The sequence below is a fragment of the Aplidium turbinatum genome, chromosome 14, assembly GCF_918807975.1.
Source record: "Aplidium turbinatum chromosome 14, kaAplTurb1.1, whole genome shotgun sequence".
NCBI classification, from domain to species: Eukaryota; Metazoa; Chordata; class Ascidiacea; order Aplousobranchia; family Polyclinidae; genus Aplidium; species Aplidium turbinatum.
Genome location: NC_137485.1, coordinates 4,364,870 through 4,436,958, shown reverse-complemented (window position 1 = coordinate 4,436,958; position 72,089 = coordinate 4,364,870). Strand labels below are relative to the sequence as shown.

At 37.0% G+C, this 72,089-nt stretch overlaps 4 protein-coding genes across 5 annotated transcripts; 3 read left to right on the top strand and 1 right to left on the bottom strand.

Moving 5' to 3' along the window:
* Nucleotides 1-6,122: 6,122 nt before the first annotated feature.
* LOC145783262 (heme-binding protein 2-like) lies at nucleotides 6,123-8,113 on the top strand. The gene is made up of 4 exons (XM_082595082.1): nucleotides 6,123-6,451; nucleotides 6,662-6,791; nucleotides 7,105-7,285; nucleotides 7,474-8,113. The coding sequence occupies exons 1-4, from the start codon at nucleotides 6,209-6,211 to the stop codon at nucleotides 7,661-7,663; spliced, it is 744 nt and encodes a 247-aa protein (XP_082451208.1). The 5' UTR covers nucleotides 6,123-6,208; the 3' UTR covers nucleotides 7,664-8,113.
* Nucleotides 8,114-10,478: 2,365 nt separating this feature from the next.
* On the bottom strand, nucleotides 10,479-15,348 carry LOC145782819 (uncharacterized). Its single transcript, XM_082594586.1, has 4 exons — nucleotides 15,129-15,348; nucleotides 13,410-13,664; nucleotides 11,682-11,814; nucleotides 10,479-10,800 (listed from the first exon to the last, which is right to left on the bottom strand). Exons 1-4 carry the CDS (start codon nucleotides 15,346-15,348, stop codon nucleotides 10,575-10,577), a joined length of 834 nt encoding a protein of 277 aa, XP_082450712.1. The 3' UTR covers nucleotides 10,479-10,574.
* A 33,445-nt stretch (nucleotides 15,349-48,793) lies between these two features.
* On the top strand, nucleotides 48,794-52,521 carry LOC145782818 (uncharacterized). The gene is made up of 4 exons (XM_082594585.1): nucleotides 48,794-48,891; nucleotides 50,297-50,413; nucleotides 51,233-51,353; nucleotides 52,396-52,521. Exons 1-4 carry the CDS (start codon nucleotides 48,794-48,796, stop codon nucleotides 52,519-52,521), a joined length of 462 nt encoding a protein of 153 aa, XP_082450711.1.
* Nucleotides 52,522-56,567: 4,046 nt separating this feature from the next.
* On the top strand, nucleotides 56,568-65,735 carry LOC145783535 (uncharacterized). Of its 2 annotated transcripts, XM_082595432.1 has the most exons (6): nucleotides 56,568-56,679; nucleotides 56,842-56,912; nucleotides 59,863-59,984; nucleotides 62,604-62,720; nucleotides 63,961-64,081; nucleotides 65,069-65,735. In XM_082595432.1, exons 3-6 carry the CDS (start codon nucleotides 59,887-59,889, stop codon nucleotides 65,192-65,194), a joined length of 462 nt encoding a protein of 153 aa, XP_082451558.1. In that variant the 5' UTR covers nucleotides 56,568-56,679; nucleotides 56,842-56,912; nucleotides 59,863-59,886; the 3' UTR covers nucleotides 65,195-65,735. The 2 variants fall into 2 exon arrangements, with proteins under 2 accessions (XP_082451558.1, XP_082451559.1); XM_082595433.1 differs by lacking the exon at nucleotides 62,604-62,720 and having other exon boundaries at nucleotides 56,573-56,912.
* Nucleotides 65,736-72,089: the final 6,354 nt, after the last annotated feature.

Sequence of the window (72,089 nt, the reverse complement as noted above, 5' to 3'; positions counted from 1 at the left end):
CTGATGTAATAGAATATCCAGAGTAGGCTAAGCATAGCCTCCAAGCCCTACATTGGTTTGGTTTAGATTTTGAATCTTTATCCTCGGACAGACAAAGCCTTGATTGGTTATTCCTGGTAGTTTTGCATACTTGTAGAGGCTCTTGACGCAGGGCCGGTTACCGAGATTGTCAGAGTGAAGTTTCCGATTGTTGAAGTGTTGTTGCCTGGGAATTGTTCCATTCACTAGGTGTCGCTGAATGGAGAGCAGTCCTGAAATGTGTCGCTCAAGCGCACAGCCCAAAAGTCGAACCAGCGCTGCGTGATCTTGAGCCGGGCGCGTAATCACTGTGCAAACGGGGCGGAAGTGACAACGCTTTATGAAGGTAGGTTTGTCACAAGCTTCAAGAAGATATACAGTAAATGGACCCATTCAGCATGTAACTCCGTCACAAAAGAATGTGACAATCAAATTTAGAAGACTCCATAGCAGAAGATGCAGATAAGACAGTATAGCAAAACTGAGTTATTAGAATCGGTTTGAAAAGGCATGATTATCATTTATCTGCGCTTCGATTGGCAAAGTTTAATGAATTTGTAAAGTATCGGTAACTAACAAGCAAGCAATATGAAGATGAGGCGGTGATAAAACTAAAATATTTTGTAAGTTACTTTGCATTGCATATGGAAGTTTTATATGAAAAAAATCAATAATTTCAACCATTTGACTGCCAACACTCATGTACGAATGAAAGTTTGAAAATGCATTCTCTTGCAAATTGTCGCTCCGCTTATGCTTATTGCCTATTGGCTATTTGAATGAAAAGACATAAAAATATAATACAAGTTAAAACTACACCAAAACCATTTCTTATATCAGCCTTGTTATTCAATGCAACAAACAGTTTACCAGCCTCATTTTTTAATTATAAATTAATTTATCTACCACAGTATCCTCAGGATTATCATGTTAAGAGCCTCAAGGAACTTTATGTCAAAGCTTTTGACATGATCATACTGAGAATGCTGCATACTGAGCATACTGAGACATTCAAATGCTTCAAGTGGACAGTATGCTGGGTTGTTTCACAAAAACAGAAAAGTTTTATTAGTCAAAAGCATTTCTTATTTGATGTCGTTATTATTCTATCACAAACATGTATAACATTGATATTGGTTGACTATGTTTTATTGATAAATAATTTAAGTCTAAGCCTTGTTAGAAACATGTAATAAATCACAAAATTCAAAAAAGCATGATGACATTAAAATGATAGTTTAACATTTAATTGTGAGTCACATAGTCACATATTTGTCATGCTTCATAAATGCCATGAATTTAAACTGCTACATGTGTCAAGTATGCAGCTCAGAAGCTTCAATTTGTCAATTTTAGTAAACTCATTTTGCTGGTGATTTTCAGAGCTGCATCGGAGCAACATCCTGTTTTTTTCATGTCCATAGTGGAATCTTATGTGATCGCGCTGCTTATCAAGCATCAAAGTTGTTTTATTTCTTCATAAATCCCGAGAGAATGCTAGAAAGGAAACGCCCAGTGTCCTTTCGATGCTAGTAATCACTAACGAAGAAGTGTGGAAATGCTCTGGGTGCACCCCTGGCGTCCTCATCACAACTATCAAAAAAAGGCGAATGACATTGATCGGGCATGTCTACCGCAAACGCGGAATTGAACACTCGGCAATGATGGGGCGATATCCCGGTCAGAGGCACCCGGGCGCCCACGTTTGGAAATCTTCAAAAATCTTTCAACATGGACAAAACAAAATTTTAAAACCCTAATAAGAACTATGGACAATCGATCGTTGTGAAGACTCACGTTAGCCGACGTCTTATTAACACTTTGCTCCTCAAAGGGAGGCCGGATTTGGCCCCCCCCTCATATTTCCTTTAATTATTTGAAGCACAGTAACGCCATGCACTTGGTTTTTCTTGACTTTTCCTAAAATTGCCAGGCGGATCTGATGATATTAAATTTGATGCTAAAAGTTGTGTAGTTTTCTTGTAAATTCAAGATTTTGGTGAATTTTTGCTATTTCTAGCTAACTTCCAGCAAAGCGTGAAATGGATTACATTGCGATGACAAGCCATAAGCTCATAATTGCTTCGTGCATCGATATGCGCGAGCAGAGAGAAGCATTCTCTTGCTTTCTTTTGTTTGGTTTGACCTCAATAATACAAAGCGCGTTATTTCTTATGCTACAAAGAAAAGCCAGTGATCGCAAAGCTGTTAATTAGAAACAATAATAGCAAACGTTTTTTGCGTTATCAGCTCTACAAAGAAGAATAGCAATCCACGATCAAAATAGTAGACTATGGAGGCCACAAACTATTCAAAACAGTTGTTTCAAGCAGATAATATTCATTGACGAATAAAAAACGTTACAATAAGAAATCTTCTCTTGGATAAAGACACGAAAACTTGGTTTCGAAATAAACGTTCTATGGAAATGCTCTCATTGACAAAACTTGCAATTGAGGAAATGTATCACTGCAAATGCTTTTGGGAGAAGCCGGAGAAATAGCGTTTTTGCAAACAGTAATTGTGAGATACTCAAAATTATGAGATAGGCTTCATTTACACGTAGCAGCTAACTCGATGGCGTCCCTTCACTGATTTATGTCGCCTACTTGTTGTTATGTCCTGTATTTTTGTTTCACAGTGCACTGTGTTTTGTTCCAAAGAGCGCAAAATAAAGATGATAATGCTTCATCTACATTACAAAATATTTTGTAATGTAGGCCTACAAACAAAATGTACAATGTACACAATGTACATTACAAAATATTTTGTACTGTAGACGAGGCATAAAGTTAGGCGTCACATAAGACAAACAACAAATCAGCTTTCTTCATCATTGATTCAACATCTGAATACGTTGCGCCAATGTATAAGAGGCCGGCTATTGTGAAGACCCGCCATTTAGGCTATAAACGATCCGATTATACCAAAAGTGGGACAAACTAGTGGATCAAAGAATGAATAAACAATGCTGAGAAAACTAAATCTAAGTGACGAACAATACCGATGTCTTCATTTATCTTGGAAAAATGCTGCCCAAACTTATCAACAAAAAATACCGTAAATAACGGCAAGGATCCCGAAAGCAGAATTTGCTCAACTTTGGCATGAATTTAGTCAGACATCTACAGTAATAATTCCACACATACAATAACGGGCTCTCAACTGCTGTAAGATAACACGATGGTTCTGGTTCTGGGCGATTTGTGTAACAGTTTAGGGGAAGACACTACTTGAAATGATGCACCACACAAAAGATTTTCAATGAAGACTGAGTCTAAAAACCGATGTGGATTGTGCTGCACAATGACTTCAAGTTCAGGACAGACAAGGCACAAAAATATCACGATAAAAATAAAGACCTTGTGGGAGATTTTCGAGAATCATAACACGATGCAAATACCAAAAACGCATGGTTTGCATGCTGCTCTAAGCTGGCCGGCAACCACAAAGGTAGACAATACAGGCAGTTTATAATTCGATAACAGCGCAATAAACATTATAAATACGTAAACCGACAATTTTCTTTTACAAACGTTTTACGTCTAATAGTAAATTTTCCCTCAACAATTTTTTGTGAAGCACTTGCAAACCACGGTTTTATAAAATAATTCATCATTATTATTTTTTACTTCTCGGATATTGTAAAACGTCATCAGCAAAATCACAAAAAAAATTTCATTACTTCAATGTAGTAGGCCTAAGAATTTCTTATAGAATTGTAGCCACGTTGTTTCAACAAAGAAGCCATTTTTTAGCAATATAGAGTTATAGAAAATAATTTGCAATCATGCAAATGGTTGGAAAGAATCTAGGAAGTCTTCTCACAATCTGGCACAAAATGATTATGTTTATTGTATCTCTGTAAAATGTTTTACGACAAACTTTGAAGCTTCGTTATAATCATTTTTATCTTTGAAGTCAAAAGTTATTTTTTTTTTTTTGGCCAGAAACATAATCACTGCCTTGCTGATGTTGTCGATATTACGCGTATTTTTAGTGCTTCAAACAATAAGGACCCAGTCAGCAATCCAGTCCTTTTACATTGATTCAACATTTGTAAACGTTAAATTTATGTAGATTTGCTGACTGTGGGTTATTTCACATTTCCTTTGTTTACGCACGTTCCTCAATTCGCTGTTGCATTATTTCGACGCTGGCGGCAATTCGCTGTTGCATTATTTCGAATTGATTGACACAATCTTCAATAAAAAGTGAGCTTCGAACTTAGCTTTGTTGATATAAATGCTGTATTTTTTGTGGATGTAATTTATGAGTCATGTTTATAAACACCCGTAAGCGAAATGACTTATGATGTGGCCTGCATGATATTTGTGATGCGACTTGACACAAATCCACAATTTCAAAAGCACCTAATTTGAACTTAGAAATTTCAGATAATTTCAACAACTTGTTCAACTGTCTTCTCTCTACTAAAAATATTCATACTACAAACTCAATTGTAGACCTAAATACACAAACGAAGATGTAAACAGCTATTCAAGCAGGCTAAGGTGTTACTTATGAGAAATTTGGTTCCATAAAACTAGAAGCTAGCCATGAGTTTGGGAATGCATTAGTTTAGGATAAAAATGTAAGACAACAAACGCAGTTTTGTTTTTTTTTCAAATTCGTGTAACAATGTTACTTTGATTGTAACTATTTTAGAATCAGTGAGTAGCTTACAATAAGATTTGCTCGCAAGTCGTAAATTCTAATCAATGCAATGATTCGGCACACCGCACACACACTTCGTGCGTTCGATCGAGCTCTTTGTTATTCAGAAGTTTGCATGAAATCGGATTAGCACGGTAATTAAATAGCGGCAAGTTAAATCAAAATTGTCGTTTTTGGGTACCTTTGCAAAAATTGAAATATCAAGTTTAACATATAAAATTTTAAAATAATGACTTTTCAAACTTATATACAAATGATTTGCTTTCACACCAGTGCAACTTCTGTTCAAATAGCATCAGCGGATAACACGTAACAGCTGATTGAATTTGATCCAAAAACGGCCCCCCCTTGAGCAGTTAACTTCCAAAAAAACGTTGAAAAGCAAAGGGTTAAGGCATGGTCGATGATGATGAGAAATTGTTTTCAGAAGATTGCTGCAGAATTCTTGCATAATCAGCGTAACCTTTTTGGTTGTATCAGTAGATAATCTTTATTTGTGAACTGTTGCTGTGATATTGTTTGCAAGAAAACATACCATGATCCTGTTGTACCTGTCGCGTGTTTGAGATAAATTGCTGAGATACCGTGATGCAAAGAGCTGTTATGTAATGTCTGCTGTAACCTTTGTTACATAACGTGCATTGCAAGAAACGATAAACTCGCATTGTTTGCAGACCATGTTGAAGTAAAGTGACTCTTTCAAAACACATCAATATCGATAAAGATATTTCAATAAAAAACATCACTCTTCATTAATCATTGCAAGTTTAAGGAATGCTTCACATTTGTATTAATCGCTGCAACAACCGATAACCATTTTCTGTCCATTTTTGGAACTATTGTATATAATTGACCAGAAAGTATAATTCGTCATTTTTACATTGATTTAACGTCAGCAGATGTTAAACCTATGTGTAAAAATGACGGATTTTTCTGTCTGGGTAAGGGCTTCATCACCATCAATCTTCTTTAATTATACTCCCCATAAGTTCAAGTAACCCACTACGGTAGATAGAGGCTAATAAGTTTATGGTTAATAAAGGAGAACAGACACATTGCTTTGAAAAGACTCAACTCATTGTATTTATTCATTCAACTTAATAAATTTCACAAATGGGCACAAAAGATAAAGCAACAACACGTTTGATAAAAATAACTTCCCAACTGCATGTGAATAAATGTTATCTGAATGTTAAGGTGTTATATAACACATTGGAGTGTTACATAATCATAATGCAAGTTATCAGATCACCAATCTTACATGGCTTCAGGGCCCAGACAACGTGCACTTTGTTTTGCAAACTTGTTCAGTTTAAAATAAATGGTCTGCATAGCCTGCGGAAAGGTTAGTTATGTAACAATGCAGCAGAAATTTCCTATAAAAGATCGATACATGAATTGAAATCATTCAGACTTGTTACAAGCTCCAGATTGCATTGTTCGAAACAATTGAATCGCTTTGTAATCTATTGTCTTCGTTTCTCTGACAGTCTTATCCAAAATCATCAACAACATGAAGTTATTGTCGTGCCTCGTTGTCATAGTGATGAGCGTATCCATGGGGATGGTTCAAGCAGGACCATTTTTCTGGCTGAACAACAATCGGAGAACATCTGGTTCCTCTGGTGGTTATCAAGGAGGATATCCTTGGCAGAACAATGGAGGCGGAAGAAATCCTTTCTTTGGTGGAAACCAAGGCAGTTACAACACTCCAAGTGAAAAACCAGCATACACTTTGTACGGAGAACAACCACAGGTGGGAAATCTGCATTGAAATTTGGTTTGTTTAAACCGAACTAAACTTTAGCAACGAAATGAAGCCTAACTTTTTAAACCTATGATTGCAAATTACAAACTAATGCTCAATGCATTAATCTCGATACACAGTATTCATAAAGTAGCATCATCCGTTGTTTTTCAAAGTAGTTTGATTTGAACATCTTGACAAATTTGTGGTCTTTTTCAGGATGGTTCTTATGAAGTCAGGCAATACTCTGGTGCGTATTGGACCAGTACAAATATGGATGGTCCTACAATGGATATGGTGAACCCGTTTGGGGTGCTGTTCCAGTACATATCTGGAAATAATATGCAAAGTAAGTTCAAGTTAACTCCAGATGTTATCACATTTTTAACCTAGTAAATATGTGCACACTTAATCTGACATAAACTAAGTATGAAGCATTATAACAATGTCATGTGTACAAATGTACATGGGTTGCACATGTTTTCATGTTGACATTAAAAATACTTTTTGCTTCAAACCAAACCAAACTAAAGACAAGCCATTTTATTCTCATGAAAGAAGACTAGTAAAGAGACTCATTTTTTTAAAAAGTTTAATGTGTTTGTTTTCGTGATTTGAAAAACGTGTTTCCAACATCAAATTTAAACTCGATTTTGTTCCAGATGCTTCAATCGCAATGACCGTTCCAGTAACGACTACTTTCCGTCACCGTCCTTGTTTGTTATGTGACAGAACTTATACTATGTCGTTTTATCTTCCAAGTGCATTCCAAGAATCTCCTCCTATTCCACGTGATTCACGCGTTTACACTGATTACAGGGAGCCTCTAATTGCTTATGTCAGGTAAGCACAGAAGAATTATTGCTTTATGATACAAAACAAGTAATTTAAATTATTTAGGCTTTTCTATTGCTCGTTTTTTATAAATTAGAAAAATAATTGTTTAAAAGCAAAAATGGTTTAGTGTGTTATTTAGGTAAACTATTCCATTTACGATTTTTCGAAATTCTATAACAATTAAATCATTTCAGGAGATTTTCTGGATGGGCAAAAGAATTGGATTACCAGGTTAACGCCCAACAATTGCTGAGGAGTCTCGAAGACAATGGCATCGACTCATCGACGCTGGAAACCGATGTATTTTATGGAGCGTCTTACGACAGTCCCATGAAATGGCACAATCGACGCAATGAAGTCTGGCTTGTTCGAAGAAGATCATAAATCCATTTTCGTAGCTTTGTTATCGAATTTCTAATTTGTATAACTCTTTTATATTTTTGATTTGAATAGAAACGACCCATTGAATAACAAACATTCAATATCTTCCTTGGGTTATTGCATTTTCTATTAAATAGTCTTGTGTTTAAGTTTTGATTATTATTTTTTTTTCAATTTTGTGTAACCTACTTTATTTTGTGTTGTTAGCAGTGGCTACAGTTTTCTTCCAATAATTTATAAAGCAAATTAAAATTTTTGTAAGTTTCAATATTTTGCGTTTTCCTTCTCATTTATTCGACGGAGCACTGCAAGTATCGCAAATTATTTTTTTCTTGTTAGAGCCCTAAATACTTTTCAGTCTTCTGCTCAATTGTAGATTTTGTGCTTTGCAGTTTTTTGCTATTGTTATTATTGTTGTTGAATCATATTGAATAAAACTTTTGGTACATGTGACACGTTAGCGCTTTTGCCACGAAATAAAAAAAGTAAAAGTTTCGAAATGATTTGATATGATCACGTGACTGGAAAGTTTTCTATCAGCTGTTCGCATTTCCAGTGGGTTGAAAATGCTGGAAACGAATTTAATTCAAATAATTTCAGCACTTTAAATAAAATATAGAACTACTAAGAGAAAGTGAAAGAAAGAGGAAGTGATTGATATCAATTCGCAAATAAAGCATTTTATTGACTGAATTATCTCAAATCGCGGAGGAGGTGTTCTACAGTGAGTACTCAGCCTTATGCTGATACCAAGTAAATGATCTACAGAGGATTGTAAGTTGAGACTTGTTCCATTAAAACTATTCTTTGTTCGTTACCTTAGTGGTTAAGATCAAGCGGCACTGGTTCGGCTCTCAGAGTGTGCGCTTGTGCAACGCATTTCTAAGGACTGATCTCCATTCAGTGGCACCTAATGGATGGAATAACTCCCTGATAACATTTCAACAATAGGAAAATTCACTTTGCTAGTCTGGGTAACTGGTCTTGCGTTAAAAGCCTCTACACGTATGCGAAACTACAAAGAATAACTTATCAAAGGCTTTGTCAGTCCGAGGAAAAAGATTCGAACCAAACAAACGATTCTCGCTTTACCACTTGACTTCTAACGCTAGCTCTTTTGGTGCACCGTCAGTTAGTCAGTTGTTTGATATTTGCATAAATGTTTAAACTTTTTAGATAATTTAATTAATCATTATTATCTTTTCCATCTATTTGATATCGCATCGTTTTATTTCGAAGCCCTTCTCAGTTGGATGGCAAGGATAAGCAGTAACGGAACTACAAAAACTACTTCCAGAAGGACATTATGCTTTCATCACAATACGATTATTTCTCTAAAAAGGCTTAAAGTACTGTATGTAAAAAAATTGCCCCGGAAAGGCAAACATTAAGTAAGCTTTCTATGTGAATCTGGTGAACTTGATCCACAAAAGTCAACAGTTCATTTTTTATTTGTGATCATCATCATCAGAAGCGTAGTGTCCAACCGGGACTGGAGAAGAGGAGTGAAGACTTTACTAAGTTAGTTTTAAGATAACGGATTTTTTTGAGTTTCTGCATTAGGCTTCTGAAATCTTTATCCTCTTTGGTTTGTGTGTCATCCGCACCCAAATCGAGCGTGAGGTAACCGTTTTTATAATTTATTGTCGTAACGTCTTTCTTGCACGAGATAGTGTCTAATTGTTGTAGTTGTACACCAGTCGGTAAAGAAATGTGTAGCTGGTGTCAAATTTTTCAAAGTTAACTTAGTGGTTACTGGTTAAGCGCCTGACTCAAGATCAAGTGGCGTTGGTTCGGCTCCCAGAGTCTGCCTTTAAGTAATGCATTTCAGCACAGGTCATCCATTCAGCGGCACCTAATGGATGGAATAACTCCCACGCAACAATACTTCAACAACAATCGTAAATTTCGCTTTGCCAATCTCGGAAACCGCCCAGCGTCAAAAGCCTCTTTACGTATGCAAAACTATCAGGAATAACCTATCAAAAGCTTTGTCAGTCCTAGGATAAATATTCAAAACCAACCATAAACATATTGTAATAAAACTTCTGTTTGTTATCAATACCTCAATCGTTTTCTGCATTCATTTATTTTCTTCATGCTTTTTGGGAGTGATATATTTTATACAAAACGCAAAAATATTATCAAACTGCCTACAACAATATACGTAAACTAAATTTTAGGATTAAGCAAAGTACTCATTTGATTTAGTCAACAGTTCCGATGTAAAAATAGTAGCCTATTCCTTGAATCTCAAATCGTTGTCAAGCTTGTAGTTTAATTAAAAACAAAACGAAAAAACAAAGAGTATCTCTATTACAAGTGTTGCCAGGTGTTCTTTGGATTTTCAACACAAGTGCCAAATCCTACTTCCATATTCACATGGTCAGAGAGCACAAAATTTACCCAAAATTACACGGAATATACACAAAGACGAAATTTATCACCTATTTTGCTCACACCAGCACTCCAGACTAGCGATTCTGACTGCTATCAAACGTAGCAGGTGTTCTTTCGGTCAAACTGGAGCTTGCACGGCAATTTGGTTTCCACGTAAAGAACTTAATTTACACAAAAAGAGGAAATAGAAGGCAAATAGTAGAATGATCAAAACTATTAAAACACTGGACACAAACTTCTCTGAATGAGCGTCATGAGATTGAACATACTTGTGTGAAAAAGTTGCCATTCTTATTCATTGTAGCTAAATACTTGCGTTATTACAACTTAAAAATGGCAGCATTTGTTAGCTTGGAATGTTGCAAACTATAGCTGCCAAACTTGAAGTAGATCGCTTGTGGGAAGTTTAAACTTTTTGGGTTTGCCTAAAAGTTAAAGCATTACAAAAAAAAACATATACTTTGTCCAGAGTAATAAAAAACATAAAAAAATAAAATAAAAGAATTCACGAAGTTCATCGAGAATGATACAAAACGTTTGGAATGTCTTGTCTTGGAGAGATTGAGCTGTAGACATTGGAGCTTTCATATTGATTGGTTCTAGCAGTGGAAGGTTGGTCAACGTACACGTAAGTATTAAGATTACTTCCGCTAGATGACGGTGCAGGGTCATCTGGCAGGCTCGGAGCTGACACAAGTTCATGATGTTTGTTGTCAACATGACGAGTCTTCATCTTCGGCCTGAAAATAAATTTCGTGAATTACAATTAAAATTACAAAAACTTCTTAACGAGCTCTGGCTCGACACATGCAGTATTTTTCCCAATCTCGTTCCAATCCCCCTGGTCCAGAGTTTAGATTAATATAACCAATTTAGACGGTTGCATCTACTACAAAAATTAACCCTTTCTGAGAGGCTTACCTTTGGTATATATAAATCTGTAGTGGATGCAATCATAAAAAGTAAAAATTGAAAGAACTAATAACAACAGTAATGATTTGTAAGAGCCTACAGTATAATTTTTAATTGAAAATAAATGATTTTTACCCAAGTTTTTCTGATGTCAAACCACGTAAACTAAGAAAATTTAAATGCCCTGAGCAATCTTCACATAAGAAATTTTCTAACAGGTTACCAAACTGGAATCTTACAAAACGTTTGACCGTCAAGATCCAAGATGTTCAAAATACATCAAAATTATTGGACAATGCATTGAAACATAAATTTACTTTCTCATTTACTCCTAATACAAAAATCTGCAACTGAAGGTTTCAGTTTAAAATTCACAATACAAAAAAAGATTTTCAGATAAAGAAGGATGCAGTTTTGCAAAACAGTAGAAAACCAAATTCTAAATAACGATAAACAATGGTTTACAATTAAACACTTGTTAAACAACAATGGCAAACAATGGTTAAACAATAGGGTAATGTGCCGTTTACAAAACAAACGCTCACACAGAAATTCGCTTCCACTGTTCATTAAACTGAAAATTTAAGGTTAATTTAAATTTTTTATATTGTAACTTGAATAATTTTAAAGTTAAGTCTTTGAATGAAAACTATAAAATGTTTTCAGGAACTCACTAAAGGCTTCGATAAAAATATTGCAAGTTTTTTACCTTTTGGCAATTAAACACACAATGGTGGATATTGCAATTAGAAGCAGGAAGCCAAGGACAGAAGCAACAATAATCAATATCAGATTATCAATAATCCAGTCTTCTTCATCCATGTTGTTGTTCTTGCTGTCCCCTTTATAATAAAATAAAAGTTAGCAATAAATAATTATCTTTTTTATCGATATCCTTCCGAGTTTGTCTTAATTCCTTCCCGATACCTTGACAATGTACAATGTAGGGGAAGGTCGGGACCTGCGAGCCACTTTTTATTTTAGATGCATATCTTCTACGTTTCTCAATATTTTTCTCTAAAAATTGGTTTTGCAATGCCTTGTAGTGCTACCTACTCTACAGCAAAAGCACAAGTCATTATTTCAGCAAATGTTTTATTTACGCTCAAAAACATAAACACGCGCCAAGCGGCTTATCGCACCCCACTTGTGGGGAGCGATAAGCCACAATTGCAATAAGCCAAAAAATGTAGTATTTTAGCAAATAAATCACTTCGCCATATCAAAAATACAATTTTAAAACATAGTTGTATTATTTATGTGTGAAATCAATCTTCAAGCCAGCTTCCAAGCTTTAAATTTTGAAATAAGCGATGGAGAGTTTTCAAATGATTCCTTGCGATGAGTTGTCAGAATTTTCATGTGAAATAGCATAATTAATAGTTGCAAACGAAACAAAAGTCAGAATTGTGATATATCCTAATGGAAAGGTGTGAAAACAAAAAAATGATGTCATATGACACTTTAACATCTACCATCACAGGCACTTGTCATGGCTTGTAGGTCCCAACACAAGGTGACTCAAGGCTCCCTACCTGATCGTTCAGAAATGAAACAACAGCTGAAAAAAAACTAACATTGCTATCTAAAAAACTTTCAGCTTAGTCTCATCATAAATACATCACCTACCACTACAAAAAAGTTTATGAACATTTCTTGCATAACAAATGAGTTATTTTAAAACACATTCAGCCAAAAAAATTTACTTTTTTAACCCAAAACCTATAAATCCTTATTGCACCTTCATTTTTAGTACAATTTTGACCAAAGGATTGTGGGAAAGTTATCCAAGCATAAAACATATAATGACATCAAAAAATGCAAAAAGAGTACTTTATATTAAAAAAAACGGGGATGGATTATGGCTCCCACCATGATCATGGGTCCCGACCTTCCCCTACATACAGCAGCAACGAACAGTACTGCTTGAATGTTACGTCACGAAAAGAGTTCTATAGACAGTATATAGCGTTTATAATTACAGAGGTCTTGGAACTAATTTTGGACCTTGATTTATTGTTACGTCATATAACTCAAACCCAGTTGCTGCTGGTTGAAGGTTTTTAATTAACACTGTAATGCTCAGGTAGTTACATATTTGACAATATGGATAATTAATGTTCTTGTACGTTATGGGTTATTTTTGTTATTTGATGGTGTCCTATTGCTAATTTAATCAACTTGTAAAGTTATTGAATTTTCCTTTAAAATTTATTTTTATTCCGGTAGGCTACTAAAATAAAGCCAACTTTGTCTGGGGCACGTTTTTTTTATCACTTAATGTATTACAGCGTGAAGAAGGATGAGTGACATTAATACCTATAGTAAGGTATCGATCTAGGATCGCATATTTTCTGCCAAGCATATACAGTAATTAACTGTTTGATTTTGAAAGGAACATGATGAGAGGTCTAAGAATAACTTAATTTTTACAAACCTGAATCTTGTACTGTTTCTTCTGGACACTCAAAGAAAACATATGACAATTTGAACTGAAACACTTTCATTGGATCAAGGCTGTCCAACTGTTTGTCAGAACTGGCAGATAAAACCGGAGGCCAGTGTTGGTCTGACAACAAGTTTTTCTCCGAGCATCCGGACACATTATGGCTCTTCAAGCAAGCCTGGACACCATCAGGTGAGATGTAAGACAGGCAGGTTTGGTCAGTAACAAGGTCTTTGAGAGACGTTCCTGCATAGAATCAATAATTATAGGACTCAGGAGAATAAGAGCATGCATGTTCTTGTATGTGGTTTATCACTGACACCTTATTTAATCCTGCGACAATTCAGCATGCAGTGTTGTAGAGATCTCTTCTCTTAAAAATACTACAGTTTTGTGGCATGATGACAGGCAGCATAGAGACAAGAACACTGCAAGGTTATTGGGTTCTTTCAATCCTTTCTGCACTATGTGTTTTTTGTATTTTATACTTGTTTTATATATATTTTTTTGTTTGAAAGGCAAATAAAACATCTCTTGCTTTCTTCCGTTTTACTAAGCGACTCATAAACCTTCTATTCTGTCGTTATTGAACGCATGAGAATGAAAGACTTTCCAGAGATATTGTGTAATTGACTTTATTAAATATTTAAATCACTTACTGTGATGATTAAAAAAACAATAACAAATAAATGCTGCAATTAAACGATGAGTATAAGCTGTATCAAACAAATGTAGGCTATTGCCTAGTTAACTTTAAAGATGTAAATCCCTAGTCATGTGCAATGTCAAATTGTGTTGGAATCAATGAGTCGTTGTTTTGTAAGGTTATATTCTTCGACTTGAAACGAACCATCGACTCCATCACCAATCATCATAGCACTTGCCTGAGAATCTGTGTTCCGAAAGCTGGTGCAAACCGCTACTACCACAACGACCTCGCAGCAATCAGGCTAAAACTGGTGGTTTGTATCTACATTTGTAAAGTTAGTATCAATCATTCTGCTAAAAGCGAAACGCAATTGATTACTACTTAGTTGTCTGCAAGCTTGTTCTTTTTTCAGTTGAAGTCTTGAAGCAATCAACAGCAGGGCTTCTCAATTTTTTTTATTGAAAGCAAATTTTGCATTACTTATAAGACTCCTCGGTGGACAGTTTTCAATGTACACTACCCAATGCAGGTCCATTTGTAATTTGTTTAGCGACGTTATATAGCTACGAAAGCTTGAGTTGTCAGTTACACGTTATTTTAGTTTGTTTGAAGTTAAATTCAACTGTTTGTAATTGATGGACTTTCAACTCATGGTAACGTTTAACGACTTGTAACTGTTGGCAGTAAAACTTGCTTGTTTTGACACTTTCATGTCAATGAACAATATGACCAGCTCAGTGGCTGAATGGTTGTCACCTTAGTTTTCAGTGCTGACAGATCTGAGATCGATTTCCAGTCGCTTTATACCAAAGACTTGAGAAACGGTACCGATTGTGTTCTTTGCTGCATAACGCAGTTAGGATGTCAGGTAATAATGTGGTGACATCTTAAATCTGATACAAAATCACGCATGGGCCCTGTCGCTAAAAGACCTCAGCAGTTATAGAGCGACGATAAATAAATCATAACTTTGTTATTATGTCAATGGAATAATTTTAAGAAACGGTCCATGAAGTTGGTCAACAACTTTTGATAGAATAAGTTGTTAGCAGATCACTCACCGTCTGGCAAAAACACAAGAACATCGTTTGTGAAGTGCTTGATCTCGGCTAATTTGATGATAAGGACATAGTTTTTTTCTGGATTGCGAGGAACAAACGTCCAGTGACAGTTTTCTCCATTTTCAGCTGAATTATGCACAAAAAGCCCAAACTGCTGTGTCAGTCTACGATTTGTGCAATCTGCTTTGGCGAAGTTCCAAATCCAGCAGGCTGTAATCATTAATCATTAATCATAAATTGGTTTTCCAACAGCTTAAAAGGTAACATCGCTGCTTCATTTTACGAAACAATGTTTACTGTTGCTTTGTTAAGCTAACGTTATTTTCGTTGACGTTTTTAAAGGTTATTTGAAATTTTTGTTAAAGGAATAAAACGTTAAAAACGTTGTCAGATAAATGTATTTTTACCGTCACCTTCTACCAATGAAACCTGACACGAAATGTTATAACGACATTCTAGCCAATAAAAATTCTCACTCAAGTGAAAAACTATAACCTTATATAGAATTTTTTCTGGTCTCTATTTCATCCAATGTAGTACTTTTGTTAGGACAATTAAAAAATCACTCGATTTCCGTTGCAGCTGTGACGTTTCTCCGCGTGTCTACAAGCGATTAACAATCAAGTCAACGTTTCCTTTTGGTCAAAGTTTTTTTTTGTCATACTCAACGCAGGCCGTTGATGAAGTTGAAGATTTAGATTAAGTGAACGGGAAGGCAAGGAAAGCAATCTTCATGTCCACCTTTAAGCATTAGACAAAGCTACATGCTTTTGAGCGGTGCCGAACCAGCGCTTGTTCGAACGTTGAATCAGGCTCTCATCACTCAATTATGCTGCCGATCACAGATGATAATCTCTTATTGTTTTTATGGCTATGACATTAAGGGAAACCACCCTTCACTTCTTGAGCGAGTGAACAAGGAACTTGAAGACGACTGTCTTGCCTGTGTCGTTGCACCTTCTCGTGCGAGCGTCGTGAAAAAATTTTAAGATCATGGTGTTGAAATGGAAATGATAATTCAATCTAAACAATCCGCATCGCCAGAATTGGAGAGCTTTGATTATCTTAAAAATTCACATTTTTTGCAGTATATGACATGGATTTTACATCAAAAGCCATGCGTAACTTTCTTCTCAGCTTAATGATGAGTCTGCTTTATATTTTCTTGCCCTGCACGTTCCTTTACCGTGTTCGAAAACTGAGTCTGATGCTGCGTGCTTTAGTTTTCACTTACACACTGATTCATGCTTTGTTTTAATATGTTGGATCTAGAATTTGTAACTACGCATTTGTGTACAGTATACTCAAAACGCATATTTTCTTAAATTTTCCTTATAAGAATTTTCAGGAACACAGTAAATATATATAGTATATCTTATCTGAATACTCACTGAATGCAAGCAATATCTGTATCTCCATCTTTCTTGTCTTGTTATTCTCAAGAAAACTAATCAAGAATTGCACCAGCTATCGACTTCCTGTGACTGGCTAAATACCAACTTCAAACGTGCAAGCGATTTCTTTGTAGAACTGTCTCAACCAATCACGAGACTATCCTGTCTGTTGTCACTTTCCACTGGTGCAAACTGCACGTTTTTGTGTAAGATCACCAAATACGTAACTTGGCATGCCTTGGGAAAAACCTATTAAAGCTTTTGATCTTCATTAATCTTAGCATAGGCCAATACTGCGCCAAGTTTTCGGAAGGTGAAACTTTTTTTGTTGTTGCAATAAGCCCGAGAATTTCCGGTTCCAAAATAGTAGCCTAGTGTATAGGCTATACGTAGGCTATACAGTATACCCTCTATATAGCCTCTATATTGTCTATATAAGCCGTATATTCAATAGCAGAAATATTTTTCTCCTTGCTCGAGAGGTAGCAGCTAATGCAAAAGTGACACCTTCCAAATATAGTTACCGATGTGTTGTCTCAGTTTTAGGGCTATCAGGTTCACATTTCCTGCAGGTTCAAATGATAATTGCAACACAAGTTGATACTATCTCAAACCTCAGTCACAATCATGATGGTGTCACACAGACCCAAGAAAAACATGTTGTTTTTCAAACAATCAACACTGGTTGTTATTTATTAATTTTAACGTTCAACATTGCATGTTACTTTGAGCATTATACTGTCCAATGCATTGATAAACAAATCAATTTTTTATCACGATTTTTCTTCAAGAGTGTGCGATTGAATAGCGCAATTCAAGGAACACTTGCCTAGTGGTTAGAATAACTTACCTACAACATTACAACAACATTCCAAGACGAAACACCACCTGTCAACCTCATTGATAATGCACGCGTAAAAAGTGTGCGGAATTTATACCTGGTTTAAACTTTCAAAGTTTTTAACTGTAGATAAACAGATAAACTTGGTTTCAATCAGTTAATTAGAATTATGTAAGCGCTTATTTTGTTTGGGGCAGGACTTTAAACAAGGCTTAATGTTACAATGAAAAGTGGATACAGATTCGCCTTCCTGTCCTGTGAGAAAGGTAAGAAATCTGACAAATGATATGTCATAATGATGAATAAATGATAAGTCATAATGATGGCAATACTATTAAAATAGATTAGCCCGGAAGTCACATTTCAACTAGGAGCAGATATCTCCACCGGTAAACTGCTCTGGATGGTTTACTTTGTAATTAACAGCAATTAAAAAGCAAAGTTACACAAGAGACTTTCTAAGAAAAAAGCTGAAAAAATAACTCCTAAGTTTTTGTGGACTATTCTGATTGTGTTATGATTTAATCCATGATTACGTAACATGTAGTTGCGGATTTTATTTGTTCCGTCCTATAGCGCTATCGAAACCGCTTATTTAAAATTTACTTGTCTTGGCGTACGCCCGGTTGTTGTCCAATGAAAAGACAATGAGACCTGTCTTTTGGTCTACAATAAGGAATTTCCAAACACGCAGCCGCCTACTTTCAAACAGATAACTTGACAAAGTTCTCATCACCTGGTCAGACCAGACGTTTCACTTTACGTTGTGACAACAATAGTTGACCAAACTATAATGCTTGTAGGCCTATGGAATGTAAAACATAGCTATCAAGTTATCATCAACAACTTTTTGACAAATTTAAGTTTTTTTCACTACACTGTACTCATGTTCGTCGTCAAAAACCACAGGTGGAAGTGGCGGGGAAGTGTTTGGTTTTCTTGATTTTGGCACTCCGTTAGACGACGCTACAGAGTGTGGCTTAAAGGTAGTAGCTGTTGGCGCTGGAGTATTGGAGTGGGCGTTTTCAAGCGTCACAAATTGAGACGCATTCGCGGTGATCTTCTCTCGGTCACTAGTATCGATTTCTGGGCGTTCCATTTGATCATAGAGACTGACGTTTTCTGCCGGATTGTCATAGACGTTACTGCTAGCAAGCTGGAGACTTATATTTGCTCCCAAATAATTTGTGGTCACTGCTTTTGTCTTTTTCTTCACTATCCCATTAGTTTCGTCCGTTAATCTTCTTCTTCGTTTTTGTCTATAAAATGCATAAGAAAAAATATGTTAAGCTAAGTAACAGCGTTGGACTTATGAATCACTTCTTTACGCAATAAATATTTAATAGATTGGTTGGTTGGTTTGAATCTTTATCAAGGGCTTGACGAAGCCTTTGATTGGTTATTCCTGGTGGTTTCGCATACTTGTAAATGCTTTGAATCACTGACGCGGGCTCGGTTACTCAGATTGACAGAGTGAAGTTTGCGATTGTTGAAGCGTTGTTGTTTGTGAAATACTGAATGTTGTTCTGCTTAGAAAAAGCTTCTGTTCTTGTGACGTCAAACCAAACGTATGTGAGAATTGCAGACCAACCATCTCAGCCATTGAAATCACGACGTTTGAAATTTATTCAAAATAAACTTTACACCTAAGTTTTATCAAAGGTTTTGGTGTTCACAATTCAATTGTTGTTTTTTCAACATGGCGAATGGCCCATCGTTTGTTCTTCATTTACATTTTCTATTTACATTATATAAAAAAAATGCTCAAAGTTTTTTTCGCTCAGTTAGCTTTCAATTCTTAAAGTTATCGTCAGTAAAGTTTATTCAAATAGATTCTGTTTAGCTGACCAATAAAATCATTGCTAGTCAATGACTGCTGAGCGTCCAACTTGGTACATTTTACACTGATTCAAGGGATAGAAAGTGAAAGCGTTGTACTGTTATTTCGAACAAACAAAATACTCAAGATCAGCCTCAACATGTGCAATGCATTATGGGTATTAATATGAACATGGTTGAACTGACGTAGTGAAGCACTTAACTTGTCAATTTGCTTAAAGTTTGAAAAGCAACCCCTTGAAGTCGGCTACGTCACATGTAAAATTGGAGCAGATGACGCAATAAAAAATGCTTTGATACAAATTTAACTTTGGCTATTGCCTTGAGCTCCGGCGTATTTTTACACACTTTTACATCTAATTCTGACAGCTTCATGTTGTTTCTGAATACAAAGTTAAAACGGAAAGAAACCAATTAGCCTAACCAGAAACTGAATCTGGTAGCCTGCACATAAACATTGTTAAACAAGAACGTGAACATATGCTACAGCTAGGTTCAACTAAATCGTCTCCAGTAAACAAAAGTTCTTGTTTTATACATTTTTCAAAGCTTGACGACATCGAAACAAAGTAAAAAAGTTAACTTTTTCTCTGAGAGTTGTTTCAACAAACGGCAGTTTCTACTAGCTCATAGATAGGCTACCCACAAGAAAAGTGCTGCTTCAAATGCATGCACAGAAACACAAACTATTCAAATGAATAAATCCACACCTGAAATTGATGATAAACCATATCACAATTACAAGAACAAGGATGGCGGCCAGTACAGCAGCTGATATGATACTTGCTAGGAACTGTTGATAGAAGTTTTCTGAACTCTTATGAGCTTCTGTAAAATAAATTTGTTTGTAGAATAACAGTTGAGGAGATGAAAAGGAGCTGAAACATGGAACGTTTTGTTCATTTTCTTGACAATATAGTTTCGGGAGAGAGTTTTTTTGTACTACAGACAGGCAAGGTACAATATTTATATTTCACTTTGCAGCATTTTAAAATCATTTTGCTAAGATTTTTTATAATTTTACAAAAGTGTTAATTATATTCAAATTCATATCTGTACTCAATAAGTTGGATTGCATCATAATACTGTACCTGGTAGTGTCGGTACTCTTGCATTGTCGTCTGTAACAGTCGTCAAGATATTTTGAAGAAATCCTGAAAATACATATTGAAGGTGTTATTGTGCTAATGCTGAAGGATTGGTTTTCTGTAAGAGATATCAGAGCTGTTAAGAGTCGCAGCAACTTTACTAGCAGCTAGAATAAACATGGGGAAACTATGGCCTGCGAGCAAGGTCTGGCTTAACTTTGTGATTTATCTGGCCTGTCAAATAATTCTAGTTATACTGTTTGCAGGTCAGCAGGAACTTTTCTATTCTAAACATGTGCCAGGCCTTTTTGTGACATTTTGAAATATTTTGGTTGGGTACCTGAAAAGTTCATACCTAGTAACCATGACCTACTCTCCAGTTTTACTAACAAATGTTTGAAATGTCATAGCTCCCATGTTCCCAAGTAGGATAGTGAGGGGCAAGACTAGTCACATTTTGGTATTATTGTGTATATCTTCACATAAAGTTAAAAATGTCTCAATTTTTAGTGTTAAACAGTTGTACTAAGGCTTCCTTAAACAAGATAGCAAAAAAAAAGTGAGATTTATTTTTAAGTTATGTTAATACAACATCATTTTTACGACAGAGTTAAATGACTGGTTTTGCCCCTAAGTAAGGGTAAAACAGGTCAGTGTTTTTTTTTGATGAAGGAAAGAGTATATTTACAAATAAAAAGTGCAGTTACACATACAAAGTGCACTACTGCAGCACATTTGTTCAGAACAGACATCAGCAAACATGCTGGATTCTATTTTATGACATTATTTGTTCAATTGCTGTGCCGAGTAACCATGGTTCTTCTTGACGACAAAACAAACTGAGCAAGGAAGATTATGACAAAATTTGCCATTTTGTTCACTGACAATGAGGTCCACATGGTACATTACAGTTGTCAAATGTTAGAACAATTGCTTTGTGAACAATTGATAGAAACACAATCAAAAATACACTTCAAATGTTTTCTAGTATAGCCTATAGTTCAATATTGTTACATTTATTTTAAGTCTTTCATTTGGGATTTTTTGCGTTTTTGTCCAAACTTTGACGCACACTTTCTATAAAAAAACATTGAAAACCATTGATAACTTTTGCACGGTAGACTTACCACATCTTAGTGAATAAGTGGACAAAATTAATTTCAGTGCAAATTTTCACTGGGGTCATGGGCAACCAAGATATTAAAAGGACCCCACTTTTTTATTTTTTTTCATTTCGACCCACGTTTCACATTAAATAAACTCCCAAACCCTTTAATATTTTGTACTGATATTTTCTCAGTTCATCGAGAATCTTATAAACAACATTTCTACCAAATTTCAGCCAAAACCAATAAAAAATGAGGTCTTGGCAAGGTTTTAACTTTTGGAAAATCTTAGCCGAGAGCTGGAAAAGGCCAACTTTGGATGTCTATGACCTTTGACCTTTTAGAGTGATAATGTAAACGATGTTGTTTTTTCAATAAGCCACCTGTAAAAAATTTGGATTGTTACCTAATTTGGTTTAGCAGTGATTGGGCCTCAAACATGGCCAAAGATCAAAAAAATCGTGCCCCCTTGGCATACCCCCCCAAAAACTAAATGCTTCGCTCACACTAGGATAAGCTGATTTTTGCTTTAATAGGCAAATAATACCCTATGAACCAAATGCTAAATTCTTTGGTTAAAGAATTTAGCATTTTCACCAATTGAAGCAAAAATTTGGCACAGCACTTCGTGACTGACTTGTGTTGCCCCAACCAAAATAGCCATGATTGAACAAAAATAATTACCCAATAAAACTAATTTCCAAGGAAGAACTACAAAAGGAGTAGTTTTGAGACAAAGTACAATAATTGTAATTTTGTTTAAAGTAGAAAGTCTTGGTTTAATTAACAATTTTCATAGTGTAATGCTCTGTTTAGACGAAACCACAAAAAAAAGTTAGTCCAAAATATGAAGGTAAAATTTTTCACCAACTTACGTTTCATAATACAATTTTGGTAAAGAGGTTACTTTCTTCAGCCACAGACATATACAACCAAGCAACCACACGGCATTTAACATAATGGATTAAAATTGAACATAAACTATAAGCTACAAACGTTTTCGGCCATACACACGTTAGCCCTTATCAAGTAACAAAAAATAACTGTTTATCATATCTACAATGAAAATGAATAACTGATCTAAACACTGAATTGAAAAACGAAATGCAAAATGAAACGGCAGAACACAGAAGAAGGCACATCACGTGGCGTTTAAATTACACCAGGCAAAGACGCAACATATGACGTATCAAGAAAAGACGTTGAGTAGACAAGAAGCACCTGAGGCAAACAACTGTGTATTGAGGCGAGGATTGTATGATTTTATTAGCTAATAAAATCATACAATCCTTGCTAATAAAATCATACAATCCTCGCCTCAATACACAGTTGTTTGCCTCAGGTGCTTCTTATCTACTCAACGTCTTTTCTTGATACGTCATATGTTGCGTCTTTGCCTGGTGTAATTTAAACGCCACGTGATGTGCCTTCTTCTGTGTTCTGCCGTTTCATTTTGCATTTCGTTTTTCAATTCAGTGTTTAGATCAGTTATTCATTTTCATTGTAGATATGATAAGCAGTTATTTTTTGTTACTTGATAAGGGCTAACGTGTGTATGGCCGAAAACGTTTGTAGCTTATAGTTTATGTTCAATTTTAATCCATTATGTTAAATGCCGTGTGGTTGCTTGGTTGTATATGTCTGTAACTTACGTTTCGCAGCCTAAACCGAGACAGCAAGCAAAAACTGCACAGCAGTTGCTGTTGTTGCATCACAGAAGAACCACTAAGTGAGCTAAAGCATTTTTTGAGTGTATTATTTCCAAAAAAAAGTTATGTTTGATTAAAATCAAACTGACCGGTTTTACCTGACGACTTGTTTTGCCCCGAACTACCCCTACATCAACAAGACCGTTTGATTTAACACAAGTAACTCTTCGAAAAAAGTCAAGCACATTTATAACGCCATCAATATTGAATGTTTTACACGTACAAAGCAGATGGAAATACATGTTCAAGTCAAAAGTACTGAGTGAAAACTAGAGTTAAACCACAAATATCTTTCTCCTTTTTAGATCAGAGTTGATCTTTGAAGCAATATAGACAATCGATTCATACAAATTTAGTCTACTCTTATTGTGAAGGACTATCTTTAGAAGCTAAGATACGTATCAATACCTGTTGAACTTGAAGTATTCTCGGCAGTCATAGAAATGACGGCATCTTTAAAAATAAAAGAATAGGTCAAAACAAGTAGTAAAATATTTGTTTTCAGGCCATACTTCATTTACATTGAAAGATGTTACATAAAACGAGTAGGTTAAACTATTGATCCATTGATTAATTCTTAACTCGGACTGATTAAAGCTTCAAATAAAATAAAGGGGTGTACCAACAAACATCTGTAGGATTAGCCCATGATACAAGAGAAGGATCCACAGAGGATCCATACTGAATAATGTCTTTGTAGACATTATTTTTAAACAAATAAAAAAAAGAGTCAAAAATGATGTAAATTTCACTTTGTGTGTAGCTACATGTACTAGAGAGGTTACTGTTATTTTTTGTTTCACTTGTAAGTATGCGAAACTGCCAGGATAAAGCTTCTTTGAGAGTCTAATCCTGGCAGTTTCGCATACCTGTAGAGGCTTTGAACCACTGACGCAGGACCAGTAACAGAGTTTGACAAAGTGAAGTTTCCCGTTGTTGCCAAGTTGTCTGTGAATTATTCCATAAATGGAGAGGAGTCAATTAAATACGTTGCACAAGCGCTCACCCCGAAAGTCGAACCAGCGTCTCTTGATCTTAAAATTTCTTACTGTTTATCTTGCTGAAAATTTCCCACTGTTTATCTTTATCATTTCACATATCTAACCGTCACTAAATTTACACTGACACCATGCTGTCCTACACAATGTGATCTGATGTCTGCGTTTTACACCAGTGGACAATCAGCTGATTCTTGCAAGCATTCAATCCGCTGAACTTTGCTAACAGTGTATATCCTTCAGACAATGGACATTAGAGCCAAACCAAGCTTTTCACCGCAAAATGTACAGTATACTCCTTGAAACAAACATTCCCGTCGATTGAAATCAAGACACCTCATTTGTGCAAAGCCGCTATACTTCTCGGGAGGAAAGCTGCTAAACACAACCTCTCAGCCCAAACACAACACAAGCTCTTCAGTAAATTATAAATGGAACATTTTCACTTCATCTTTCCAAGCGTCAAAGCAACTACGGAATGGCAAATTTTTGAATGGGCATGACGTGATCATCTTGCCCCGGAGACCATGTCGTTCCAATCTCCCTAAATCTTGTTATTTTTTTCATCAAATTGTCGAAAAAATCAAGAAAATAGTTGAAACATTAAACACCTGTAGTTGTCTCTAGGCGACGTATAAATAAAACATGGTTGTTTGTAAGCCGAAAGGCGACCTACTTTTTTCAGTTGGTTTAAATTTCTCGCTTTGACAAAAAACGAAAGCATATACAAGGCTCAGTTGGGTATAGTGATAAAAAGTGTTTCGTTCGAGTGTGGAACGTGTAGAAACAGAAAGCGTTATCGGGGCAGACGCTTCAATTGAAGTTGTGTTTGTTCCAGGGCAAAACTGCAAAGATCTTTCTTCTAAGCAAGCTCGTGTTTGGTTGCTGGATTTTGCGTATTTGATGCAAAAAGGTTTGGCGTCTCCTCGAACAGAGATTTTGGGTAAAATTGAACCTAAAATAAACAATAAACTAGTTATATTTTCAAGTGCAGTAGTTTTTAAGTTAATGTTTTCTTAACTGTTAACCGGTTAAAGGCTTGGTGCTTGGCTGGACAGTGGATATTCAATACTAGCACAGAGAGTCCCCTTAGACATACTTCTGATGAGCCATACTCTCCTCAATAACCCAGACAGCAAAATAATTGACGTCTGCAAACGTTAAATCAATGTAAAAAGGACGGATTTTGCTGTCTGGGCAGGAGTGAATCCAACAAAACAGCCTTTCAATCACAAGACAGAAGCAATAATACATAAATCAAGTAAGAAAAACTTAGACTATATATTTATCTGATGACACCGTTGCCTAGTTCAAGCAAGATAATTGAAGAAGTGTAAAAAATATAACTTTGTCCCACTTGTTCTTTTAGACTACAATTTGGAAAATTTGAACGAATTATTCTGGCTTGCTCACCGTTATGAGTGTTTTCACAGTCGCCTGTATATGTACGTTACATTTATATCAAGCTGCCTAATTTTTTTTAACTTGGATCAGATTAAGGCAGTCTAGTCACTTAGGACAATGTTTTTTTTTATCTTGCTCAGCCTGTTGGACAGAAACAATTTCCGAGAAAATTTTCATGTCTACTGTAATTTTGTTTATGAACAGGTTTTTCAGGTTTTTGGTTTCCCCAGTGCACGATGTAATAATGTTGCCAACATTAAAATAAAAAAATGCTGAAAATTTTGCGTGTACAAACGGCACCCGTCGTTTTGTCAACAATCAAAATGAGTAGGCTATACATACGTCATTTGTCTTATTGCAAAAATTTTCGCGCGCGTATATGTACATCATCCGTCCACAATGGGTTAGAAAGCAAACAAATAAGCTTCATATTTCAAAAAGAAATGTTTATGATACCTTCTGGTAAGCCAATGTAGTCTTGTTGGTTATAAAAATCCACAGTTGTGAATTTTAGAATCAAAATATAGTCATCTAGAGCACGTGGTGGGTGTAGACTCCACGAACAGTTGATAGTCTTTTCTGGGTCGGCCACTGAACTTTTTGTCGGCTTATAGCGGAGTGGGCTGAATCGAATTTTTCCAAGACTGTCAGATTGTCTTTTATTTCTGCACCATCTTGAGTTTGCGTGTGCTTTACCACAAATCCAAAAACCTATAAAAGAAACTTTAAAACCTCTGCTGTAAGTAATGAACCCTTGATGACTTTTGATTTAAAGGGTAAATGGAATCTGTCGTTACACGTGCAGCAAAGAGGCTATTGTTTTGACACAAACAAAAGTTCGGTACTTCATTTACAGGGAACAACAATCAAGACAAATTGGACCTGCTTTTAATGATAATTTTTGGCACAACACTTGCATGTCTCAACACACATAGATTCTGACATCGTGTGTGCTGTGTGACGTCATACCACGCGTGTCAGAGTTATGGCGTCAGAAAATTGCGGTATGTTTTATATTGAAAAATTAAAACGATACACATTTTTTTCAGCATGGTAATGTGCAATCAACAAAGTTAAACAGAATATACAAATACTTGTGAAGCATATCTTACAAGCAGTGGCGTAGGCAGGGGGGGCATTGGGCCGTGGCCCCCCCTTAAAAGTGGTTTAGTAGTTAACGACGTAGATTAAGGCATTTAATATGTTTTGCATTGCTCTGTCAAAGCAATCACTGTAACAATGCTGTTTTATAGACTAAGCCAATACGAAATACATGGCCCAATCCACCTACCCCACCCCAGGTATGCCAATGTAGAATAGTGTTCTGTAAGCCATGGCCACCTAAAGATACGGCCTGATTTGTCACATTTTGCAGAAATTTCCAGGTTTTTCTAACTTTGGGCGAACGTTTAAATAAATTTTTCTAAAAATTAGATTTTTACGCTTTCTTTATTCTTTTCCTCAGATGACACAATAGGTTTTAACATCCTCACATGTTGAAAAACAAAGAAAATTTGATTTTGTAAATTTTAGTCAGACTGTTAATTTTGAATAACAGTCTGATTTTGCGTTTTTCAACTTACTTTTTCTCATTTGCTACTGCTTCCCCAAGGCAACAAAAAAGTTGTTTGTCATTAGGAAACCGCAAAAAGTAAAAACATCTCAAAAAATGTCAGTCAAGCACTAGCAGTAGCTGTAATTAAAATCTGCAAAATGTGACAAATCAGGCCGCATCTCCAGGTGGCCATGTGTAAGCCTATTATAGTGATTAGTGAGAGAGAAATGGATAAAGTCTAAACTAAAACCATACTGGGATATCATGAAGATGTCTGGGATATCAATGACCAGTGGCGCAGCCAAGGGGGGGGGGGGGGGAGGTTACAACCCCACTTTGGTACGCGTGTGACGTCACGATATTGAGAATGATGCTTTCAGTCTAAAAAAACTTGCCTAATTTTAAACAAAACTGCATTAAAAGAGCGAGTTTTGCCAATACCAAACATTCAAACATCTCAGCCAGGAATTAACAACAAGAAAACATAGAGACTTAGCTTTATTTCCGAAAAATGCCGAAGAAAACATGATCTTATCCTTTTGCTATGCCACCTAACAGTACCATTTTACAGGAATATTTATACTCACATTTTTGTTGAAAATGCTCTCAGAATGCACCAAATTCAAAGTAATTTTTCAAAATTTTCTGGGGGTGGCCCCCCAGACCCCCCGCCGCTGGGTGTCGTCTTAAGCGAGAACGCCGTCGGACTTCGTCTGCCGGTCGTCAAAGCCTCCCCTTTCAAAATTCCTGGCTATGCTACTCTCAATGCCCCCCCCCCCCCCCCTTGAGAAAATCCTGCGTACGCCACTGCTTACAAGTATTTTTACCTATTGGTGATAATCGACATTGTTTTACAGTATTTGAACTCTACTGCCTTTTGATAAAAGTGTGATAAAATTATTAAGACGACAAAAAGTTAACAATTTTCTCTTCTGGACTTTTTTTAACAATCAGTCTTAAAACTTACTTACCTAATAGAAATGCAAAAATGGTGTTTATTTTCATAGTTGAATGATTCGTATAATTTGTAAAACAGCAAACTATAGCCTACACAAAACTCTGTAAAGTTAAGCTTTAAGTTGAAGCTATCTGCCTAAGCCTTTTCCCAAAATCATGTGTTTGTAAGAATTCAATTGACTGGCAAAAGCAGCGGTTGAGAACTATGTTGGCAGGAACTAGTAGTGCGGTACTGGTGAGCCCAGCTTCATGGGCGAAACACGTGTCTATCGCTGAGTTCTTGCTTCACTCGACTGCCGAGAAACACACAAAGGTTTAAACCATGGACTTCTAAATAGTAGCATCTGGACTGGAAACTCAGTGGGCAACATGAGGCCAAACAGTTGGTACAACAGTTGGCCAACAGTGGGCCAACAGCCAAGTAACTAACCCTGTTGGCCCACTGTTGGCCAACTGTTGTACCAACTGTTTGGCCTCATGTTGCCCACTGAGTTTCCAGTCCAGATGCTACTATTTAGAAGTCCATGGTTTAAACGAACAACTGAGGTGGCATAGTTTTGAGTTTTCTCATGCTATTGTACTGTAGTCTATCTAAGCAGTCATGCAGTAGTGTAGCAAACAAATTTTAGTAATATTTTCTACAGACACTGAAAACATTTGTTTTTAAGCAGCCGATGGTAGCAAGAAATGACCCCGGTGTTTCGCACATGAGGCTGGGCTTACCAGTGTCGCACCACCAAATTATAGTCTTAATGGCTATATCGTGGAGCCTACACCGCTCTGGTTGGCGAATCGAATCGCAGTTGGTCGCTGTTCTAGTGAGTACTCAACCTTGTGCTGACAGTTACGAAACCCGCACCTTTCTACACCATTGAAAGCACTTTTTAATTTTAATCTGAGCAGTTGCATATTTTTCAAAATTTTCAACTGACTGAGTGCAGACGTAGAATGTTGATATTTTTGAATCTCTCTTCAATCATTGTCATTTGCAAACTAATTAATTCACAATTGCTCAGGTCTTTTTGAAGAGCTCGGACTGCACTGTTCAACCTTACGCATAAAAGTATAATCTGACGCCACTTGATCATATCATCACAAAGTTGCATGTTAATTTTTAAATTGAAACACTTCATTATCAGTAAGTAGCCTGTCTGCACAGTAACAATATGTCGGTCATACTCACAGGGACAAGATAAACAATTTTCAAGTTTTAATCAGCAGTTTTATCAAGAAAAACACAAAGATTCACAAGGAAAGTAAAGATGTTTATGTCAAAACAGTTAAAATTATCTTAATATTTAAGATGCTTTATGTAGTTTTATAGTATACGAACTCTTGCGTAATGTCCCACTGTCTCATTTGATCTGCTGTCAAAGAACTGCAAATGCACGCAAACAAAAAATAGCCGTTAAAAGACCTTTTCAATTCTTTCAATTTCGATAAACGATAAACTTCGACATAATCGGCATCTTTGTTGTGGTTTTAAGCCAATGTCCACTGCAAACTTGCAAAATTTCTATGCTTGTGGGGTCCACAAGTTGTGGCACAACAAATTTATTCCTCTACTGCATCTCAAAGCTTCATGAATTATATTTAAAACCTCAATTAAAAACAATGAAAACTATTAATACTACAAAAAGTGCTCAATGCTAAGCAAAAATGCAAAGCAGAGCAAATTAAATCAAATATAGTTATTACTATATATGATTTAAAACCTCAGTTATAAATTTGGCTTTGTTGGTCTATAGTTAAGTACACAGTCATTATATTTTCAGCATGAAACACATTTTTTTTTGTCCTAATCGTTTTGTGTTACATATTTGCACAATCTACTGACACATTTTCTTGTTTTCTATGCGTCTTTTTTAGATAGCACTGTCATCTTTAATCAACTTTAGACCAAAAGAAGTTCTATCAATGCAAGAACGGCTAAGAGCATGACCTTTTCTAAAACGTGGTATCCAAAGTGCCGTTTCCGCGTCATGAATAAATTAAAAGCTTATGTAATATATTTTGCTATTCCAATGTAAAAAGACGTGATTATTACTACCATGGAACATATTTTTATTTCCAGAAAATGAAGGAAGTGAACTGACCGAAAGCGTTCATCGTGTGTTGACTGATATAGCCTGCTAGAACCAAGCAAACTTTGAAACCTGCAAACTAATTGAAAACAATTCTTCATTGAGCTATCCCAGACAGCAAATCCAAATCAACCGTTTTTTTATATTGATTCAACCTCTGCAGACGTTGAACCAATATAAAATCGAATGGTTTGTTCTCTGGGTAGTTACTGACTTACTCGACTAGTAAGTGTCCTTGCCTCTGAGAGTGCCCGACTCGATCACGCGGCGCTGGTTCGGCTCTCAGGGTGTGCGATTGAGCAACGCATTTCAGGACTGCTCTCCATTCGGCGGCACCTAGTGAATGGAATAGTTCCCCGGCAACAAGACTTTAACAATCGAAAAACTTCACTCTGCCAATCTCGGTACCTTGCCCTGCGTTAAGAGCCTCTACAAGTATGCGAAACTACCAGGAATAACCTATCAAGGCTTTGTCAGTCCGAGGATAAAGCTTCAAAACCAACCAACCAATACGAAAAATTTAAAACAATTTTTTACAGCCACAAACCAATTGAAAACAAGACAGTGTTGGGCATCAGGATAAACCAACTCATTTGTCGTTTGATTAACCAGCTTAGTGGCCGAGCGGTTTCACCTTCGGCTCTAGTTCTAATAAATTTGACGTCGATTCCAGGTCGGGTCAAACCGAAGATTTTAAAAACGGTACCGAATGTGTTTTTTCTTGCATAACGCAATGAAAACAAGTCGGGTAATAACGTAATAATATCGTAAACCTGATATCAAATTAAAATGAGCCTTGTCGCAAAAAGACCCGAGCAGTTGTGGAGCGACAATAAATCAAACCACAGCATTATTATTATCGTTTGATAGGCGACCATGTCGCAGCTTTTAGTATAGGCTTGCCAAAAGTTGGTCTTCTGTTAGTTATAAGACTTCAAGCATTGTTACAACGTACTCTATTTGAATAAGGACCTTCTGATGATCCTCCTATTAGGATGAAAGAGGCTGTGAAGTGTTTAGAGATTAATAACTACCGTATATTTGATTTGTTACGAAGTATGTATTTTTTGTGGAAATTCGTAAAGATAAATAGCCATGTACAACAAATGTTTAGGTAGCTAGATCTTCAGCAGCTTTATCTTCAGCAGCCCACTATCGAATTTTCCAAACAATCTAGTTTTTGAAATGTTTGCTGAGTATGAGTTTAGTCGTTATGTTTTGATAGACTGACCAGGTGTTTCAATCACGTTGCTCATAAGTTATTCATGTCTATGGTTAGGCCTGTTGATTGAAGATTGTGAGAACGGAAAAGCAAGAAAGCCACTTCGTGTCAACTGTCTGGCATGCTTTTATTGTTTTTGTAAGTCGCAGTTATGTATTCGAGGTAGGTGTAGAACCGGGGTCCTTCCGAACGTCAGCCCTAACAATATTTCGCCACTTTCAATCGGAAGCGGCAACGACATTATTCAGCTGCTTTGCAACAACTTTAGAGAACTAGTTAGTTAACTCTCAAAGAGCCATCGTCAGGGCCGTTCAAACAACAATTCGGGCTCGGGTTAGGGCTCGGCACAGATAAGAAGCCTGGGCCCACTAAACAAGAAATCTTTTTATTGTTTCTGATCCCTGAAAATGGTCCCGAGCCTGAGGCCAAAATTACATTATGGCCCCACTGTCAATGCTTCTGGTCGTTGATATCAAGTGAGCTACAATTTTAAGGGCTCCCTCATTTTCAATACGCAACAAAAGTCGATCATAGATGGTATTTTCCAAACAACAAATTTCTTTTATCATGTTAAAGTACATTATTACATGAAAAATTCTCTTGAAACTGGTTGGAATTAGAATTTGTGACAGGAAAATAGTTAAACGCATCACGAAATCTATTTACCTCTCCTCTTTGACGTAGACAACAAACAAGACCTCCTTGATTTCAAATTAAGTAGCCATGATTAGAATCAACTGAGCACTTTGTCACAATGTCACATGGTAAGAAAATATTGCTTTATTTATCTGTGTCATCCATAACAGTCATGCGTTGCTCTCATCTCTCAACACTTTGCAGATCAGGCAGTTCCTTTGCAGCTGTGTAGAGTGTAGACCATAGGCATAGAGGAACGAATCAGCACAATGTTACCACGAATCCATTTTCTCAACGTTGAATGACAAGTAAGAAAAAGGAGCCACTGCCATTTTTTGAAGTTTTTAGTGTGATATATCAAACTGTATCTGACAATCTTTATATGTAAAAAGGCGAGCAGAAGAGCAAAAATTGTTGTTGCGTTTTCAAATTGGGCTTCTGCACTTTTTCACTCATTGTAAATTAAGGTTTAAAAATTAATCTGAACACACTGCACTTCGTTACAGAGCGTCCATAAGATACTGCAGTAAGCAGCTGCATATAACAAGTTTGTTTTGGTTTGATTTTAAGTTTTTATTTTCGAACTGGAAAAGCTTCGTTGAGAGCTTAATTCTAGCAGTTTCGCATGTTTGTAGGGGCTTTGACCCACTGACGCAAGGCCAGTTGCCGAGATTGACAAAGTGAAGTTTCCGATTGTTGATGTAATGTTCTCTATGAACTATTTCATCCACTAGGTGTCGCGTGTTTTTCGCATCCAAGCTTACACCCGCTTATTTAAGATTTAGATCAAGTGGACGAGAAGGCAGGGAAGCCAATCTTTATGTTCACCTTCAGCCATTCCAACAAGTGTCCTGTGATATGCAGCTGCATAGTTGAGCGGTATCCTGGCTCCTGCTGGCTCACTTTTGAGCTTATCTTTCACCATCTCACCACTCGGCTATGCAACCGCATGTGTTGTTGAATGGAGAGCAGTCTTTAAAATGCGTTGTTCAAGCGCACATCCTGAAAGATGAACTTGTGCTTCTCGATCTTGACGTCTCTTTGTGCACAAACTCGGGCGATTAGCCGCCTTGTAACAAAGATAGTACAGCGGTTAGTTTTTTTTGTTAACGAAATCCTAGCTGGGTGTGTTTTTTGTATCTAGCTTATCCGGGTGTCGAACCATGATCGCATGATCATATCTAAAACGATCATTTATTTAAAAGTGTTTATTGCAGGTGCTGCATTAAATAGTAAAAGCAGTTTTTGCTAATTAAATGCGTAAAAACATTAAAAGGTTTTGGTGCTCGACAAGCGTTCACAGTTTATTCTACAAAACATCAAGAATCGTTGTAGGATAATGAAAATCGTAAATTTTGAAAAACAAAGTATAAAATTTGTATTAACTGAACAAAGACGGTTATTTTTCTTAAATGTATTAACAAAAGAAAAATTATCGAATCGCAATTTCTGCAACAAAATACACAACGTAAGATTGTTAAACTCAACACTAGAACTAGAACAAAAGAAGCTGTTGTTCGCTAGCCTGCCAGAATGAAATGATACGAATAGAACAGAGTACTGCCTCGCGGAGTACACGTGACAAAAGGAGTGCAAAAGTAATCAAGGAAGCATGCTAACTGCAGGCATTTGTGCATCCCCCCCAGCTCGTAAGGCGAAACTGTAGACTTACGAGCTCAAACCCTTGATTACCCATTGACCAGAGGATGCGTCTAAATCCAATGCCGGCCGTCGGGACCGCGTAGAACGGCGCAAAACAGGCGATTTTTCAATATGAGGGACTCCACTTGTGGGTTCGGTTGGTTCCACCGAATCGAAAGGTAGCGGCTGCTTTGGAGGTTCCGGTGAGTGCTGTGGCTCACAAAGCTTCGGGCTTGAGGCTGGTGTGGGGCAGGAGAGTGCAGGCGGACTGTGATCTGCATCGAGAGGCAACATCGGTGATTCTCCAATTTCTGGGCTAGGGCCTATCTCGAGATGCGGAGGGTGGGGAGGGCAGTAGTCCATTTCAGGAGGCTGGGCAAAAGAAGATGATGGGAGGCTCTGTGGGTGAGCATTGATGTTTGGTTGAGGAGGGATGGGATCGGCACATGCTTTAGTATGTGGAATTACTCGCAAGAAACGTCGATTCCGTTTTGTGATTCTGCCCGACCCGTCAACTTTCACTACATATTTGTCATGCGGCAACGTTTCGACAACCATTCCCACTTTGTCCCATTTTCGAGGATAGTTACCGTTTTGGTTTTGGATAAATACGCGGTTTCCACATTGTAAAGTACGTAAAGGACGAGTATGCTGAGACAGCGCCTTATCGGTTCGACCAGCTCGCAGACGAAGGGCGTCTTCCTTTGCCTTCCATGTATCCCGCCATGTACGACGAATGTGACGATTGGAGAACTTGACTAGGCGGTTTACAAAACCGAATGCGTCGCGCAGAGGGTGACCGAACACGATCTCTGCTGGAGAGATATCACAGTCAGGATCGGGTGTGTTACGCAACTGTAACAATGCACGTAAGAAGGAATCGTTGTTCAGGTCTCCGTTTGGGCTCACATTAGTCATGAGCAAGCGTTTGACAGTTTTGACAGCCACCTCAGCTCGACCATTAGATTGGGGGAAGTAAGATGACGATATGCGGTGCTGCACACCCCAATTTTTAAGAAAGAGTTCAGTAACGGCAGCAGTAAATTCGGGACCCCCATCTGTAGATATTTCCTCAGGAACACCAAACGTGGCAAAGTACGAGCGCAAAAGTTGAGTCAAAGCAGCTGCTCCTGCGGCACTCGATCCTGATGGCGTGGCAAATACATCCGACCACCCCGAGAATCTGTCCCCAATGACCAAAAAGTGACGGCCCCCATAGTCAAAATAATCTGCAAAAATTTTCTCAAACGGTGTAGCTGGGGGATCACATGGCGTCGGGGGAGGAGCTGCTTGAGATGGAGCATTACGATTACATGATGTACACGAATCACGAATAGCATGGATATCATTAGTCATACCGGGCCAAAATACTATAGCACGTGCCCGTCGTTCCATGGCAGACACACCTTGATGACCAGCATGCAACGTTGAGAGTACTCTAGGCCTAAGCGATGGTGGTACAACAATACGATCATGATATAGAATAACGTCGTCTTCAACAAAGAACCCGTCACGATAGGGGAGATATGGGCGAATGTCGCCGGTGTTGGGAAAGGTGAATCCCGTTTCAATAGCTACCATTAACTTGCTAAGGTTTGGATCGGCGGCTGTTTCCCGAACGATTTCAGACCATTGCAAGCAAAAGGTATGGGCGGCATCTGCCTGTATGGTAGTAACCAGCGCCATTTCTGCTACATTATTTTCTGCACACGACGCTACAGCAATGAGATCGCATGATACTGGATGACGTGAGGCAGCATCGGCTGCGCAGTTGGTTGTGCCGGGTAAGTGTGCGATATCAAAGCGCCACATTAGTGTACGCTGTTTTAAACGAAACAGGCGAGTGTTAGTGATTTCGTCCAACGTACGGTCTCCGAATATTTTTACCAATGGCTTATGATCCGTTACGATAACCAAGTTATCACAGCCTTGCGTAAAATACTTTGTCTGTTCTAGGCCCCACGCAACTGCTAGGGCTTCGCCTTCTATGGGGGCATAACGTCGTTCGGCCGATGAGAGGAATCGAGATCCTGCAAGAGTCACTTTCCAACCTGATGAGCAGCAGTCCGGTATAGTGGAAGCACATACGCAATGTTTTTGGAGAAGGAAATATCCGATGCCTTTATTAGACCAGTCAGGGCGCAAACATGTTCGACGGCAGGGGTCAAAGATTTCTACCCCATGGCGAATAGCGTCAACAATTGCCGATTTGGAGGCGGCAAATGCGGAATCCAGCTCCTGAGACCATTCGAACTTATGCTTTGGGCTAAGGAACGGCTTGAACGGTGCCATTAGGTCACGCAGTTGAGCATAGTTTCCTACTTGGTTGATTAATCCGAACCAGCTGCGTATGTCTGTGATATTATTCGGGACTGGAAATTCTTGGATGGCGAGCAAGTATTTAGGGAGGGGCTCGACCATTGCTTCTGAGATACGGAATCCAGCAAAATCTACGGTGCGTTGGGCAAATTGAAACTTGTCAGGGTTAAGGACAATGCCCGCCCGTCCCACTAAAGTGAGGAATTCTATGGTTCGCCACCAATGTTCTTCCAGTTCGCTATCATAGAACACTGTGTCGTCGACACAGCGTTCTTTGCGCACAAAATCAGTTAATATGGTATTGAAACGGCGATTGTAGCCATCCCCAGAGGATAGGAATCCTTGCGGTGCCCTAGTGTAGCGCCATCTTCCAAAGGGAGTGATGAAAGTTGTGAGGTGCCGATCAGAAAGACGCAGTGGAACACTGTGATAGCCGTTCCATGCGTCAGTCACCGATTTCCAAGTGTTTCTGGGGACACGACGGGATAGCTGGAATGGAGCTTCAGAGGCGAAGGTTTCTCTCTGGCAGAATTTGTTTAAGGGGGAAAGGTCGACAGTACGGCGTGGTGAGCCATCATTTTTGCGTGTGATAACCATACGATGACACCATGTGGTGGGTTCGCCGTGGGGGACTTTTTCAAGAATTCCCAGAGCCTCGTCGCGGAGGAGATCAGCGTGTACTTTTTCTTGCCAATGCAAGGGGATAGACGCTGGTGTATGAACAGCCACTGGTTTCGCGTTGGGGTCAACATGTATTTCTATGGGAGGACCAGCCATACAATGTAGCGCGCGGTGCGGGCAAGTGTTGAAAGTGGATGCGGCGTACCTCTGGAGTAGCCAGTTTGCCATCTTGTCATTGTTTTCAGGTGTGCACGGGAACGGAAGCTTGGTTGGGGGAGCTGGAACTGCACCACGTTGAGGACAAGTGCACGACTCCAGTTGCTTGCTGGGTAACGTGCAGCCACCGTTAACAAGTCTGACGACGTTGATTTCTGGTTCGATAAGATTGTGCGCCATTTCTTGCTTGATCTGATGTTCCCCTAGAGTTGGGAACTTCGAGGATAGGGCACCTAAATGCAATAGTGTGTCATGAGATAAGTATAACTTGTCAACGTCTTGACTGATGTAAATCATGCTCCGACATTCAACATTGCAGCCGTGCGCTGTACCCCGAATGATGGCACGAAATGCTCCTGTAATGGAAATAGTAGAGCGATTTGCAGCTATTAGATTTGGTGCGGGTACAAGGGTCTCTTGTCCAAAGCCGGATTGCACAAAGTTCTTCAGTGACCATACATTTATTTGGGCACCAGTATCTGCGATTGCTGTTGCTTGTGCTATCACGCTAGTGTAACTGCCATGATGACATGAGTCATCCATAGATATGTCTACCCGAACTGTGGGATGTTCTCGCATGCGGGATGGTGTCCAATGCCCTTTTTGGAATGTGTAGTGAGGACCACGAATTGTTGAGCACATTGGGTCTCGGGCTACGATGTCAGTTTGTGTTGAGGCAAATGTGCCTATTTGAGGTACAGTAGGTGCTGCACAGAGTGCTCCGACTGATGCATCTTTAGGAGGAGCGCCCCATTTGTTTTTATGACGAGATGACCAAAAGCATTCGAGACAAAGTGAATAAGGCGTAGTGTTCCAACCTCTGGGGCCTTCTCTGTAACGATTGAATAATCTATTGCATTTAGGGCAGTGAGTTTGTTTTGACCGATTGGGAGAGGAGGGTGCTGCCTGGATGTGTCCACGGTCTTTTGGAATAGGGCTTTGGCTTTTCTTGGGCTTGAAAGTCGACACTGCCGAAACGTCATGAGATGATACCGCATTGCGGGCCATTTCTTTATTCTCGACTAGGGCGATGATATCGTTAATGGGAATCGACAATACTTTGTCCATTCCCATCATGTCGCGACGAATCTCATTGTCAGAAATTCCACTGAGTAGTGTGTCTCGGATCATGTGATCTGTATAACTGACTGTCAGGCCGCAAGAACATGTAGTAGTGAAAGCACATATATCCGCTTTTCCTCGAGCACGAGCTGCAAAAGCGCGAAATTTTTCATCGCGCATTTGGTGCATAGCCATAAACTCTGTCCGTAACACCCCTGTGGCGACAGGTATAACGGCCAGTTGTCGCATTGCAAGCAAAAGGTCATCTACAGGTTTACTCACTGTTTCAGCGTCAGCTTGGAGAAGGCTGTCCCCTAGGGCTTGGCCGGTACATTGGAATAACTGGGCTGAAGCTGCTTCATCAGAAATTCTGCAACCTTCTTTGAAAGCCTTCCATCTTCTGGTGAACACGTTCCATTCTTCCGGAGAAACTCCAATGTCAACAGTAGGTCGAATAAGCTTCGGACCAAGGTTTTCGGGCGCTGGAACGTTGCGCGTCGTAGCAGCATGACTGTACGTGTGACTTTGCAGCACCACACAAGCAACCGCTTCGGGCACGTCGGCTGTTTCAAAATTACAGTTGGGAAAGGCGCATGTTATCACCACCATTCCACAAATTTCTTTAGATTAACCTTATCCTATTGCGATTCGATCATGAACAAAGACGGTTATTTTTCTTAAATGTATTAACAAAAGAAAAATTATCGAATCGCAATTTCTGCAACAAAATACACAACGTAAGATTGTTAAACTCAACACTAGAACTAGAACAAAAGAAGCTGTTGTTCGCTAGCCTGCCAGAATGAAATGATACGAATAGAACAGAGTACTGCCTCGCGGAGTACACGTGACAAAAGGAGTGCAAAAGTAATCAAGGAAGCATGCTAACTGCAGGCATTTGTGCATTAACCACATTCATGGACGTACTATGAAGCGTTGCATGTTTCAATATTGTACGAAATTTGAGAAAATGTAAACAAAAATAAAGCATACAAAAATTATTGAAGTAAAAAAAAATAAAAAATAAGAATACCCACAAATACTTATTCAAATCTTGAGGCCATAAGTATGGACAGTGAAAGTTTGATTAAGTAAAGACGTAACCAACCAATCAACGACAGAAAAAGAGGTCACATGATGCATAAAAAATAACCAATGAGGGATTTCTGATCACTTTACTCTCAATTACGTCTTACCGACGTTTTCCGAGTGATAACTCCCCGCCCCTTATTTTAGTGTGAGATTACACGCATTATTTCTTTTGCAAAATCTTGTTTTGGAATCATTCAATTTTTCCGTTTCAATGTAAACTTTCAAGGTGGAAATTTTGAAACAAATTTTTTGCTGATGGTGAGATTATAAGGTGGCAGTTTACATTCACGGAAGAAGTTTTCTAATGGATGACAATTTTCTTGAGATTGTCTAAATTAAAACCACATGTAGACCGACAATAGTTACTGCATGTTTCTCATTTAAAGAGAGATTCCTTATAAATCCTTAGGCGAAAGCATTCAGTAAAGTACATTTTTAGATATGTTGTAAATAATACTTTAATACATAGATTGGACAATACACAATATGATATAACCCTTCCCCAGCACAGACGCACACAGTAGTATAAAAAAATAAAGTCTTTGATGCGTTAACACGGACATCAACAAAGAAAGATGACATGACGCTTCAATGTTTATCAACAATTATATAGTGTATAAAGAGGTTATAAGGTTCAAACGCTGCACGAACAGTTGTTTTATTGTCAACATTACATTGTCTAACCGTATGTAGCCTAATAGTTACACAGTAAATCATGTTGTACTGACAATTAACAACACTAAAAACATGCACAAAAATATTGATAGTAAAAAAAAAATGTTTGTGAACATGTAAAATACGTGATTTCCTTTCACTCTGCATATCATATATTTTCATAGTTTTGTGTTACTTTTACAAATTTTCCGAAAATATAAAATAAGCCTATACTGTAGTATTGTCTTGTAAGCTTATTCTTACCATGTACTGTAGGTATATACTGTGGTGTTACTGTATTGCTAAAATCAATTAATAACTGTATGTCAGACTACAGTAGGCTACTATCAATTGTAACAAACTATTGCATTTATAACAATAGGCTACTGCCCCTACCTATTGTTTGTATTGCAAACACGCAAATTCTTTGAAAGACACACATGTAAAGATTTCGTGGAAGAGTTTTGCATCCACCAAATATAGATGATTCAATTAAAGTCAAGTCCATTTATTTTGTTTCAACAGCGCCATATATTAACAAACAAGCAGAGTAAATGTAATTATCAAAACAATGCATTGTACAACTGTTGGTTAGATTATGGCGCAATCAGGATGGTAGCGAAAGACCATAAGCAGTCATCAAGTGAGCCACCACCCCATAACAGTAAATCGAATGTAAATGCATCCTTTACATCTTGGCTTCGTTCATTGGATAATCTCATTCTACATCATTGGCTAGTGCTCAAATAAATGTTTTGGTACTTTGACAAAATCCCCCCTTGTATCGCCCCATAAGCAATCGTCCAAGTTTCTAAAACATCTTCAGTGGCAGCGTCTCCTAGAACTGACTTGATGACCTTTAATAGAACTGGACCCAAGAGCTACAATACAATATGATTACAATTATAAAACCGTCTTACTCATGTATGACACAGAATAAATTGTCACACCAGATGGCAAAATCCACATTGTTACAGTGATTCAAACGTTTGTAACATTAGATCAAGATAAATATATTAGATTATTATATTAGTTATTATATTTAGATTAGATTAATTAGATTAGATTAATATAAAAATGACACATTGACAAATTTATTGTTGGAATTTTGTCCTCGGACTAACACAGTTTTTATGTTTTAAAACCTTAATGATGAATTAATTCTGGCAATTTCTCATACTCGCAATCTTGTACAGGATTTGAACCACAAACGCAGACCAAGCAACCGAAATTGACAGAAAGAAATTTCTGCCAGATGTTCAAGTATTGTTGTCTGTAAATAATCCCCCCCCGCTAGATGTCGCTAAATGGACAGCGGTCATTGAAGTGCGCTGCTCAAGCGCTCACTCCAAGATTCGAACCATCGCTCCGTGATCTTGCCATTTTGCTAGCCGACTTGAATTTCACTTTTTTTTTGTTTATTTTCGACCTATTCTTACGTCAAAATGATGTGGTTGTATGCCTTTCATCTGATGGATACTTCCTATATCCTGCAGAAATTGTGTCAGTTTGGCTGGGTCATCTATCAAATTGATGATGTTGGCAATTGAAAGGGCGACTCTTTAAAAAGAAAATACACAAAGATAAATAACTAAACGACTAGCAGCAATCTTCTGTTTCATTGTTTGCAAAGCCTTAGCATTATTTCGTGTACACTGCAGCTTCACGGAAAGTCGTCGTAACCATAGTTACACAAGAGTTGAAGACTTGCAGCTTATTTTCTGTGAACAGACAGACAAGAAATTCAATCCTTTTGTTCATACATGTTAATAAGTGTGACACAGCCGCATGCTCTTCAGCGGTATCGAACCGGTGCCCTTTGGAGCGTCGCGCTGGAGCTCTCCACAAATTTTTTTTGAGAGCTTATTCCTGGTAGTTTCGCATACTTTATGAGGCTTTGAGCTACTGACACATGACCGGTCACCGAGATTGGCAGAGTGAAAATTCCGATTGTTGAAGCGTGGTTGTGTGTAAAATTATTCCATCCACTAGGCACTGCTGAATGTAGAGCCGTCCTTCAAATGCATTGCTCAAGCGCACACCCCAAGAGTCGAAGCAGCGTCATTTGATCCTTAAGTTACTTCGTTTATAAAGTTTAGTGATTTATTTTCAGATTCTTGCGTTTGTTTATTTTAGATATTTGGTTGCTGCGTAGCAAATTGAGAAACAATGGCAAAACGATTATTAAAAAAAAGTATATGCAACTTAAACACTCGAGTTAGATTGTGACCACGCTTGTACGACGTAATGGATGCATTACAACGCTTTCGCTTACGCTTCTCCATGGGCTGCCATCCTTTCGTTAGTTTGCATATTTTCCAAGGTGATTTTCTTTTCAGCTGGAATGAACCATTGAAATAGTTTTACTGTTTGTGGCTCATCGATAAATAACCTATATAAAAACATGCTGTTAACTTAGCATAAACAATAAATGCTATTAATACTACAAAAAAATGCTCAATGCCAAGCAAAAAGCCAAGCAGAGCGAATTACATCAAATATAGTTATTATTCACTACACTTCTAGAGAAGTCTAAATTTGATTTAAACTTAGATTAAATATTACCCAAGACACCTTTTCAATAGAATCTCATGCGCAAACGGAAAGTAACGAAAATAAAATCTTTCCAACGAGGTATTAGCTACTGTAGCCTACTTTATTTGGCCACAACACAATATCCAAGCGTGTTGTACTTCTGTGATCACATTGCTGATGGTAATAGTATAGTTTAGTACAAAATATTGTTGTCAGTCATTATTCCACAGTACAATTACTACTGCGCATAATTTTTCGGTTACAAAAATCTAAATAGTTCAAAGAAAGAGCTAAAAATTGTGTTGTTTTGTGTTGTCCACTAATTGACGTCACTACAAGCGATCTTGGAAATTCCAAATATTTTCTTTTGTAAATGTGAAAAACCAAAAATTGAAAAATCATTCAATTCCGGGAACTCCAAATCTATGATAAGCGGCGGCAAACCCTGACTGTAGTTGTAAGTCAAGTGAAATGTTATAGCTTTTGACTACGAACATTTTGGCTGACATCAGTGTGGGCAGTAACAGTTTTTTTTTTATAATATTCAAGCTAATTCTGAGACCACTGTCAAGAATGGTAGTAAGTGTCTTGTCACCCTTGAGAGGAATCGAACCGACCTCCTTTCGGTCGTCGTATGAGGGTTCCCACCACATGCTTACTTGGTTTGTATCAACAATATCTCGGCATAACAAACAAGCATTGGAACAACATACATTGGTTAGAGGAAACGATATGAACAACAATAATTGGACCATGTACAAACTAATACACAATTTGCAGAAGACTTTTCTCAAAAACTCTTTTTGATTCAGTGTCAAAAGAATGATACTAATATCATTACAGCTAATTGCGTTCTGCGCATCTAAATAACTTTTTATGCTTGACATGGTTGGTTAAGCCATTGTAAAAGGACACTCTGCTCAATGGCTTAAAGCAGAAAAGAGTGCAAAAGTTTACTTACTGGCATAAAATGGAAGTGCCAACTGTGCTCAATCCAAGTTTAGCTATTTCCTCCCAAGTCGTTTTCAAAATTTTAATATGATGCTCTTGAAGTGCCATTGGCAACTGTTACTTTGTTTACGTCTGTGATAAGATAAACGCGATTGAGTAATAAATAACACTTCCTGACACTGACAGTGCTAGCTACAGACATGAACTTTCCTACGCAAACACCTAACTATGCACGTATTAAACTTTTCAAGGCTCTGCTACTTTACCGTTCATTGACATAGTGGTATATCGTTGTATCTAGTATTATGTTTTATCTTGGACGCATCAATCTCAAAACATAAAATGATATTATACATCGTAATCGCGTTTTGACCTTTTCATCTTTTTCCTATCTCTCGCTATGTTGCTGTATTCATTTTAAATACAGTAATAATGACAGGTCAAATTATATTGGTTGTACTGCATCATAGGAGTATCTATCTTTAGAACTGTACAACATATTCTAATAAGAATTGCAATTTCAGGACAGCAATTCGTACTATGCTCAATTGTAGCCTGTATCTAACAATGATTCTAATAAGTTATACAGTAACACATTTGTTTTGTCGAATCGATTTTGCTTTGTAAAGATTGTCAAAGTAGCTAACTATCATAACATTGCCCTGCTGAATCTTGGGAATATCGCTGCCTTTTCCAAGAAAAATAAATTCTATCTTTATCACTCTGGCTAATTATATTTACATAACCAGATATCGAGACATGCCTGACTGTACAAATACAATTATTATACCATATAGGTGATTATAATTCTTCTTCAAAACATCTTTAGCTGAGTTATTTTAACTACTGAGTAGACACTGCTTTGAATTTTCTGTCTATCAAAAACAATCTGCTCTTGCGTCAAACAGCTGGTTATATCCGTAATTCAAGTACAAACAATCCGCAGTAACTTATAAATGCCACGCTGAACAACGAAAAGAAAACTAAGTTGCAATAAAAAGACTCAATGATTTTCAGCTTTATGCATTGAAATCTATTTTGTTCTCAGCCTATTTGCGTAACATTAATCGCTGCGATCAAATCCACTTTACACTGTGAGGTTTCCCCTTGTTGCATCACCATATTATAGAAAAGCATGTAAGAACGTCGATACACCATCTGTACTGAAGAGACTTAGGGATGACTGCATGGGTCGTTCTAACAAGCACCGGAAGGAATGAATTAAATGGAAATTCCATCTGGATAGGAAATAACAAAAATTTTATTTGAGTAAAACTACATTTTCAACTTTACTGCTTTACATTTATGGGAATATTTTTTACACAAACAAATCAATGCCACATTGCCTAACGTTACACAGCAAGAACTTTTTAATTTCAGTTTTCAACTTCACGATTATACGCATAGCAATCTTGCCTGCTTCATTAGTGTACATCTTATCTTTGTTTAGTTTTAAGCACGTTATAAGATCTTATCTTTTCTTTTTTCTTACTTTTCTGAGTTATGTAACATGAGAGTTTACTGAATTTTATCATTTAAATTGGTAACGAAATGTCAAACTCTGCAAACAAGTTAACTACAAAATCGAAATTCTTCGTTGAAATCATAGTTGGATACGTTTCCTTAAACCTCAAACCACTCCTTTTATCGAAGTGCTAAGGCAGTGGTTCCCAACTTAAGGGTACATTTTTCTCGGAGATGAAGTGCGATTCTCAATTGCCCCGCCCCGATAGCTCAATTGGTTAGCGCGTCACTTCTGGAACGAAGAAGCTTCAAGATTAAGCGGCGCTGGTTCGACTCTTGGGGTGTGCGCTTGAGCAACGCACGTTAAGGACTGCACTACATTCAGCGGCATCAAGTGGATGGAATAATTCACTGGCAACAACACTTCAGCAATCGGAAACTTCACTCTGTCAATCTCGGCGACCGGGCCTGCGTCAGTGATTCAAAGCCTCTACAAGTATGCGAAACTGCCAGGATTAAGCTCTGCAAGAAGCTTTACCAGTCCGAGGATAAAGATTCAATCATTCAATCAATCAATTCTTTGGGGGTTTACACTACACCACAACTTATACAAAAAATATATTGCGTTGAACATTATGACTTCAGCTTCGACTGCTTACTTGTGTGAGAAATTAGTAATATTTTTTTTTGGGAATCAAACCATGGCATTAGGAAAAGGGGTCGAAAAGTAGAAACCTTTCTTCATTAATTAGAATAAGACTTTGGAGTACAGAAACATAAACTGTCAAGTTTGATTGTGGGCAGAAATGTGTGGCGAAGCTATGTTTATGGTGTCCGGTACGCCCGAATGGATGATGATGACTTGTGCGATAAGGATTTTTCAACTGCTGTGATGGGTTTAAAAACGAAAAATCGTAATAAACTGAACGTGCAAAGCGATACACGTATGGGGCTGAGCGTTACAGTGCTGAGGATTACAACATTGTCCTCGCAGATGCACTCGCAACCGTGTCAGTGAAAACGATATTTTTTATTGTAATGATTGTTTCTAAATACTGACTAAAAAGGTAAAGAATAAAAGAATATAAATGCAAGCACAATGGTTGAGTTTTTTCACGAAGGCCATTATTGAGAATAATAGCCTACGCCATAATCGTTATGTTTATTCGGGTAGCGGTTCGAAATGGGTTTGGAAACTCAATGCTGAGGTAACAAAACAAGTTCTTCGATAGTTGAAAAAAGTTTCTTTTTGAAAAAGAATTTCTCTTTCAAGACAGCAAAGACATTTGATATTTCACGATTTTGTATGAAAGTGTATTGCAAAGTGCCATAGTTCCTGATCTACCAACGGGTAGTGTTTTTCCTCTTGTGTGATGCAATAGCATGTGACACGGTCCTGCAATTAGCAATTTTTTTTAATCATTCAGACACAATGATTAGTTTTAGCAGACGTACATACAAGACAATAAATTGCCACAGCGCAAAGAAAACTGTACGCAGTTGTTAAGGAAATGTAAGGGAAATTGAAAACTTTTTCAGGCTACTGCAAAACAATTTGTTAGAAAGCTCACGACATCAAATACGATGACACGATATGTAAAACGCAACTAAAAATAAAACGATGCTGAATTATTGACTACTTATGGTAAAATTGCAGGCATGATAACACATAAATTTCAATGAATTACGTTTCTTGTTTCCGCAAAATTCCTATAAAAACCGGAAGATGGTGATTGACCAACACTTGCAACAGCTAAGCATAGTTTTCTTTATTTGATTTTCTGCTCTGTTGACATTCTTCGAGACAGCAAAAACAATTTAAAGGTATATCAGGCTCAATTTAGCGCAAATAGTTGATTTTAGCTGAAAAAGTTTGGTTTTAAAATTGTGGTAGGTATAAAGGTCATTAAGTTGCCATACACCAAGTGCAGTAGGCTAAAACATCTTTGTCCTTTGAAAACGACATTAAGACATATTGAGATTGATTCTTAGTTCAATTTGCAGCCGGGTTATACCACTTTGAGGGTACCGCAAATTATGTTGTTTACTTTTGTAAAGCGATAAAAATATACCATTTTATTCTTCTTCTTAAATTGCCTTGCCTGAACCAAGTTTCAGATACATAATTAGACCAAGTATTTTTATGATATGGTGCATGAATAAATGTTTCTAACTTGTGGTTAAATTGTTTCAGATGTCTTTGTCTTTGTCTGTCAGTTGCCCGCTTTAGTCTACAGAGCGAATATTCCTAAAGAAAGTAGTTTCTATCACTCAACTTCAATTGAAACCGATCCTTGATTAGTTTTTTGGTTGTTGATTTTTTGTTATTGTTTTTTTGTTTTGGCTTACACCTGGTTATTGCAAATTTAAATTAAGTCGACAAGAAGCCAAAGACGCCAATCTTCATGTCCACCTTCAGGTATTAAATTTTCTGCCGAAGATATTGCCGCAGGCTTTTGAGCGGTGTCATCGGTTCAGTCAGGAGAATGCCATTTTAAATGGCTGCGCTTGGCAAAAAGTTGCACCTTCTTAATTGCAAATGAATAAATAAATAAGTAAATATGAAACATGAAACAAAATGAGCTATGATAAATAAAAAGGTTTTCTTTGTACTATTTTTTATAAAACCGTCCTTCATCCAAACCTAACGAGTCATAGGTGGCTCTTTACACTTTTTGAGATGTTTGAATACAGCCGCGGTTCACTAATTGCCCAGCTTTGACTTATAATTCAGTTCAATTTATTTTTCTTTGTCGGAATACAACGTCAATGATGAAGTTAAAAAATAGAGTACGGGAATATAACCAACAAAAGGAAAAGATGACAAAACTACAGGAAGACGTGCATATGATGTACAGTTTGTACACGTTTGTGCATATTAATCGACTCAAACATTTTAAACAAAACAATTTTATTTTCATCGAAATAATCGTTTATTCCCATAATTGTTTCATTATCTTTTCACATTTTAATACGAAGTGTGACCAGCTTTATTGTTTATCACCTGTAAAACTAGCTTGGGCATAAAATCGATTAAATTTTGGCAATTTTCCTGTATTTGTTCGTCGTGTTACTAGACCTGCACTGTGACCTCTATCAGCATGGTATTGGTTGTACAATCCTTTTTGCGGAGACGAGTCTTTACGATTGAGCATAAATTTTCGTTAGGATTTTTGGTGAGTTTCCGGGTCTGTCCAACACTTTTAGGTTGTTTAATTTGAAAAGATTGGTCACAATTTTCGACGCATAGCAAGGAGCAAGGACTTGTACTATAGAAACTCCCCTAAACCATACGGAAACGTGTAACGTGACGCAATAATGTGTAATCTGCTCCTATTAAAGCCTATGAACTAACAGTATTACACAACATGACTACCATAATAGAAATCGGTTTAGGATTGAATGATAAAACAATATCTTCTAAAAACGTGAAAAACTGTCTTGAGTCAATTAACATGCACAGAGATGTGTACTTAGGCCTAAAGGTTACATAACTGAAATAAATTATGCACGGCCATCAAACCTAACAATTTAAAATCAGTAAAGTAGTTGAAAGAACCAGCCTGTTCCACATGCCTAAAGCAACTGAAAATGTGCCAGTTGATCAAGCCATGCGGGGACGACTGAACCTTACAACCAACCGTATTATCTTATACGCTAGTTGTATAACAACTAAACATACGAATACCGTACTTTTCTTGGTATCATAATAATTCACTTTCATCACCATTGACAAATTATGATTATACAGGCCATGTATTAATCCTTATATGGAGTGTGTGGCCTGTCTGCCTGTCAAGAGCGAAGTCTTCCTCTCCACATGTCGCGGTGTGTTGGGTTAGCAGAGTTCATGTTCACGGCTAACAGGTCACGCTTAACACGTTCTTCCCAAGAAAGTTTTGGTCTACCTTGACCCCGCTTTGCTGCAATGTTAACACATTAAACCCGAGAGATCCAGCTAGTATAACTTACATTTATTTTCTGCTATTTATGCGGTACGATTCAAGCCAATGGTGGCGCATGGCATTGCTGTGTTTGTGTATTTGAAACGAAATGTAACAAACATAAACATAACATTGGATTTTTTATCATGTTACGTTGTGCATCAGGCTGTCGACTGGCTGACCTTTTTAAACAGGAAATGCTTTTGTAATGTGCCACATTTATTCTGTTCAAAAAATAAGACCAGTCATGATCACAAGCAAATTTACAAGGATTCTGTACTTGCAGAAACGCTCATTTTTGTTGTTGTACACTAAAAGTAGTGCTTTACAATTATGGCTCTTTCAATGCATGACATCAGCATTTTGAAAACCACTTGGGATGAAGTAGCAAAGTTGGGAATGGAAACAGTGGGACTTGCTGTTTTGTATCAGTAAGTTAATTTTTTTTAGAATTTTCTTGTAATTTACTTTTTATAATATTAGGCCTTCTGTCAATGCATTGTCCTTTTGCAAGAGGATCAAACAAGCAATATATGCCAAACATAGCAGAGGTCTACAAAAAGGTAGAAGCTACAAAACGAGAAAGTTATTGCTTAAGATCGTAACAAGATATTCAGTTGAAAATTTGTCACGGTTGCAATACCACGAAGGACATCACACTTGTAGATAACGTGGCGTGTGGCCTACTGCTTGATACCACAAACACAGTACAATAAGCTACCATGTAGGCGTAGTGAGGCTGGTAACTTTTATCAGTACATACCAGCGCTGTATTGGCTGACTTATCATTCAAGTCATTTTAACGTCATTTTGGGTTAGCTGAGTAAACTGAAACCTTCCACTGAATTGGTAGTCGGGAGCAGGGCCGTTGAGAGTATAATTTGAACCAGGTACCAATGAGATTCCTGGGCCCTAAATTAAGTCACCTTTAAGAAAAAATTACTTTATCCAAGGAATACGTGGTGGTTTTTCAAGCTCCAGGGTCTCTTAGAAAAGTTAAGGGCCCCAAGATCATCTGGAATAGAGTCCAAAAGTACCCCTGGAACCCCCTGTCAACGTCATTGTTTGAAAGTACACCTTCAAATTTGAATGCGTTATTTTTTCAAAAGCTTTTTTAGTTAGCACACATTACTTTAACGACTTGCGCGGTTATAGTTAACGTGGCCGTGTGATAAAGACGTTTTAATGACGTAGGCCAATGAAAATGGTCGGTGACGTGACTTTGTCTCAGCACTACACGCAATGATATCGTTGACTTTGGTTGGTTTGGTTTGGTTTAGAATCTTTATCCTCGGACTGGCAAAGCCTAGATTGGTTATTCCTTGTATTTTCGCATACTTGTAGACTAGAGGCTCTTGACGCAGGGTCGGTTACCGAGATTGACAGAGTAAAGTTTTCCGATTGTTGAAGTGTTGATACCTGGGAATTGTTCCATTCACTAGGTGCCGCTGAATGGAGAGCAGTCTTTAACGTGCATTGCTCAAGCGCATACCCCGAGAGTCGAACTTGCGCAGCGTGATCTTGAGCAGGGCGCGTAACCACTGAGCTAACGGGACGTACAATTTTCTTAAAAATAATCAGGGATAGCTGAGTGTTCTCTTTACAAATTTTATTTAGTTACCATACCTGCTTATTTTATTTACTAGGCATACAGTAGCTAAGCCTGTATACAAAAAACAAAATATTGCTAAGATATATTGGCTGTAATACTTTGAAAAAGAAAATGCAATAGGCTAAGAAATAAACTATTTTGCTATACCTTTCTCTGAACTAATGCAAGAGCAAGATTTACTATCGATTTGTTATTGTATAGTGAAATAATAACCATTTTCTAAGGCTTTTCATGGACGAGCCACAAACTCAAAAGTTATTTCGGTCCATGATTCCTCCTGGAACTGAAGTCACAATGGAAAACTTGAAAAATAATGAAACATTCGCCGCACATGGAGAAGCGTAAGTTGAAACATTTTATAGTCGTGGTGTTCCACAGATTGGCAGCACTGCAAACTTGGCATAGTGAGTAAAGACATATGAAAGAGAGTATCGTACCATAAGTTATGTCATACTGGAAAAATGCTTGTAAAAGTTTGACAAGGGTCTTGTTTGTAGGCTAAATTACAGACTCCTCACAGTCTCTTTTCAAATGTTTCTGCACAGTCAAGTATAGCATCAATTGATTACAATAGACGCATGTTTCACCAATGAAGCTGAGCTCATCAGTATTGTATCACTAATTCATGCCACAGAGTTTCAGACACAGTTATATTTTATTAAGACCATTGATCGAACGAAAATGGAAGATACCATTTTTGAGTTTCACCCTTGTTTGGGATCATCATTGGTGCATATCCATGTGTCTTGGGCAGAAGTCGAACTTCCAACTTCGATACAACTTGTGGGGGTTTCCTATGCGTGGGAATCGAACCTCCGGACCATACCACGGTGTTCTGTATGTAGTTCTTAACCACTCGGCTACGTCTAAAAAATAAAGCTGTTGCTAACTGCAGTTTTATTCCGTTCAATGCGAGGGAGGATGCTTGGTTTTTCTAAGTACGCAGTTACGCACGAATGCTAACAACCTCCACGCAAGGAACCACAATACCAGGGTTAGAGTTTGCAGGTCATAAGCATCGCACTTATATTAATTAGTGGGATATGAGGAGTTGTAGTTCAGAACGAGATGAGTTTTACTTCAGTTGTGTTTTTGTTGTTTTTGTATAAATCTTTGTCACTGACCATGTGATGTATTTTGATCATGTTTTCCTTTTTTAGAGTGGCTCTTGCGATTGACAAAGTAGTCAAGTTGCTTGATTATCCTAAGGAGCTTGTGGAATTCTTGCAGGAATTGGGTACAGTTCACAACCTGAGGAATGTGGAACCGTACAATTTTGATGTAAGAAAGCCTGTATTATAAAAAGCTATGGTTTTGCGAGCTATAGCCGTCTGTATAGAAGAGCTGTATCTTTTAAACATGGACAAATTCGGACTTTGTAAATTTGCTTTGGACGATCGATCATTGTGGAAAATCACGGCGGCCGACGCCCTTTTCAGGCAGGGTCGATAATGACAATGAGCGTATGTAGAAATGAAGAAACGACAACCAATAATATCGCAATGTGGATGTCATTAATATGATCAGCGGCATCAATAATGTAGGTGCACCCTTAGCACGGTTGTCTTTGTAGAACGAAGTTATGATGGTTCCGCTATTGGCTCGCTTTATTTTAGTTCGGCGTATTTATAAAAGCTTTACTTAAAATTTAAAATAAAGAAATAAAATGAGCTTTAAATGAATCATTTGCAGTTTTCTAAACATTCAGCAAAAATAAATTGCAACGTATAAAAGCTTTCTTTTGCTGTTTCTTGATAGTTTTCATTGTTAGGAGCATAGAAAATCAATAAACGTCAAGTTTTTATCTGAAAATGTCCTATTTCAATTAATTCTTCTTTGTATAGACAGAAAAATTATTTTCCTTTGGTAATTTGAAGGTTAGGTGTCATTGGTGTCATAGCGATCTGTATACACAGGCCTTGCCAACGTGCCAATATTACGTTAAAAAAATGTCAAACTTTCTCTATAACCAGTATTGCCAAACACTTTGTAGATTTCCAGCACAAGTGCCAACATCTAGACCATTATTTGTTTGGTAACAATAGCACAAATGTAGCTCAAAATCACAAAAAAATATCCACAAAACTATATTTATTAACTACTACTCAAACTATCAACTTATACTAGCGATTTTGGATCCTAACAGATCGCCCTTTAGTCAAACTTATAGCTGCAAGTTGACATGACTTGTGTATAAAGGTCGCCATGGTCAATGCTATTGTCAAATTTTTTGAATGTTATTATTATTGACGCTAGCTTTCGCTTGTAATAGAAATACTGTAAATTTCAAATTTCAATCATAAATTCTGAATATTTGTTCTAGCTCTTAGGTCCAGTCTTATTAAAAGTCATCAAGTCTGTTCTGGGAGACTCTGGAACTGAAGAAGTTATAGGAACATGGAAGATCGCTTACGGAGCGATACAAGGAGGGATTTTATCCACATACTAAAGTGAAACAAAAATGATGAAAATGGCAGTGCTTGGAAAATTTGACAGACCAACATATCCTTGTTAAAAATTGCTTCAATTGTATGTTAACTGCCATGTACCAATCCATGTTATTTGACAGAAAATATTAAATCGCATTTTGTTTTTGTTTACTTTAATGCTCTATGTTTTTGTTTTTACTCGCTTTTAACTGATTATAGAATTTCCTTAATTATTATTTTACTATCAGTTCCTAATAGTTCACGTATTCCCGAAAGCCTTTGGCTGTCCTTTATAAAACTTCAACACTGAGGACTTGAGTTTAAGATTTAGCCTACTTAAGCAACAAAGAATAGGGTAGAAAAAACAGTAACAAAAAGCAACAGTAAACCACATTTGGAACAATATTGCAAGAACTGGTGTAATCAAATTTACTTGGTGAAAATTTTGAATGATAGATTGCTCATATTTAAACTTCTCTCCCGTGAGAAGTTAACTCCACAATTTAGCATCAACTTGAAATGTCAAAATATGTCTAAAATAGTCATGAAACTCAACTCTTCAATTAGTTGGTCTACTGCTAAAAATCGTTGGAAATGTCACAGCTTTCACTTGCAGAATGACATTTTGTTCGACACACGACCCTTTGCTAAAAATATAATATTTTGATTGGAACAATAAGTGTAGGCCCCGTAGCGTTGACAGGGGTGTTCAGTGGGTACTTTTGGACCCTGCCCCGTGATAATTTAAAGAACCCGTAGCCTTCCCAAGTGGCCCCAAAACTATCGCGTATTCGTTGTCTTGATTTGGGGCCCTCATTGATGCTATTGAGGTTATCTGGCACCAGGTCAAAATAGCCCTTGTCACGGCCCTGAGAAGACCTACACTAGGCTACAAAATTTATGAATCTTCCAAAAACTTCATTTAGTTTTGTTTGATAATTTGCTAAGTCTTTAATTGGTTGTCGCGTTTCTTTTTCCTAGCTACAGATTGCTTGTGAAAAACTAATGGGACTGCTTTAAAAAACGATTTAATATTAGAATTTGTCTAAAATAATTGTTTTGAACAGGAATAGAGACAAATCGCTACATGATATTTCTCATGACACTTTTATGTTGCCGTGGTTAATGGATTACGTCATGTATCGATTTCCATTTGTTGTTTATTTACCTAAGAAATCTCTAATGGTTTTTGCAAATGTTCGTGCTAATTGAATTCGCTATTAACATACAAGTCTGCACGAGGTCTACCCACGAATGGACATTTTATAAACATCTTTGTGTAATTTTCGTATTTATTTCCCGAAAAGTTGTACCTTTAAAAGGGTTGTCAGAGTATTTAAATTTTGTTTTCTTATTTAGCAAAAAATTACTTTACTTCAGCAATTCTGCAAGGAAAGAGTTTATGTTAAAAATGCTCATTTTAACTCTTGGAAGATGTTTTGCCACATCTTTTGCATTTTACCTATAATTAAACTATCCCTGAATTAAACTTTTATAATTTGTGTCGTGGCCATTTAATAATTCGTGATCTGACCAAGACAAACATGTCAAATAACTGACGGTTAAACAGATGAAGCTTCTAGTCATTCAACTCAAATAATGAAAGATTGTATTAAATTGTTGTATTCGAAGATTTTGAAGCGACATGAATCGTTACAAACTCAAGCTTTTGACCATTCCAAAAAAAGAAAACACTTGAGTTGGTGTTGTATGCGATCTATACGCTCGAGTGCCTTTTTACCTCACAAAACTGTGAGTAGGTATGCGTTTCAAACATGGCTCACTGTATTGCAGGCCTACCAGACGCGCTGTGCCACTTAAAAACTAAAGGCGAAGGCTTTTAAATCACATTTAACGTCTAATTGGTAAAGATCAATCATTTTACCGTTTCACAAATCTAAAATTTCGTAAAATCATAAACAGGTAATTTTTTAAATAAGTCTTAAATCTGATAAAAATACTACCCCCACCCCTCTAGTTTTAGGTGAACAGTGCGTCTGGTAGTTCTTCAAAGTAATGAGTCATGGTTTAAGCTCATACTGTCTCTGTTATATCACAAATCTCACGTTGTAGCTGATATTCTTATTTCATATCGGAAAGTTAAACATGCAAAGATTTAAAGACTATAGTTTGAGATAATATTTGAATTTTCGAATCTGACTTGATTATATTTACTTGTTGTTCGTTTGTATCTTAAATGAAGGATTCTTTGTATAACTTTTCATTACCAATAACAATGAGGGACCAGAACAGAGGTTGAAAGACACCAGTGTCTAATTCATTACTAAGATCTTGGGATGCAGAATAACAGGGTTGTTTGAAAGTTTTATTTTCGAAATTTTGAAGAAATAAGTTTCAAAGTAAAAAATTGTTTGTTGTGAATTTGTTGCCTTTCAATACAAAAAAACTTTAGTTTTGCTAGTCAACTCAAAACGAAGTTGATAGGACGAAAAATATATGGTTGCTATCACCATGTTCTTCGAAGAATTGCTGATTTTTTGCTGGCTTATAAAGTGTTTGAAACAAATAAAATTTTTATGTGCTTATCCAAAAACATAAAACATGTTTAAAACAACCATATCGGAAAGTACAATAAGTGCATAAAACATGGTTTCTTAAAAAAAACTCTCTTTTTTTTCACTTCTAACCTATTTTCGTAGAGTAACATTTTGTTCTGTTTCGGACAAAAATGTTTTGTTCCGTTTTTTGTTTTGCAACATTTCGTACCGTTTTGAACAAAAAATCATTTCAAAGAGCCTTGTACATTTTGAAAGCGGTAAAAGTGTAAAGTAAAAGTGTAAAGTGTAAAAAAATAAACGATTAATTAGTTTATTCCTAATTAATTGTTGATTTAAGACAATAATAAAATAATCGTTTAGAAAATAGTAACTATAAGTATTAAAACCAACAATACATCCAAAACAAATAAAAATAAAGGATTGTCGTACACATGAAAAATTCATGATAAGATGAAAGGATAATTATAACCTTTTAAAATAAGCTACAGTAAAAACATCATTGGGATAAAAAAGCTTTTTCAACTTTAAAATATATTTTATACAAATAAGATAATTATAAGCTATGGATACTTACTGTAACGCGAGGAATTGAAAATTGATGTATTAAATACAGTAGTTCAGCATAACAAAAAGACCTTAGAAGTTTTAAAATTTCTGATTTTGCTAAAAGCAATCTAGTCTTCAAAAACTTCTCCGTGGTTTGAATTGAGATGATGCGTGAAGATTTGTTTGTTGGCTATTTAGGTTTCGTGTACCACTCGAGGTTGATCTCATTTTTTCTGACAGAACTACTTTTTGTAGGTAGAAAACTCTGATACAAAATATTGAAATCAATCAACGCGCATGGTTTTAATAACTGGAAGTTGTTTAGCTGATGGTATGAACTGCAGACGAAGTATGTTCTTATCTATATTCCGAAAGCAGAACTGAAATTAAATTCGCTGTTTTCGGTGTTTAAACAGCAAATAAAATGTAATGTAAACGCCAAAGCTGAAACAAATAAAAAAATTAGTGCTTTTCAATTCAATTCAATTCAATTTTATTTTTTGCTGCTAGCGCAAATATGTACAGAACGGCAAAGTAAACATACGAATTTGACACCAACAAAAGGGAAAGATGGCAAAACCCAAAATTTTAAAATATACATCGATAAAACAGTGTTACCACTATCTTAAAATTGCACAGCCACCAAACCTAGAAGCGAAATAGAAATTTTATTTTTTTTGTGAAATAGACCTACAATATCTTACAAATAGTCCTAATTTCCTTTTTTGAATTTCAGGTGCCTGGTCAAACGTTGGTTTAGACTTTAGAAAAAAACTATTGATTTATTTTCTTAATGATTGCTTTCTGTGTTAAGTAGATCGCCCATTTGAGGAAGTGTCATAGTACCAGATCACCTTTTCCAGTTAGTTTTTCCCACTTTGAATTTCATATTTTGATTTTACCGTACTTTGGAGCTTTTTGCTTCACAATGGCAAGCATTCTGGCGTCATAAGGAGATAATGAAGTTTTTTTTGACAAATGAGAAAGCAGCTTTGCTGACATGCAACTGCAGAGAAATTCAACAAGAATTATTTTTGCATTTTTAAAATATTTGAAACAATCAGTTGATGCTGAAAAGGTGCCAAAGATATTCAGTTGTTTATGAGTTTTAAGGTGAATAAAGTGCAGAAGATTTAATAATCATTTTTAATTAAGCATTTATGTTAAATCTGTCAGCCTTCAAGACTGAGATACACAGAACTAGATATGCAGCAAGAGTTGGTTTCGTAATACTGGAGGCTGAATTCAAACAGAAGGATATTTTTCGTGTTACAGAGGTCATTGTTACGTCATAGTTGTTTCAAGCAAAGCTCACTGTGCAAATGTTACAAAAACAATGCAAAAAAGTAAGTTGCAATTGATATATGCATAGCTAGCTATTGAATTACGCTTTGGGACAAACGTTTCTCATGCGAATTCCCCCTTTCTGAGATAAAGCTGTAGTGTATGATGGTTGATTTGCGAAGGCATGCAATTCAGCAACATGAATGTCAAACCGGCGCAAATATAAACAGTCGCCACGTTGTAGCTCATAACTACTGTAGTCTACTGCATTGTGTTCCAAGACAACATGAGGAAGTTAAAGTTGATAAATCAAAACTTACAGTAACGCTAACATAATCACCTTTAGCTGTGGCTGATTTGAAATGAAATGTTATCTCTCAGCAAGCCTTTAGCCTGATATATGCCTGATAGCCTGCAATAACGGATTCAGGAAGGGAGCGATCGCCTCCTCCTGAAATACAGAAATGTAACGTTATTCACAGTGTATTTGCAAGAGAAATAAAACAAAGTAACTTTAGCGGGTTTAACATGATGGATTACATACACAAATATAACATAATTAAAAATAAACTCATAACGTTTTCGACATTTACGTGTGTCCTCATCAAGAATTACATATCTGCAATAGGCTATATATAAAATGATAAAAAGGTTACTTGATCACACAAAAATAGAAGATCTTCTAACTATGACAAAACTACATCCAATTGCAGCAATAATAAAATCAAAAGTTTTAAAACTGTTCGGCCACACTAAAAGATCACAATTCGGAATCAGCAAAGTTTGCACAGAAGGCAAAGTAGAAGGAAAAAGAAAACGTGGCAGACAACCAAAACGATGGCAAGATAACATTCAATCATGGACCAGACTCCACTTGACGACACTGGGCGAGTTGGCTCAAAATCGCCACTCGTCGAAGCAAATAAGCCATGTTGATGCGCAATCTGCCGCAGGCGGAGATAACGACTGATGATGATATATAAAAAGAAAAGTGTAAGGTAAATTTGACTTTGCACTATAACTGTAACAGTATACTAACGACACTCCAGACTGAAAAGCACAAACTGAACAACCGATACAGGAATGATTACAAGTAAATTATACTGTGGGAAATACATCACATGAGATGTAAACTACCGTATAATTTACTTGTAATCATTCTTGTATCACTTGTTCAACTTGGGCTTGTCAGTCTGGAGTGTCGCTAGTATACAGTTACAGTTATAGTGCAAAGTCAAATTTACCTCAAAAATTTCATTTTATGTATATTGCAGATAGCCTATGTAATTCCTGATGAGGATACACGTACGTGTCGAAAACGTTAGAGTTTATTTTTAATTATGTTATATTTGTGTATGTAATACATCATGTTAAACCTGCTAAAGTTACTTTGTTTTATTTCACTATGGTTTAACAAAGCAAACTCTCTACCAAAGCAGAATTTGCAAGATTCGATTAATGTTGGCCTACACATTATTGTGTTTTTTTTTAAATCGCCCCATCTTAATCCTAAGGCTACTTGCTGGATCCGTTCTTGGCTGATATGTGGCAAAAATACAATCAGGCCAACGTCATAATGTATTGGCGTCAAAACAATCAGTGGCCTATTCTTCGTGCATGCCTTTCATGCTGAAGTATAAGCAACCTAATGGAGTCTGTTAGTGGTTACTCCTCTCTCAATCACACAATGAATTCCTGTTCATTTGATTTGAACTTAGATGAATAAACATACGCTCAAATTGCCAGCAAGTAACTTTGTATAGTTTCATTAGGTCATGTTTTAAAACCATAAATAGACATAACTCAGCAACGACACTACATTTAACATTATAAAAACATAAAACGATAAGCAAACGTTTTCGGCTAGTCATACAGCCCTTTTAAAGCCTATAAGACAATATTTTTAAAAGAAATACTAAAGAATAATATACTATCCCAGCAAAAATATGGACAAATCTAAACATTTGAGGAACTAACAGGCAATCATTTGCTGGCGGAGCTTCCTATCTTTTAACAGTTTTTGATTGAATTGTCACGTCTTGTGCTTCTCGTATTTTTACTTTGTTTTTTTCCACTATTTTGTGCTGTGCTTCTGTCCATCTTGCGTAACCTACTTGAGTCCTTTTCTAAACAATTAATTAATTTTACCTCTCAAACACTTGACCCGTTGTGCTGCGTAATTTTTCAGTTATCATTTTTTGTGAGCTAGGCAAATTTCTCAAATGTTTATATTTGAGAATATTTTTGCTGTGATACTATATGATTCTTTAGCATTGCTTTAAAAAATATTTTATTATGGGCTTGAAAAGGGATGTATGACTAGCCGAAAACGTTCGCTTTATTTTGTTTTTTGTTTTTATAATGTTAAATGTAGTGTTGTTGCTGAGTTATGTCTGTTTATGGTTTAAAAAAGTTACCTCTCTACCCAAATTGCATATTTTGAAAAGTGTCAAAATCCCATAATAAAAGTTATAGGTCTGGTGTAAGTATGCAACAAAATTATGTATATAACAAGTAAGTAGCAAAGATATAGAAAACAGAATCGGCTGCGTATAGCGAAAGTTTACAGTATTAAATGTCTGGCTAACGATTGCAAGGTTTTGTGATATCGTTAAATGTAGAAAAGACAATTGGCTTTCTTGCATTGCAAGGTGGCTTAGTGATTAGTGCGCCCGCCTCCGAAGCGGTAGGCATGGGTTCGATACCTTGTCGGGTCATTCCAAAGACTTTTTAAAAATGGTACTGAATCTAATTTCTGCTTGGCACTGAGCAATGGAGTAGATTCGGGTAATAATGTACTCAGTTGCGCCTCTATACGGCTGCATTGACACTGTCTGCTTTGTAAAGCGCTGTGGAGCAACGCATTCTGCGATGGATACAGCGCTATATAAAAACTAACATTATTATTATTAGTATTATTGCTGCAATTTAATTATAAACCTGGACCATAAAGATTGCAGTAACGGTACTTGGAATTCTACTTCTTAAAAGATTTTTTTTTTCTATGAACAGATATTTGATACTTTACTGCACTAAATGTCTTTAACACATGATCAAATATTGTTACTACGAAGAACCTGGATAGATGTCACAAAAATTGGAGCCAAGGAAGTGGGCATCGCTCTTTTACACAGGTATCTTCTACATAAAACGTGTTTTTTCGTAGTTGAAGATTTGTGGATGGACGGAAGGCAAGGAAACCAATCTTTACGTCCACCATTACGTGTCATACTAAAGACACAGCCACATGCTCCTGAGCGGTGTCGAACCAGCGCCCTTTCGAGTGCTTTCAGGGCTGGCACTGTTAGTGCTGACTAGTATAGTATAAGATTTAGATTGAGTGAATTAAAAGGCAAGGAAGCCAATCTTCAGGTCCACCTTCAGGCATTCTTTTAAGTGTCCTGCCACAGACAGCGGACACAGCCGCATGCTTCTGAGAGGTGTCAAACCGCCACCCTTTCGTGCGTTATTCTGGGCTTTCACTACTCGGCTACGCGGCCGACAAATGAGTTAACATTAGCTAAATCAAACTGAACTTTGTCCATGCAAAATATTACAAAATGTTCTTGCTTTGGAAGGTTCAGATTGGTTTATTTGCTTCTGCATTTTGAACTTAAGCTTCTTTGCTAAGTCTCTTAGTTAATTCAAACCGTTGACGCTTGACCGTTTAATGGGGTTGACAGTTTAAAGCAGCGGTGGCCAAAATGCGGCACGTGTAAACATTATATTATGTGGCCTCCGTCTGGGCTCTAGAACAGTGGTTCTTAACCTTTACTAACCTGCCAAACCCTTACGCTAATCTGCAAGCTTTCGTTGAACCCCAAATTTTCGCCGAATTACAAAAACAAGACTCTAGCCTACCACATTTAGTAGTAATACATTACTGTATTAATAAGACTTCTGTTGTTGTTTTTCTGAGACCAATAGTGAGATTCGAGGCTTTGTCTCGGAAACAGCAACTCTCATGTCACTTTCGTATGCAAGCCGGTTTCGTTTTTCTGTTTTATCACCCACAAGAATAGAAAACGCAAGCTCGCATAAATAAATGGTTACGAATGGCATGAGAACTTCCAGGGCAACTTTTGTAATAAGAGGATAACTTTCCATTTGTTGGCACCAAAACGTTTGAAGATTTGTTGTATTGAAGTTTCTTTTTTGCACCTCGCTTTCTTGAAGCTCGATAATGTCAACCAAGTATGGACTGTTTACTGCTGTTGCAGTATCATAAACAAATGGTTGACGTAGGCTTATCCAGTACCCATGCTGGATATTGCGTTTGTTCAGGAAAGTAGTAGGCTACTGAGTTCCATCAATCAATCATTTTATTTTTCGTCATTAACGCGTCCGGACGAAAACGATACTACTAACTACAATACAGTAGTCGATATAAACCTACCAGCACGTTAATAAACGGGAAAAGGTGGCAAAACCTTGAAAGTTAGCAAAGCCGTACTGCACATAATTCTCTGACAACTTTCTTTTTTTGGCAGGCGCGTTAGGCTAAAGTTAAACACCAGATGAACATAATAAACAACATTATGCCTGGCGCATGAAATGAACACTGTTAGAAGTGTGCTGTTTTCGTGTTTACTTTTGTCATTCTTTGTTATTAAATATGTTACATTAAAAAAGGTTACATTTAAAAAGGTGTGGCAATCATGAGACTTTTTTTTCTAGCATAAATATCTGTGTCTTAATACAGTGAAGAAGAAAAAGAAAAAATATAGGCCTACCGGTCCGATACTGACTGATGGCTGACTACTGAACACTACCGCCAGTCAATACAAGCCTTAAGCAAACCTGCCTGCAAAAAAGTAAAAATAGCCTACAGTAAAGTAAGCGTAGGCTAAAAAATTTTGTTCGATTTCGTTACAAAAAGAATTTCCTTAAAAATTGAAAATAGAACTAACATGCAAAAAGCAAACGTGAGGAAATTCATGTTTTGAGAACATCAAGTTTTTTTTACCGATTGTTTTTACAATGTTACGTAATTATATATATTTTTGCATTCTGTGTTACATGCAGATGGCATCATTACATCACGCGTGAATCACACAGATGTTTATTTACCATCACGTAAGCCGCAATTAAGTTTTGGCTGGACAATATTTTCCAAAAATATTCGCTGATATACCATTCAGTAGGCAGTGTGTTAATGTTTCAGAGGACGTTCGCGCCGAACCCCTGAAACAGCTTCGTCGAACTCCTGGGGTTCGATCGAACCCTGGTTAAGAACCACTGCTCTAGAATAAACAGCCTTAAAGCTTAATTCGAATTTCAAGGAATAAAGGAGTGAACATTTTAATGCGGCCGCCAAGATTCGTAAAAAGCAAAATGCAGCCTGTGACTAAAAAAACTTGGAAGTTCCTGGTTTAAAGGGATGTGGCCGATAAGTATTTCCACATTCGGTGACGTCAGCGCTTAGTTCTTGAATATGATTTTCTTGCATTTGCCAAAAGGTTATTGTTTTATTGGTTTTGTTTGCAGGAGCAGTTTTTCCTTCGATTGGCTTACACGTGATTAAAATAGTATTTTTGTTACATTGGTGGAGACTTGGAAAAAAAAATTAGAACAAGCTGGTGATAAAGACCCAAGTCTGTGGAAGAATCAAACATTCTTGATCAGGGCTATAGGCAATGTACAGTATGGTCAAATACGTTCGTAGCATGCCTTTGTATCATGGAAAACGCTCTGCCATTGTACAGTTTAAATTAGTTTGCTTATACTTTTAATAAACGTTTCAAATTTTGCAGGCTTTTTACAGATTGTCCTCATTTAGTGGTGTTCTTTTATGAAATATACCCTCCAAATTTCCCAGTCACACTGAACAATATTAGAAGAAATAGAGCAATAGTTCAGCATAGCCGCAAGTATACCGTTTGATAATTTTCTTATTAGAATTTAAGATAACACTTATTTTTCAAATGGTTTTAGAGATTATGTTAGCAAGAAAAGGCGTAATGAGAAGTAAGAACTAGAAACGAATGCAGAGAATGACTTTCACTTTTTACCACCATGGTTGGTTTTTTACTTGTCGAAATTGATATTAACAAAAAATAAACACTTGTCACTACATTCCTTTAAAGGCATACTAAATGAAATTTTCAAACGGGAATTAAGTATTAAAATGCGTAAACTGAACATTCAAGAATACATTTAAAAAAATATTACCGAAAAAAAAATTTGTTTTTAATGGCGCTGGCAAGGCCCAAAGTCCAATGTTTCACTTATTTTCATTTTTTTTCAAAATGACCAAAAAGTGCAAATACAGCTCGAGAATACGTCACAAAAGACAGCAATAACAAAAGCCACGTTACAACATCTGATGTTTTAACATCAGATCTGAGGTTTTGAGCAAACTGTCTGATGTTTTGACGTTGAAATCTGATGTTTTGATGTACATACATACATAGCCTACAGTTAAATCGCCGGCAGTAACAACTGTTGCGTGATCAGCTGATTGCTCGTCTTTTGTTACGTAGACTGTACAGTCGCACGCTTCGCTGCTCAGGCCCATTCTGGTTTTGAAAGCTCTGACAAAAGCACGTGCGCAATGGTGGTCAGACCGCAATGGGGCAAAATTTTATTGAAAATCGTTTTATGGTAGCATGTTAAACACAAAGAACGTGGAAAATCGCCAAGTCAGGTTTTTCCTTTAGTATCCCTTTAAGTATTCATTTTATCTAGGCAAAACGAAGGTTCAATTATTAAATGGAAAATCATGAGAAGCGTTTATCCACAAAATGATATCGTTTATAAGCCAAGCTGTGCCATATTTTCAAAATTTCTCTAATTGTATAACGAAAATGAAAAATATTCTCCGTTGCATTAATATACAGCATTTTTTTCGTATATCACCATGTGGAACGGACTTTGCTTCATATCATACGTTTCTTTTCCAACCAGTAAATTATTCCTTTGTCACATTGATTTAAACGTCTGTAGACGTTGTATCATTGTAAAAAAGGACTGATTTGTTGATTGAAGTGCAGATGATTTGTTTGCTTGTTTTCTTTGTTTGTGCTTAGTACCGAAAATAGTTTTTTAATTACACTGTGCTGTATTTTAATATAATAAAAAAAAGTTGCTTAATCCAGGCCTTTGTTACAGAATAGTCGCAGCGGTTGAAGAAACCTTGAACTTGCTGGATCAGCCTCATTTGCTGGCAAACTTTCTCGGCCAACTTGGGCACCTTCACAAGACCCAATCAGTTGACGCTGACGCGTTTGAGGTTAAATTTATAAAAGATCAAACCGCTTCTTGTGTTTACAAAAGAATGATGTACATCATAGCCTTAGACTTGGCATTTCATGCTCGGCATTGTAAAGTTTTTTTTTTGTTTGAAATGCACCTTCATAGCCCACAGATCTAAATCAGTCAGCCTCTTCAAACAGATTATTTGCAGATGTTAGAATCTCAGAAGCAGAAAGGTTGTAGGCCTATTATATATTTTTTCTTCAATAGAGTAGCCTAGTAATTTGTATGCTTCATGTATGATGGGTCATCCAACGTAAAGTCTATATATGTTGATCTCAACGCTTGACAATACGCAACAGCTTCCAAAGCTCTAGGTGCGGGTACTTTACTTTATTTAAGCAGAAACAAGATTTAAACATTGTTTTATAAAGTATTTGGCATGACCCGAAAGCTGACAAGGCACTTCATCTCGTTTGTAAATTTATGAACATATTTGTTAAGCAAATGACAACAACCAGAGAACGCAATAGGCTCATAGGCGGTAGCGTTGGCAGGGAGGCCCGAGGGTCACTTTGGGACTCGGTCCTGGAATAATTTTAAGAGCCCGAAATCTTTCAGGGGGGGCAAGAACATAAAACACCCAATTTTTTTGAAGTCCTATTGTGTTCTGTGAAAATGTCTTGTTTTGGGTTCTGGGGTTCCTATTGGTACCGGGCCCAAATTATTTTTTCAATGGCCCTGCTCATAAGGAACCCGGGAAAGTAAAAGGATGAACCCTCGGCCCAGGTGTCCAACAAGAGGACTCCTGATCCTGAGCAAGTGCACTTTTTTGTGCAGGCAGTTCCACCTGTCGCGAGGGTCGAAGTAACAGTATTGCAGTTTGGCGTGGAAGGCCTCACCAAAGCCAAGAGCAGCATCTTGGAACATCTAAAACAAGAATACAACGTAATCAACTAGCAATCCAATAAATTGTCTGAAAAACAGTACAATATTAAAATACGCTTATTTTATTTTTTTACAGAAAATGGGACCAGTTTTTCTGAAAGTGGTCAGAACTGCTTTAGCTGACAAAGGTACAGATGAAGTTATGGATACCTGGTCAGCATTTTATGAAGTTATAAAAGAAGGCATTATTTCAGTGCTTTAACTGAAAACACTTGATATTATAACATCATAAATGCTAGAAGAATTGGCTTAGAATATCTTGTGACAAAAATGAGACGCTTTCGACAAAAACCGTAAGGGAAGTGGTGGGGGCTCAATAGTGCAGAGCCAGTACACATACATTGTGTGATATAACCGAGCGGATGAAAGTTAAAATCAACAGCGTATGTTTGCAACCTAACCCTAAACCACTTATTACGCATCAGTGCTAAACGATTTAACGAGATAAAAATGTTAGGCCTATTTCAAATTTTATTGAAAACACGCGTCAGGTGTTTCTTGCATTGTTATGATATTCGTCGACATTTGCATGTTGATATAAGACGAAATCACAGCGTAGCCATGTAAAACCAATTCTTTGAGGGAAAAGTGTAAACTTACAACGATATCGTAAAAAAACGATTCTGCCACTTTTCTGTCTCGGCGTATTTTAAACGAAAACGCAACACCACCAGTTTCACCAAAGCACCAATAAGATTAATGCAAGCCTGGGTGGTGACATAAATCTGAAGCCTACAGTGAGTTGCAGAAGTAATCTGATGCTTGCTGAGAAGGCTAATTCTTGTCTAATGTCTACGTTAAGCTCTGCCCGGATTTTGTAGCCAACTGCATTCAAACGTCTTTCTGTTTTCTTCAACAGCGTGAGTGTTTATCATTAAACGTTTAAAACAAGTTTGAAAGAGATCTGGTTAAAGAGTTATGACACAATAATCAACATAACATACAGGTAGGGGAGACTGGGGGAAGTTGGGCCATTTTTCACATTTTTGAACGTAGATCACTCAACTCTAATTCGATTGTAGAACGCTATGCATCATTATGATCTTGATTCTTCGAGTAATTCTTTCTGAATTTTGAATTTATTCTAAGTCTTTCAGGAAAAAATGTATGAGGGTTTAAAAAACGATAACTTTTCTGCCCAATGTGCCCCCACCCCTGGGGTACATTGGACCACACATGGGGCACGTTGGGCCGGTATGTAAAACAATAAGAAATAATCATACTAAGTCAGTGTTAACTGCAAATGATGAATTAATATCATAAATGATCACTGTCCCGAAATACTTTCCCGAAAGGACACTTTTCCAACAGGACACTTGTCCGAAAATAAAGTGTATTTTATATGCAATGTTCCTTCATCAGGGATGTGCAATTGCGGGCAAGTGTCCTTTCGGGCAAGTATCATGTTTGAAAAAGTGTCCTTTCGGGCAAGCGTCTTTCGGATAACTGTGTACTGGTTCTCATAATTACAACAAAACATTTTTAAACAAACAATGCAGAAATAGGTAACTTTTTTAACTTTTCAAAGTGGCCCAACTTACCCCAACAGCAGCCATATTGTTTTGTACAACTTGCCAGATTGATCTATAAAAGATTCGACAGAATGGAGTACCATAAACTGACACTTAATCTCTGGCGATATAAATATATATGAGCCACAAATATAGCACTTTCAGTTGCAGTTCTGCATGCTTACGTTTCAAGTAGATAATTTTTCAAAAAAAACACAAAAAAGTAAACTTTCCTACTTCACTCATAAACGCTGACCACAATCAACTTCACCTCACCATTGTATGATCTGAGAACGAAACGGCATCACATGACGCCATCACGTGACATGCAGCGATTGTGTATCCCAAGATATATGGGTGGCCCAACATGCCTCACCGGCCCAACTTCCCCCAGTCTCCCCTATAAAAAGTTTCATTATTCCTTAAAGTAGTTTCTTGGCTTATTATTAGCTTATTAGTAGTTCAGTACTTCCTTAGTTCCTTGAAGTAGGAAACACACAACAGATCTTACAGATTTCATTATTTGATAACAATGAAACGTTTTGCGGAAGGTCGGGACACTTATTAAAAACGAGGATGAGGTAAGAAATGTGGAAAACTGCTGCAGGCTATACTATCCCATACAAAACGGTACGTCTGGTCACTTTATAAAAGAAACTATTCACGCTAGAATGTTGACATAATCTTATATGATGAAAACGACTTCAACAATTTTCAAGCGACTTTAAGCATTTTCTTGCAATAGAGCGAAAACTGGTCATTGAGAGTAAGGATTTAAAATAGTTTTATTATTTTTACAATAATGTAATCGTTTTGTTTATTTATTGTCGCTCTACAACAGCTAAGGTCTTGTAGCGACAGGGCTCATTTTATATCAGGTTTAAGATGTCATCACATTATTACCCGACTTATTGTTTCTTACCGCCTTAGGCTATGCAAGAAAAAACACATTCGGTACCGTTTTTGACCCGACCTGGGTTCTATCTCAGATCTACAAACACTAAAGCCGAAACCAATTGGCTACAGGCAGTTCAAAATAATTAGAAAATGTAGAAACGAAGTCAAAGCAAAGAAATTTTCCTTCAAAACGAAAAAAACTCCAACCACTTCATCTGGTCCAGATCTGCTCAGATCTATACCCGATCCAGTGAATATCTGAGCCAGATAAAGTGGTTGTCTAGGAAAGCTGAGTACTTGGTAGGGGCGACAATGCTGCTCGCTTTATATTTTAAGGCAAGGCAGCTTCTGCGTTGTGAAATTGGTCAGATCTATACCCAATCCAGTGAATATCTGAGCCAGATAAAGTAGTTGTCTGGGAAAGCTGAGTCTTGGTAGGGGCGACAATGCTGCTCGCTTTATATTTTAAGGCAAGGCAGCTTCTGCGTTGTGAAATTATTGCGTGCTTCGTTTAGGATTCAAATGGATCGGATTCGCTGAGTGTTCAAAACAAAACAACTTATTTAAAAACAAAGCAAAGATAAAAAATTTAACTCAACTCGAAACAAAACAAATAGGTCAAATATTTCTCTAAACAGTTATTTCCAAACATTCTAATTGTCCATCAATTAAAACAATCAACGTCACTGTCGTACAAGTAAAATAGAATCTTATATTATAAAGGTACCGATGGAACGAAAGTAAATGACGTCATATTCGAGTTTCACTCTTATTAGTGATACATATCCAAGTGTTTGGAACCGAAATCAAACTTCCAATTTGATGGGAATTTTAACCGTTCTTGACTTGGGTTTGTGCCACTAATGTTCCCATACCGGAGTAAAACTGTAATATGGCGACTTCCATTTTTGTTAGATCGGGTCCTTAAAGATTTTACAAATCCTCACGTCTTCTTAAATCTTATATTACACAGCCTACACTATACTAGAAATATTTTATAAAAAAAGTAACAATTTTATTTTTGAAAATTGAATGAGGCTGTTCACCAGGCATTAAATTAAATAATATGAGACGTTCTACTGGTGCAAATTAAGCTAAACTATCACAAGATGTACACAGTGACAAAAGCAGATTGTTACTGTATACATCTTGTGATAGTTTAGCTTAATTTGCACTAGTAGAACGTCTCATATTATTTAATTTTATTTTTCTTTGCGTTTATGAAGAATTTTCCTTTGCACTTTGCGGTTTATCGAACTCTTTGTAGCTGAGATTTGTATGTCCACTCAGTCCTGTTGCCTGGTTACTGGCATCATTTTTACGGGTCACAGCTCTGCAAATCACGATATGTAAATTGTAACATTAAATTTAAATGTGATACCCTGCAAAAACAATTAATCCAGGAAAAAGAACAGTCACAGCTTTTTATTTTTACTTTAAATCAGATAAAATTGCTTAAAAATATGTTTTTAAACAAAAGAGGCTAAGACGGACACAGACTACGACGGACACAGTGTTACGCCAGTGTGATTGATGTAACAAGATGTGTCCATGCCCGAGCTTCTGATGGCTTGAAAATACGCTACTATGAATGCATATACAGTAACAATGGTCGTTCGAGCAAGTCGCTATTGCTGTGCCTAAGACAACTACTGTATAATCGTTTTACTGATCAAAGCGATTCATGGCGCTTTCAAACCTTTGTTCGCTATACTCACTCTTCGCTTTGTCTGGGAGGCGCAATTATGATATAAGAAGATACTTAGATGCATTGTTTAAAGATGATGTAGATGTAGTTTTTTCATAATAAACAAATAGTTGAATAGGTTCACAATGGTGAAAGACATAATCATTCGAGAGTAACGCTATACTCCAGTCGAAAGATTTGGAACCTTACTTTTGAAATTGTTTAGGCTAAGCATTAAAGCTCTTACCTCATTTTGAATATCAGCATAACAATTGCAATCAATGAGATTGATAGAGCAATTGCCAGAACTATAGAAGCAGCTACAACTTTAGTCTCGCCACTTCCACCTGAAGAAAACAACGTCGAGATAGAATGTTTTCATGAAAAAAGAAAATGAAAATTACATATTAGTAATGCTGGTACTGCTATTTTGCATTCATCAAATGCTGGCATTTGCACAACAATCTAACCTCTTAGTGTTATTTATTAAGTAAGAATCGATTTCGCTATAGTAATAGCGTCTTCAGCTAGCACATGTAAAAAAGAAAATTTGAAAATACGTAAAACGAACAAATAAAGCAAACTCCGATATTATCAACATGCATAAAATTCTACCCTAAATAGATGGTTACATAAAATTAAAATCAAAACCTGCAAGCCTAAATCTTAAACTGGTGTTCTGCCACGATTTTCAACACTATACTGGTACAAAATTTAAGAACACATGAACATTATCATCCATCAAGTAAATTACAATCGTTCAACCAGACGAATACAAAGAAAAACGCAATTTAGATTACAGCCCACTGCCATAAGTTTACATTGATATAACGCCAAAAAGAATAACTTGTGAATGGGCATGGTTGAATAATCTACACTACAGGGGTCGGGGAGGTTGCTGATGACATGGGAGTAACAAAACAGAGTAATGCAATCGAACTTGGCATTGTCATATTCAATATATCTTCCATATTCGCACATAATTGGACGGTTTCGGCTTTTCCAAAGACCTCAGCCGGAATCTAAACTTTTGTAAATAAATCTAACTAGTTTTAGCTTATTTTTTAGAAATTTTAATTAATTGTTTAACTGTTAAAAAGCAGCAAAAAATAAAAACCAAAAATTTGAAGAAATGATGAAAAGTCGGTAATAAAAGATCGTTTGTTTGTCGTATCCAGGCTTACACCTGGTGGTTGAAGATTTAGATTAAGTGGACGGGAAGGCAAGGAAGCCAATCTTCAGGCATGTCTTTAAGTGTCCTGCCAGATACAGCCGCATGCTCTTGAGCGGTGTCGAACCGGCTTCCTTTCGATTGCCGTTCCAGCGCTCTCACCACTCGGCTATGCACCCGACAGAGAAATCATATTAAAGCAGATTATTTATTCTGTAGCTGCCCAAACAGCACAGCATAGAATCCATGACGTAAGTAGCTTTTTAGTATGTTCAATAAAATGGGCAACCAAATCATGTGGGATCAATTAGATTCATAAGTTAGTATTTATCATTTGGGCACTCAAAGCAGAGAAAAAAACAATTGTGCAAATGAGTAGGAATAATAATTTTTTTGATTTTGGTGCAACTGAGTCATGTTAATTCAGACAGTTTTACAAAGAATTACTTAGATTCAAGATAATTTTGTATTTTGAGACTTTCCAGATCAACACGAAACGGTTGTAACTAATATAAAAAAACTAGTATTTTTGAAACCTTGGGAAATTTATGCCCCACTGCTCCCCTGTTGTACATATGGTGGTCACATGCAAGGGCGCGGGAAGTAGGGGTGCTCAAGGGGCTGCAGCCCCCCTAGAACAAACTCAGCCCCCCCTGGAATTTTCAATAATTGCTTCAGCCCCCCCTAGAAAATTCTGACAATTTAAGGTGGGCCTAAATCATATTTTCAGAAATTTTTTTGAACAATAATATTGCTACGATGAATCGAGTTCTTGTCACGTGTGGTCGCGCTCATCATTTGCAATAAAGAGTCGTCAATCATAGGGAGCTATATAGGCTACCTCGCAGTAGCGGTACTAGCCACCCTCCCTACTAACACGGCGGTCCATCGTTTATTGAACATCATTCTGCAATATTTACATTTCATGCTGTAGGCCAGTGCTACTCAAACGCCGGTACGCGTACCGGTGCCGGTACACGAGCACATGTCTGCTGGTACGCGGTCAGTTAGGAGAAATTGTAAATTGAGTAATTCCTTTTATGTTGATCAGAACGTCTATATAATAATTTTTAGGCAACGATAATGTTCAATCTGCTTTCCCAGCTATAGACTGTTTGGTGGCCCGCTACTACGACGACTTCCAGTTACGTCACAAAGAAATATTATTTGTGAAAGCACAGACATTGGAAACATGGCAATTTTGATGGTGTATGTACGTTATGAATATGAAGGCAAATTAAAAGAAGAGTTTTTTTTCTCTGCCGCTCTTCCACGTAGAACAACTGGTGCAAAAATATCAAAGACTATTATTGATTACATTGAAAACAAAGGATTAGATATGAAGAATTGCGTTGGAGTATGTTCCGATGGTGCTGCTGCAATGATAGGAGAAAAATCGGGAGTAATTACACGAATGCAGTTGGCTCCAGAATGTGCTTCAACGCATTGCTTTATTCATAGGGAAAGTCTTGCAACCAAGAAATTGTCAACGAAGTTAAATGATGTGCTTTGCGAGGTCGTAAAAATTGTTAATTATATCAAAGGAAGTGCAGTTAATTCAAGACTATTTGCCCTTTTATGCGACGATATGCAAGCAGATCACAGGCAACTATTATTTCATTTTAGATTTCTAGTGTGCGTTGGCTGTCGAGGGGAAAAGTTTTATCACGCGTATATGAGCTCCGAAACAAACTGGCAGTATTTTTGCGTGACAGAAAGCCAGATTGGGCGAAGCTGTTTCTAGATGAACAATGGCTTGCTTTGCTAGCTTACATAACTGACATTTTTGTTATTATGAATGGCCTGAACACTTCAATGCAAGGTCAATTTT

Coding starts and splice junctions, on each gene's coding strand:
- LOC145783262 (XM_082595082.1), top strand. CDS start 6,209: ATGAAGTTATTGTCGTGCCTCGTTGTCATAGTGATGAGCGTATCCATG. Junction 6,452..6,661: donor TGTACGGAGAACAACCACAG/GTGGGAAATCTG, acceptor GGTCTTTTTCAG/GATGGTTCTTATGAAGTCAG. Junction 7,286..7,473: donor CCTCTAATTGCTTATGTCAG/GTAAGCACAGAA, acceptor AAATCATTTCAG/GAGATTTTCTGGATGGGCAA.
- LOC145783535 (XM_082595432.1), top strand. CDS start 59,887: ATGTCTTTAACACATGATCAAATATTGTTACTACGAAGAACCTGGATA. Junction 59,985..62,603: donor GGCATCGCTCTTTTACACAG/GTATCTTCTACA, acceptor CAAATTTTGCAG/GCTTTTTACAGATTGTCCTC. Junction 62,721..63,960: donor ATAGTTCAGCATAGCCGCAA/GTATACCGTTTG, acceptor CCTTTGTTACAG/AATAGTCGCAGCGGTTGAAG.
- LOC145782819 (XM_082594586.1), bottom strand. CDS start 15,348: ATGATTACAGCCTGCTGGATTTGGAACTTCGCCAAAGCAGATTGCACA. Junction 13,665..15,128: donor TCTTGTGTTTTTGCCAGACG/GTGAGTGATCTG, acceptor GATTCTATGCAG/GAACGTCTCTCAAAGACCTT. Junction 10,801..11,681: donor GTGTGTTTAATTGCCAAAAG/GTAAAAAACTTG, acceptor ATTTATTTTCAG/GCCGAAGATGAAGACTCGTC.
- LOC145782818 (XM_082594585.1), top strand. CDS start 48,794: ATGGCTCTTTCAATGCATGACATCAGCATTTTGAAAACCACTTGGGAT. Junction 48,892..50,296: donor GGACTTGCTGTTTTGTATCA/GTAAGTTAATTT, acceptor CCATTTTCTAAG/GCTTTTCATGGACGAGCCAC. Junction 51,354..52,395: donor TGGAACCGTACAATTTTGAT/GTAAGAAAGCCT, acceptor TATTTGTTCTAG/CTCTTAGGTCCAGTCTTATT.